This window comes from Periplaneta americana, chromosome 10 (assembly GCF_040183065.1).
Source record: "Periplaneta americana isolate PAMFEO1 chromosome 10, P.americana_PAMFEO1_priV1, whole genome shotgun sequence".
In the NCBI taxonomy this organism is placed as follows: Eukaryota; Metazoa; Arthropoda; class Insecta; order Blattodea; family Blattidae; genus Periplaneta; species Periplaneta americana.
Genome location: NC_091126.1, coordinates 56,506,563 through 56,578,651, shown reverse-complemented (window position 1 = coordinate 56,578,651; position 72,089 = coordinate 56,506,563).

Here is a 72,089-nt window from a genome sequence, read left to right as displayed (position 1 = left end):
AAAGGTCAGCATTATTAATAGGAACGTATTTTGTCTCAGGAGGCTACAATATTAGGTATTACCACAGTCTAGTATATACAGTCACGAAGCTTGAGTTTATGAGGGTACTAGAAACAATAAACTGTGCAGGTACTACTTCGCATTGTCTGTAATGAGGCGATAGTAGCGATCCTAGTGGTTAGCAACTATCTATGGATGCATATTTACTACGTATTGAGCTTCGTGACTGTATAAATGTTAAATGTTATGTTTTATTTAACGACGCTCGCAACTGCAGAGGTTATATCAGCGTCGCCGGATGTGCCGGAATTTTGTCCCGCAGGAGTTCTTTTACATGCCAGTAAATCTACTGACATGAGCCTGTCGCAATTAAGCACACTTAAATGCCATCGACCTGGCCCGGGATCGAACCCGCAACCTTGGGCATAGAAGGCCAGCGCTATACCAACTCGCCAACCAGGTCGACGTGACTGGATATACTAGACTGTGGTATTACTATAGTTTTGAGCTGAACGACGTACTTGCATATAGTAAGCAAAGTACTTCTGAGAGCTCACGATACTTTTATTTCGTAAAGTGGGGCAGAACGAAACATGGACCACTTTAACAATTACACTGATATTTACAATTAAAATTATTTACACTAGGTACACTATAACTCGAAAGTTACCCAGCATTTGCTCTTAATGAATTAAGAGAAAACGTCAGAAAATACAGAAGCCAGGTAACTTGTCGCAACCAGGATTTGAACCCGGGCCCGCTTGTTTCATGGTCTGGCATGCTAACATTTACTCCACATCAGTGGATTGCTTGTAGTTAAATTGCAGCAGGAACTTGGCTTATCATCCGCTTAAGAATGAAAAAAACTAACGCGGCATGCCATTACATTACACATTTCAAATGAAATAAAATACGTAGTTGAGGCATTCATATGGTCGCTATGGCTTAGCACTTATTACAAATTATGTACTTATAAGCTCTAGATCCCTATAGTATTTGGTTAGGACGTGTCTGTATATATTAGGATGAATACTATTACTACACAAACGTAAGGCAGTTACGATATAATAGGCTGCTAGACGTTTTCGCGCAATAATTTTCATAAAGTTCATTAAAAAAAAACTGTTGGCAAATATACGTAAACTCAAAGATTGCCAGCATCTTAGCTGCGAAATTACGTAAGTTAGGAGACATCATTAGGTAATAATTCACAATAATTACTTGCCGGTTTTGCTTGACATTTGAAAAAGAATATTGTTCTCTATATTTCGCGTATGTGTTTGAAATGCAATAAATTGATCGGACTGCATTTTCAACTAGTAGTGATTTTGGGTCGGTTTTTCCATTAACAAATTACTCTTGTGGATTATTGAAAACTTTCTCCCTATTTCAACCTTCAAATAAACTAAATTAAAATAACACACTGATTTACCAAATGTAACAATTATTTTATCAATATAAACCTATAAATCCTATTTTAAATTATTATCTATAAGCTTGTTTGCCAAAATCCTTCTTATCTTCAAGTCGATGTGTTGCCTAATATAATAATGTTTTATATAGATCTCAACTGAACGGTTAAGGACTTGAGCTTTACGTTCATTCATAACAAAACAGTTTTGTTCCCATATTTCTTAGAAATTAAAACGTGACCTATAATTAATTCGCTACTTTACACACTTCTGATTAGAACGCTATGGTACCGAATTCAACCTCTGCTTACTGCACGTACACGCAGACAGGTACAATATTTATGGAAGAAGAATTGAAGGGGTGGTGTACACAGTACCCACGCGGGAACATATTGCCAATGCCTGGTATAGATCATTCAGTCAACACAAGCACTACAGATAGGCTGTATGACACAGTCTATGGCAGACACTGATGAAAAATTGTGACATAAATCTGCCAATTTGCGTCTGCTATTGTATAAGCCGTGACATAGATGGCTTGTCGTCACTAAAGAGAAATACAATGATTATTGAATTACAAGTAAAGTGAAATATTCTACTCTATATTTCAATTTGTTTTTTCTGCGCTTGCATTTTATGTTGGCAACCACAATTGTTATTTGCATTATTTTCCCGTGTACAAATTATCTGTAGTAATGTCACGAGAGTTCTGAGATTTATCTGGGAAATCTCAGACCTCGAGTGACATTTATTAGGACTATTCCGTGAATAAAATAAAAATGTAAATAATATATCCCTAAAATTCGATCACAAAATGTTAATAATTGTACATTTACGAATACTTAACCTATTCAGACATTGTGAAGTTGAAATAGATGAATATCGATTACTGAAATAAGGAAATTCGATGTTAATATTCAGTAATGCCAATTGCGAAAAGCGAAATACAAGTTTAACAATGTTAATTACATGTACTGCAATTTTCTATTAGTATTATTATAACACAAATACATTTTCATTATCTGTTAAAATCATAATGTAATTTAAAATCTTGTAATATAATTACAGTAACCTGATTAATACATTAATTAAATGAAGAACTGTTGAAAACGCAGTTACCAAATCTGAATGAAGGAATGTAATTTTTTAGATAGCCTACAATGGACATGGAATTAGAAGATGAAGATGTAGATGTGGAAGTAGAATTTCGCACTTTATTTTGTACTTCATCATTACATTACACACTACACCTAGAATTAAGAACTGTGTGGGGACAGCTACATAGGAATGCTTATGTATTCATAGCGAGACATGTTGCTACACAGTGATGCCACCTCTTTATAGATAATTAAGACAGGAAAAAATTATCGCAAAGTGTGATTGTGATTTGTTCGAATTCAAAATTTCATTACACTTCATTGGTCGAAAATGGAACGACGTCATATAAACGAAATAGTCAAGGAGATTTTCAGCCTGATATCGTAAAGATTATCCAGTAAGATATGTAAGCCGTGGTCGTGTGTTTGAATCCGTAGTGACGCATGAATGTTCGTTACCATTTTGACTGTCACATCTTAAGTTATTTTATTCACTAAAAATGTGTCAGGTCTCAAAAAAAGACCAAAGGATTTAGACCAAGATCCAACAGCAGTCTCCTACGCACCAAGGAATAGAAGAAAATATGAGTTGTAATGTGAAAACAGGGTGAGTTTTAATTTGATATTCTTAAACAGGCAGTGGAATACAAAAGATAGCAGTAAAAACGCTCTAACACATAAAATGCAATAGCTTCAGAACTTTGAGCCCTGCCTATAAAAAAGGTAGTAAAAACTCATCGTCACTTGGGGATTGTAATAAATTCAGCATCTTTTGTCACAGACATAAAATCAAATTTAATTAAACAAAGTTATGAAACAACTTTCGTTCATGATTATTGAATATCTGATTCCATATTACAATATCCTTTTATTCCGACGCTGCAAACCGTCGTCATATATGGAACATATAACTCATTGCTATGTTAAAATCGGCAGCACTTTGAAGAGAACAACCGCCAGGATCGCCACCCGTCCGCCGTAAACGAACACGAGACGGCAGTACAGTCGCTAATGCAATTCAAATGTGAATTATGATGTAACTCCTTATGTAACAACTAGATGGCAGCGTAGTAAACCTGACGAAAGTTGTTCACGCCAAAGCCTATAAGGCCGACCTCTCTGTTACATATGTTCTAGGCTGGAAGTATGAAATGAGTACACAAATTAAAAACTAAGTTCAAGAGTTATAATATTCTTCACGCTGTGATGGAAGTGATGATATAATCTACGTACTGTACTACAATTTTCATTTGATTTGACAAAGGAGCCGATAGTCGTTCAATAAGCGGAAGGTGATATAAATTCCACTGATAAAACAGTCATTTCTCTTCATTCTTAGATACACCCTTTTAAACGAGTGTTGAGTGATTTCTTTTCCTATTGAGGATATAATATGCATCTTCAGCCGTCTTACATTTCGTACCAACATAACTTACGAGACATTACGAACGTTTCACGTCAGTTTGCAATGTTCCAGCGGGGTAGAAATTCGGCAATTTTCATACCTCGGGGAAGTGTGTAGGGGTAAAAAACGGAGTGTTACAACAGGTTAGGTTAGTTTAGACTTTTATTATGTCTTATGTACTTATCTGTGACAGGTTAGGTTACGGTATTTCAGGGTTTTGTTATGCCTTGTATAGGCAAATCTGTGACAGGTTAGATTAGGTTAGTTTAGAATTTTAGTGACAGGTTATGTTAGGTTAGTTTAGGCTTTTATTATGCTTTGCATATACGAAACTCTGACAGGTTACGTTAGGATAGTTTAGGCTTTTATTATGCCTTGTATGGGCGAATCTGTGACAAGTTAGGTTAGGTTAGTTTAGGATTTTAGTGACAGGTTAGGTTAGGTTAGGTTAGTTTAGGCTTTTATTATTTTCGAGATGAAAGTGAAAGTGATTGAATGTGACGCTCTTGAACAGGTAGTGATTTTTTATTTTCTATGTTAGCAGTTCAGTCGTTGTCTATTCCAAATTCGGTGGAAGTCACTCAACGCTCGTTTCACCAACACTTACATAATCACTGATGAATGTTATCACTAAGCAAAATTACTTTACACAACAACCCTACTACAACCAAAATGAAGGCCTACCCATGGGATCACCTATCTCCAGCATCCTAGCCGAAATTTTCATACACAACATACAACAGACACATTCTAAACAAGGACAACAATAAACACGTAGACAATATCATTTACTGGCACAGATACGTAGACGACATACTAATACTGAACAACGGAAACAAAAGACACACTGTAAACCTATACAAACACAAAGAACTCCCAAAACTAAACTACAGTGAAACCTATCATTTACGGACATTGAAGGGACGTAACAATCTGTCCGCATCTGGGAGGTGTCCTTTATTGGGAGGGAGGCTCTCCAATCTAACAGTAAATTTATAATATGCATTATGTATCCCTTCACGCTTTAAATGAAATGTACTGCTGTAGTTTAATTCTAAATACAGTATATTGTACTAGAGGAAATTCTTTGCAACTTTGAACTACAGTAGATAAGACCGAAAAAGAAAAATACAGTACTGTGCCATGCAATTTTATTGTAGGTCTGCAGTTATGCAGTACAGTAATTTAACCTTTACGTTCTGGTGCCATGTCTCTGGAAACAGAACAACTGATTGAAGTGAAGAGAATAATCCTACAACCCTATCATGTGTCGAATACAATTTCACGATCGCGGAAACCTTGGACCCATCAGACAGATTAAATTTTATGACTTTGTTTATCCATCCGCTTCCAGCTAACAACGGTTAGCTGGCTGGGCTAGTGGTACCCTACGAGACCCTTATTGTCTTCTTTCATATTAAAGAATTTCTGTAGTTCTCAAAACTAAATTTTTCATTTTTGTAACACATTTGGTTTTGAAATCCAAGTTCTGTCCGCAGTCAGGAGGTAAAGCAAGCTTTAGGACTCTGAAACAGCTGTCCCTGTCCGTGTCTGAGAGTGTCCATAAACGAGAGTTAAATTTATCATTATTTCTATATTATTTAAGTTCGGACATAAAAATCTGTCCGTATGTGAGGAGTGTCTGTAAGGAAAGGTCCGTAAGGAGAGGTTTCACTGTACATACTAAAAATAGAAAACAAGTGCATAAATTTCTTACATATCACAATAACAAAAACAGACAACAAACATATGTTCAAAAAAATACAGGAAACCCACAGCCAAGGTAACACACATACACAACAACTCCAATCACCCTACATATCACGAACACTGGGCATTTCGATCCATGACATACAGACTAATCAACTTTCCTATGATCAAACAAGACTGTAAGGAATAAATACACACTATCAGATACATAGCACAGAAAAATGGATACAACTCCAACATAATAGACATCTTAAGAAAGATTAAACGTTAACAAGAAAACACAACACAATCACAAGAACAAAATACATCATACTAACATACGAAAACAAAAACACATACAAGATTGTATTATCTTTCAATAAACTAAAATACAATATTGCATACAGAACACACTATAAAAACATTTTAATACGGAGACAAGACAAATAAATGCAACTTAACAGGTGTATACAAACCAGCATGCAATAGTTGCAACGACTTCTACATTGGACAGAATGTAAGATCATTTCAGACACTTTACAAGGAATATTCACAGCCATAACCAAACCACACAATAATTCAGTCTACGCAGAACTCATCACAAGCTCCAAACATAACTACAGCAACATAGACACTGACATGAAAATACTACACATCCAGCCAAAGAAACAGTAACTCGATACTCTACAGTAGAAGAATGTGAAATTTACATACACACAAAAACACACCCTGAACATCAACTGAATTTCAAAATGTACTCCCTTTTCGACACAATCATGAACACACCCCACCAGAACAAGAAACCAGAAGACAGCGCTGGAACTCACTCACTAGGATTCAGAGGATGACGCAAACCACGTCGAAATTAGTGAATCAGTTAATTTACCACCAAACTTTACAATATTAACACAGTGAAGTAGTTATTACTTGTTCAATAACGTTCATCAGTCGTCATTTCTCATAAATAATTCATAATACGAGTTAAATTTAAGAGTGGAGTGTGTAATTTTAGTTTTAAAAACGAATGTTTTATATGTAAGGGGTGTACGCTTGAAAACAAGTTTCGTTTAGTATGGTACCGTTCAAAATTATTAGCAAGAAACATCCCACTCAGAGGTGTTTCAGCGCATCACCTTTCAATAATATTTCGTGAATTACATATTACATTACAGATGTAATCTAATGGTTTAGGTGTCTTACAATAAGTGCTGGAACTGTAAATTCTGGAAATATACGACACATTTTGTACGAATTATTCGTAATACAAGTATGACAAATTAAGATCTGCTGTTCTAATATGGACTGAACTGCCACAAACTAAACTGAACTGTCGTCAATGGAAGTCAGCTGTAGGCTATACTAATGTTCTTATCTTGACGACTCTTCAGCCTGTGTTATCTGTTCCTATTACGCAACATAAAACTCTCCCACGCTAAGCAGTCATGTTCAACTAACAAAATCTCCCTAAGGTTCCTCATAATTCCTGTGGTGGTTGAGTGGTCAGACCTTTGACCTGTCACGCAGGCGGCCCGGGTTCGAGTTCCGGTCAGGTTTGGGATTTTTAATTGAAAAATCAACAGTGACACTTGTGGCGGACGAGGTCTCAGTTGGGTTTTTCTCAGGATCTCCCTTTTCCCCATATTAGACATCTACATCATTCAGTCAACATTTCTCTATTTCGTCATCATTCCATAGCATTCCCCGATCGCCAGCTGACGACGCACGGTGGGGGCTGGCAAAGGGACGAAGGAGTTGCCTGCTAGAAACCTGGGTACTCAGTGAACTTTAGTGAAGTCAGCCGGTGTGGGTTTGGGAATGCGCCTAGCTTGAGGGTTAGCGCAATATATTGTAACAGGTCGCAGTGCTGGGCCACAGTGCCTCCTCCGTAAATTTAATTCCATTCCATACAGACTATTTATTTTTATTACACAGCTCAACAAACAGTTGTATTTGGTTATCTAAAGTACGTAAGCTGTAAAATTAAGTTATTTCAACTAATAGACTGAATTTAATGTTGTATTAGTAAGTAAAACCTCTGAATAAAAATTTGTATATATATATATATATATATATGCTAGTAAGTTTGAAATGAATATAAGTCAATACAATATAAGATTAACTAGCCTACTCCTGAATGAGTAAGACTCGTGCTCAGGAAGGGATTCCAATACAGACAAAAATAAAATTAAATTCAGGGTGAATACAGATTAAAAAGTGTTTAATATGTTTAAACCCAAACTATAAATCCAATACAAATTTTTATTTATTTTTTTTATTAATTTGGAGAGGAATCGTAGTTAAAATAATATTAGAATAAAATTTGTTTAATAATCTGGGACCTTGACTTATGCTATAATAAAAGCTGCATTGGTTTTACATTTTTATGTTCAGACAAACGCAGAGAATTCGTATTTTTAGTTCTAAATTTATGTATATACCTTTCAAAGTTAAAAAAATTTCTGTGAAAATATTTTAATAAAATAAAGTAATAATTTTGTTTAATGTTGAAAACTTCGAAATGTTTAAACAACAATTCAGTTGAGTAATCTTTCTGCTTTTTTAAACAAATTTTTAATACTTTTTTCTGTAGTAAAATTAACGGACATAGGTTTAAATTATATTTTTTCAATGTAAAAGTGAAGCAAGCTACAATGATGTACCTTAAGTAACCTATTAATTGGCGTCAGAAATATACTCTTGAAATTTCCACCCCCTTTAACCCCTCTAATAAAGGTTGCACGTGCTACACTAACTGTGAAATATTGGTTCCATATATTAGACGGGTGGACGAGGGTTAAGGACCCCCAATGAATCACGACCTTGTTTGTCACAAAGAGGGAACTAATAGAATGTGACAATTCACTCCAATTCGTTTCTTTCTTTTGACCCTTTACAAAAAAGGTTTCCTAATACTTTGGAGGAACCGTGAAGGAAAGCAAGTTCTCAGATTTGTAGCGCGAATCTGTGACTGGAGAAGATTCTGAATTGCGCATTCACAACACAACTATTTCAATGTAAATATGTTTGTAAGTATGATGTTGAAAGCTTTAATTCTAGAAACTAGGTATCGAAGCCAGGACATAAAGTCAAATAAGCGAATAAATACACTGTGAAGAAATGAATGAACGCGAAAGACACGAACAAAGAGAGAAAGGAACTAAAAATATAGGAAGGAACGAAAGTGTAAAATACAAGAACGAATACCGAACAACTAATAACACGATTGAATTCGCGATGGAAGTAACAAACGAAAGACGAGAACAGCGAAGAAAAGAAGGAAATAACTAACGAGGGAGGCACAAATTAACTAATAAATAAGGCAGAGAAGAAACAAGCGATTTAAGGAATGAGAAAATTAAAAATGAAGAAACTGTCCAACGAGGGAAGGAAGAAACGAACGAACTAACAACTGACCTAACGTACAAAATAACAAACAAAAAATAAACGAATCCATTAAACATGGAAAGGAAAGGAAAATTAATGAACACACGAAACAGATATCGACGGGAAGAAGGAAGTAACGAGCTCACGAACGAAAGAAGACTAATCTACTAACAAACAAAAGATGGGACGGAAAGGAAAAAGAAGGAACGATCTCTCAAACGAAAGAAGAAAGGAACGAACTATTGAACGAAAGAGAAGCGAATCTACTAATAAACCTAAGATGGAAGAACACTGAAAACGAGAGAACAGACTAAAAAAACGGTCTATCGAAAGGCAGAAAGAACATAATAACGAATGAAATAAGAAACGAATGTACTAGCAAATGAAAGATGGGACGAAAAGGAAAGCTAAGGAACGAATTAACAAACAAACGATCTATCAAACGGGAGAAGAAAGGAACGAACTAATGAACGAAAGAGAAGTGCATCTACTAAGGAACCTAAGATGAAAGAAAACGGAGAACGAGAGACCAACTAAGAAAAGAACGGTCTACCGAAAGGTAGAAAGAACATACTAACGAATGAAATAAGAAACGAATGTACTAACAAATGAAAGATGGGACGAAAAAGAAAGCGAAGGAACAAATTAACAAACGAATGATTTGTCAAACGGAAGAAGAAAGGAACGAACTAATGAACGAAAGAGAAACGAATCTACTAACGAACCTAAGAGGGAAGAAAACGGAAAACGAGAGAACAAACTAAGAAAGGAACGGTCTATCGAAAGGTAGAAGGAATAAACTAACGAATGAAATAAGAAACAAATGTACTAACAAATGAAAGATGGGACGAAAAGGAAAGCGAAGGAAAGATTTAACAAACGAACGATCTATCAAAGGGAAGAAGAAAGGAACGAACTAATGAACGAAAGAGAAACGAATCTACTAACGAACCTAAGATGGAAGAAAACGGAAAACGAGACAAAAAACTAGAAAAGAACGGTCCATCGAAAGGTAGAAGGGACAAACTAACGAGTGAAATAAGAAACGAATGTACTAAAAAATGAAAGATGGGACGAAAAGGAAAGCTAAGGAACGAATTAACAAACGAACGATCTATCAAACGGAAGAAGAAAGGAACGAACTAACGCACGAAATGGAAACGAATCTACTAAGAACCTAAAATGGAATAAAAAGGAAATAAACGAACTAGAAATTAAGAAAGGGACTAAAAATCGAAGCAACGGTCGACAGAACGAACAAAACGAAGGAACGAAATATTGGTAGAAATAATGAAAGCTACTAATGCACGAAAGAACGTATGAACACGATCATAGGAAGGGCGTGGGGCTACGGGCGCCTTGGACTTATCAGGTTACTCGTCCGCGAAGCGGGACCTGGCTATAGCCTATCAGAGGCTGAGGCAGGATGGCCCACCTGTCAACGTAGGATTCACGAATACCAGCCATACCACCTGTCGGAACTTGACAATCAAAATCTATAGGAGTACACAAAGGGCCAAACGTTGCCAAAGTGTCCAGCCCTCGTAAAATCTAGCCAAGCCGAGAGGCTGTATCAGCGCAGTTCATCCCTCTACAGGACTAAACGAACACCGGTATGAAGATCCACCTTTTCCATGCAGAAGTAATGAATAAACTACTCATAAAAATGTTCCTAAATTAATTTCAAACATCTATGCTGTAGTTAATTAAGATTATTATAATGGTATGGCTACTATGTCTGTATAAGTAGAAAGTTCTATAGCATCATCATATCGGTATTAAAGATACATGCAATTAACATTAAAGGAATTGTTAAGTACTAAACAAGTACCTATTTTTTTCTCTATTTTCAGTTTCGATTCGGTTATTTTAATCATTTGTGTTTTATTCACTTCATAGTGTTTTACCGGTAATATACCGGCATCTCATTAATGCACGTCACTACCGTTAAAAACGTCCTGAACTGATCTCATACCGGTATTATGTATTTGCGATATTCTTTATCGGTATTGAAAAATATCGAAAAAAAAATAGAGATATTAACGCTATATTTGACAGCGATACGATCTCTGCTTCTAAATATATCCTTCATATCACACCGGGGTAAATCGTCATCCAAATGCTGCAAGAGAATTTTCAGTTATCTACGGCAAAATGTATTTTATACGGTAAGTATATAGTAAAAAATTAAGTACGCCTACTCACGCTTATATTCACACTTGCTCTGGTACTTCCTGGGGACCTGAAATCAAAATATTACACAGTTAGGCTACAGCACTGGAAGGAATGGTGAACGGGAGAAGAGTTCGGAGTAGAAGAAGATATCAGATGATAGACGACATTAAGATATACAGAGTGATTCTGGAGGATTTACTGTCACTTACGGAGCTTATTTCCGAAGACATTCTGAGCGAAAAATGTCATATAAACATTTGTCCTAATCTCAATATTTTCAGAGTTACACTAATTTCAAGTTGTTAGTAAAAAGAATATTACAAATGGAGAATGAATAGTTCTGTTTATAAGAAGTTCTCTTTATAAGTAAGAATAAGGGTGTAATTGTATGTCTTATTTGAAATGTTGTATCAGTGAAGCGTGGTGAGTCAGTGAAGTTATGGTTTTACAGCGTAGTGAATAGTTTCGATCAGTGATAATTTATAGTGTCAATGAAATGTGTTATATAGTGTCAGTGAAATATGTTCCAAAGTGTCAGTGGAATGTTTCATAGTGCCAGTGCAGTGAGTGAGATGAGAGTAAAGTGAAAGATTATTATCCGTAGGCCTACCAATGTGAAAATTATGTAGGACCTATACATATGTAGGTTGTAATGTAAAATTAGGTTCACTTATTAATTAGGTTATTTTATGTATTATTATTAATTGTAATTATTGTGTATAACTGTACTGTGTATATAATTGTATTGTGTATTGTAATTTTATTGTGTATTGTTTATATTGTTTGTACCACTGCCACCGGGTGCTTGCCCACTTGCAGTGTAAATAAATACATACATACATAGGCTACATACAACTATTCAGAAATATCATTTCTTTAATTGACTAGTATTCTGAAGCTAAACATATGTTGTTAATTGCTTTGTACAGATTTTGTGTTTCAATTTTTAACTAAAGATTACATTATTCAACGCACTTATCACAAAAAATGTTACAAATACGACTTTAGAAACTTGATTCTTTACAGTTTAATTATGTATCCTAATGTACAGTCTTGAAGAAATTACAAGAGTGGTGTGATTTGTAACAATTGATTGATAAATGCGTAAGGAAAATGTAATTTTGTTGTTTAAAATAGAAAAATATATATATATATATATATATATATATTCTGTACGTAGCAACTATGAAATTCACAACACAATTTTAGCTTCAGAATACTAGCTAATTAAAGAAATGATACTTCTGAACAGTTCATTCTTTACCTGTAATATTCTTTTACCCTTAAAACTAAAGAATAATGGTATTTTACAAACAACTTCAAATTAATATAACTCTGAGAGTATTGATATTAGGACACATGTTTATATAACATTTTTTGCTCAGAATGTCTTCGGACATAAGCTTTGTAAGTGACAGTAAATCTTCGTGAATCACCCTGTATAGATCATATGCGGAAACAAAGAGGAGGCCATCGGCGTGACTCAGTCGGTTAAGGCGTTTGCCTGCCGGTCTGAAGTTGCGCTTGGGCGCGGGTTCGATCCTCGCTGGTTTTTTTTCGAGGTTTTCCCCAACCGAATCCTCGGCCTCATCTCGCCAAATACCATCTCGCTCTCACGCTAAATAACCTCGTAGTTGATACAGCGTCGTTAAATAACCAACTAAAAAATTAAGAGGAAGGCAGAAAATAGAAAAGATTAGAGAATGCTGGGTTTGTACTGAAAGACCGGGCATGTATATATTGTATGCAAGACAATCTGGAAGCGAAGTTAATGTGAATAAAAGAGATGTTCTGTAACAATTTACGGACAATTTGTCAAATTTACATAGATAATACCTAAGTTGACTGCTTATTGTAACGAGGACAGTTTTAAAACTGGCAAAGAGATGATGAGGAATGAAGAATCAGGATTAACTTATGAAATCATTTGGATTTGTGAAACAATTTTTATTTTGGTACGTCGTAGTTAGGTTCACCAGGCTTTAGGTCTTGTTCGCCACAGCTCGTCACACATTCATGACAAATGTAACCAGATTTGTTAATCAAATGATTACTAAAATGACTGAAATGTTCTTTATAACAGTGTCTTCCCTTTACACTAATCACTAGGGATGGAACTTCGGACGCCGAACTTCTGAAGTTTAATAAGTCGCGTGTTTTACAAGTCGTCATTGAAACAATGTTTGTACTAAGAAAATACGATGTTAGTGGTGCAAATTTGAAATAGTTTATAATGTATTAGAATGTTGTGTATTTTCTTGTGCCTCTTAACTATATTGCACTCCACAGTGTTCCGAATGTGCAGAATTTTTTTTCAAGAACAATCTTCAATTTTTTTTTTAGTGTAAACCTTTTATTGTTATCAACAGCTGGTCGTATAGAATTTAAAATTCTCTCATAACACAAGCGTAAGTAGTCTAATGTGTACGCATGGTTGTTGGCGTCGGAAATTTTCTTTGCGTATACTTCCCAATAAAGTGTTTACAATGTGAATTCTCAAATTTATGAAGTGGAATTTACTTTGTTTAAAAATTAAGTAAATACATTTCTTCCATTGTAGGTTATAGTCTATAGTATTTTTAGTTTGTTATTTAACGACGCTGTATCAATTACGAGGTTATATAGCGTCGATGAGATTTGTGATAGCGAGATGGTATTTGGCGAGATGAGGGAGTTTGATATGATGGCGATGCGTTTAATGGGAAAACGAAATAATCTCCCCCCGCAAAAAAACAAACATTGCAACCTTGTCCGTCACTATGGATTTTTCAATGAAAAACTCCAGTCCTCACAGGATTGCCACCGCAGGGATAATTTGGAATGGAATGAAATTGAATTTAACTGAGGGGGCACAAATGCCCCAGCACTGCGACCTATTGAGATCTATTGCGCTAACCCTCGATATGGAATGAGTTGCGTGCCACAGATCCCCTACGCGCACCGCCCTAACCACATGGCTCCCTTAACGACCGGTTCCTACAGCCGACACAATCCATGTACTACTCCTGTTTTGCCAAATTCCTCCAAGGCCCCCCTGTAGGTCCGCCTCGGGTGCCATTCCAGAAGCCATCCAACATCGCTGAACTACATTCCACGGAGGCCGGTCGAGAGAGTCAGCAGTTTCGTGAGTGATCTGAAAAACCGGATGATGATGATGATGATGATAATGATGATGATGGGGAAGAAAGGATAATGGGGGAGGAGAGGAAGTGGCGAAGATGAGTGAGGTTCCAATCGCCTGATAAAGTTACCTGATATCCATCCATTGGAATGACGGAAAAACCCCGAAAAAAAACCTCACCCAGGCAACTCATCCTGAACGGGAATCGAACCCGGGACCGCTGGATTCTGAGTTAGACTGGCTAGCCCCTCAGCCACAACGGTGGACCGGGATAACTTAGTCTCAGTTACTAATAGGTAACCCGCCCGTTTTCATTTTAGTAAACTGCGGTATCATTTCAAAGTTATTGAAGTCTATTCAATGCAACGGTTTGAAATCTATGCTTATATATTTTTTTTTAAATAACAGAGATTTTAAATGTCTGGCGTGCAAATTAGTTAGCGGTTCCTTCTGGGAAACATTCCAAAATTTGTTTACTTATTAAAAATTGGGAAATTACTGGAAATTATTTACAAACTAAAATATTCATTTATACGTCTTGAAATTACTGTGTAAAGGAATAGCAGTTAGCATACGTTGTGACAGATATTACTCAGTTTAATCACCATAATCAGTCAAATCAGCATATAAATTGTGAGACAGATAGCCAATATATCGACCGCATGCTCAACTATAAACACACACGCCTTATTTAATTGTACTATAATATACAGAGAGCCTCATTAGGAACTCCCAGGGGAGATGCGTAGATTTCATTGCCGGCCAGAGCATCGTCCATTACACGTGGTTAGTGTAGTACCTCCCGGTGTCCATTTCCGTTGATAATTTCATTCAACGACCTCTGTTATCCAATTCCGTTGTGTCTCATGATGAATTACACTTAAAATAGCGTCAAATTATTCAACATGGTTATATATTTTCATTTTTATATTCACAAATTTTCAATATTAATTGCCATAATGCTTGTCGCAAATTTTAACTTAATGCTTTCATAAAATGTATATATATATATATATATAATATAGTCCGGGTCAGCTTACTTAATACTCTAAGGGTGAAAGCTAACTATTTTCCCCTATTACTACATATCCTAGTGAATTATAGCGATTTTCTAGACGTCAGATTGAATTTTCTTTTATTAACTTCGTTTAAAATTTCGAGTACTGACAAATACTACATCTGGCAGTTATTTTCTAACTGCTATGTTGGCAGCAATAATTTTGGTTTGCAATAGAAGGAATCTGATGGTATGGAAGTATCTAAGTAAGCTTGTGAAATTTGAACGTAATTAATAATTAATTACTAATATCGGTATTAATATTAATATCAACACACAATTCAATTGTGTTGCGTTGTGATTCCAATTCAAAACTATAGTGAGGTAAGTGTAATTAAATAAAATATAACTTATACAACTAGGCCTATTTGGGAAGAAACATGCACGTGGCTAATGGACAGAAATGTAATTTATTTCTTAGTGTTCAGATTTGTATTAAAATGTCCAAGAGAAGAAATAGCATGGTAGCGACTTAGGATTATGTATTTTAAGTAGGGTATATATTCCAAAGTAGTATTCTATTTTCGGAATTCATACTAATAATTTCAGGTGATCGAATAAATATATTTTTAGGTTAGATCGCGTGAATCGTTAACTGTTTAGTCAAAGCAATCAATTTCATGTTATCAGACGAAATATATTTTAATATTAGAACATACTAATCTCCTAATTACCAACATAATGTGCAAGAGGTCCAGGAGGAAAATATACTCCTTCAGAAATTGTTTAATCATTTGGAAAACAACTTCCAATATAAACATGAAATATAATAATAATAATAATAATAATAATAATAATAATAATAATAATAATAATAATAATAATGATTTATTTTAGCTGGCAGAGTTAAGGCCGTAAGACCTTCTCTTCCACTCAACCAGCAAAAAGTGTATATACATATGCATGAACTTACAAAGAATCCAACAATTTGATTGAGATGAGAGTTACATGTATACAAAAGTTATTTACAAATTAAACAACAAAATACTATGAACTATTAATTAAACACTGAAATAAACTGTGTAGCAGAATTAAACTAAAATACATAGAATGTTAATATATTTCAAATAATATTAGATAATAGAAAGAGATTATTACGAGACAATTAAAATACAGCACAATCAGGATGATGTCTAAAGAAAAAAGTAACAATGTAGTCAGTGATAGTTTAAATCAGTATGATTGGAGTGAAATGCTAATAAGGTTATCTTTTAAGCTGTTCTTAAAGGTGTTTATTGTCTTGCAGCCCCTAATACTTTGTGACAAGGAATTCCATTGACGCGAGGTGGATATTGTAAAAGATGATGAATAACAAGATGTTCTATGAAGAGGTATACTTAGCGTGCCACAGATAAGTGATCTGGTATTTACATCGTGGTTAGAGTATAGATAAGAGAAACGAGACGAAAGGTAATTTGGTGTTGAAGTGTGCAGAATTCGAAAGAGTAAAGACAAAGAGTGTAAAGTTCTACGTTCTTTAAGTCGGAGCCACGAGAGACTTGCGAAGGACGGTGATATGTGATCATACCGTCGGATGTTGCACACGTATCTGACGCACATATTCTGAGCTCGCTGTAACTTGACTGACAATTCAGAACTTAGGTCACTTAACAAAACGTCACAATAATCGAAGTGCGGCGTTACTAGGGTTTGCACTAGGGTAAGTTTTAGTTGCTGGGGCAAGAAAATAAATAAGTAAATAAGTAAGACATTTTTATTGTTAATACTATATTATTATTATTATTATTATTATTATTATTATTATTATTATTATTATTATTATTATTATTACAGTATTTCAGTACATGGCATTATAATTTTATCATCTTCTGTGATATCTGGTATTAGTTGGCAACACTAAAGAGACGGCCAAATTAAGGCTGGTTCACAATAAACCGGGAACGAAAACGACAACGAGAACGAGAATGGAAATACAATTTCACAATATTTCTGTTGTCGTTCTCGTTGTCGTTTCCGTTCCCGGTTTATTGTGAACCAGCCTTTAGCCTTTTAGTAACTACTGTTACATGATCCTCACTATACATAAATATTTCTGTCACAATTGCAATATACTCCTATTCCAGTTTCCGGACATTTTCAACATAAGATGAATAAAGTAAGTTCCTCTAACGTAAGGTTAGCAAGTTGCCGTGGCTCCAGTTAAGCACAGAGTTGTCCGCGTAAGTTACATAATACACATTTTACTTAAATTACATGCAATTTACGTCACGTAGAGAAACTAATATTTTACACGACTTTCTTCGCAGCATAATAAATTATTTTCATGGAATTAACTAATAAATTTCATTCTTTACTAAGTGCTTGAAGACGTTCTGTTACTGTGTTTTAAAATTATCGAACCACAAAATGTACATTTTGCGCAGTTTTACTTTCAAGTTTTATGGAAATAAAACCAAGTTCGTCATGCTTGCTATGCAAAAAACTTCTTGCGTAAGACATATATTCAACTTTTATTTTTAATACACAGGGACATCATTTTATTTTTACTTCAATTTTTATTGTACCTGAGTTTTTTAATGTACTTCACTCCCACCCCTTCTACTAATGAAGTTCCAACTCCACACAGAACCAAGACCGCAGATAGTAAGCAGTACTGAGTTATTGAGTATAGTACGTTCCAGAAATATGTTCGCGTTTTCCAGTGACGAAAGAGCTTTCAATATTGAATCATATTTTCGCACAGGTACTATCCGTTTGCCTACGTCGCATCCCGATTTCCCCCACCTGCATCTGCTCGCCCCTCTGTAAAAGCTGGGCTGTCTTAGCTCTTTTCTGAAAACATTAATTTCTCTTAGGAATTGGACGTTTACGTAATATTATACAGCTGTTTAATTTAACTTAAATAAAAGGGGCTCGTTAAGTAATTAACTGTCACGTGATTTCCTCCCTTTCTACAATCCTGCGGTATAACCACTTGGACGGACAGTAAATAGCATGTCTGAGTAATTTTATATTTTCGGGTCGGGCAGAAGTGAAGATTGAATTTACAGTACGTAGAGTAGGTACAGAATTATTTCAACATGAGTTACTAGTACGAAGGACTAAACTGGCAATTGGAATTAGATGCAATAGTCTATAGTGCGATAATATGCACAAAAGAACTGAAGCCTGTATCGAAATGAACGGCCACCATTTTCAAAATTGTGTTTAAATATTCACATTATGATTATTTTTCAATTTAACTTCTTTCTCTATATTGTACGCTAATGTGCTGTAGACAGTATAATATACACTGCATAATGAATACGTTCGCATGGATAACTCACTTCGTGAGTAAAAACACTTATTCTTAATACAGTACTGTACTTTGATTAAAGAAAAACCTAATGAAAATTATCAAACTCAAAATCGCGATATTTCCTAGTTTACGTAAATGGATGAACTACTTTTTTTTCCTTCCTATACCTAGTAGAGTGATTTGTGTTTTACGCCAGTCATCGAACTCCAGTCTTGGAGGGGGGAGCAAGCGGTGTTTCCGGTTCTCTAAAGGTATAGACAGGTTAATATTAAAAATGTTAGTAAAAATAAAATGATGTCCCTGTAGAATCTTAGTACAGTAGGACTCCAATTTAGAGGAGGGAGCATTCACCTTGCCAGCAGGGTTGGTTCAGTTCATGCGACGCTGCTGTCATGTACACAACGAGTACTCGATACACGATAAAGATTCAGGGAAGATAATAAGACTGAGTCTAGAAGAAAAACTGCAGGTTATGTTATTGCTGCAACAAATAAGTAAAATTGTTAAGCGATGTAATCCAACTTTATCTGTTGTATACAGGATAAAAAGTGACAGTGAAAAAATTGCAGAAGGACTGTAAGGCAAAGAGAGTAATGTACTGAAAAAAAATCTATGAAACTTCGTGATAACACGAAATTAGAGAATTAAAACCTCTGAATTGTTCAAGCAAAATAGAAGTGACGGAATTCCTATGTCAGGTAAAATACTGCGTGTGAAAGCCTGTGAAATTAACAATATACTTGTGGTGATACAATATTTAATGTTAGCAATGGGTGGTTAAGGAAGTTTAAAGCAGGTCATGGGATTCGCCAGATCTCAATACAAGACGAACAACGAAGTGCAGATACATCACCTGTTTCTCAGTTTGTTGAGGACCTTCATCATGAAATATTATGCCTCGGCTTCAGAACGTTCGGCGTCAGGGTTCAAACAACAGAAAGAACGAGTCTCTTTACTGATGTGCTCTAATGCTAGTGGTACCCACAAGCTTCCCCGGGAAATAAAAAAAAAAATCCAAGGGCATTTAAGAATTAATAATTTACCTGTAAGTATGTTATTATTCACAAAAGAACACTTGGAGGAGTGTAAAGATATTTACAAATTAATTTCATGATGTGTTTGTCCCTGAGGTGTGCTCACATTTACGACAGAATAATTTGTCAGATGAGGCAATATTGGTCATGGATAACGCATCTTGTCATTTAAACGTCTGCCTGCAGAATGATAATAGTTACATAGTTTACAGATTCCTACCAACTAACACTACTTCCTTAATACAGCCATTGGACCAAGGCGTAAAAGAGAGTGTGACGCATCGATATCGCAAACTATTTTATTCAGTGCATGATAAGAGAGGATTAAAATAGAAATTTCTTGAGTTCTTAAAGAAATACTCCATAAACGATGCAATTGATAACATTATAAATGTTTTGAATGATGTATCCAGGGAAAATATAACGAGAAGCTGGAATAAATTAACACCCAATCAATAGTTAAGTTGACTGTAAGGTGTCTGATTATTTTTCAGAGATTATTATGTAATTAATAAGTGAATGAACAAATGTTCATAGAAATATATTTCTTGTTTATTCATTTGTTTGTTGACCTTACGAAAATATTGTGTTCATGTTTTATTCTGTTTAAAGAGATCTATATTTTATTAATAAAAAGAATTCAATTTTTTTATGACACTTATAAAGGAATAGACTGTTTTTGTATTGTATATTTAACTACACGCTAATAATTAATATAATAATAATAATAACAATAATAATAAACAGGTTCACATTAACAAGGAACAGGTTGGTTTTAATACTTTTCCTATGTCTCTCTTTACTGTACCTATAATAACTTCTCAACGAGTGCAGGGGTCTTGCTGCGAAAAGTGCATCGTCTCAAGCGAACTTAATGTTTACAAGGTATTCCTCTAAATTGGAGTTCTACTGTAACTTCAAAATCAGTGATTATAAAATCTTACCTAACGCTTCGGAACTATGCTGTCAAATGAAGTTGATTACGTCATTCCATCCTCTTAAAATTTCTAAAATTCAGATCATAATAAGATCACGAAAAATCTATAATTGTGTAGTAGAAGTCAAAGTGCCGCCTCTGGGAGTGTGTCCACACACAGATATCTCGATAGAATAAAACATTTTTGTGTTCTATTTTAATATTGGCATCTGTGAACAGGACTCCTTCGGTCAGCGGATAAAGGAAAGAAAACGAAGTCAGCATTAAGCCTACGCATAAAGATATTATCCATTACCACAATGATATGAGTTCGGCAAAAAAAAAGTATATAGAGACAAAAGACGACGGTAGGAATCATTGGGAACACAGCGATCAAATGACTAAAACCATCGGCAGCCTTTGATGACTAGGAAACTCTGGGATCTCTATCGGGTCGGCGAGTAGCTAAGCAATACGCGGAAACATTGTGTGTTGTCAGCTTATCGTTTCAAAGAAAAGAAAAACCGAAGATATAACATGAAGAGCTCGAATGAATTACTGCAAGTAATGCATGCCAGTAACCAGGGAACATTTCGTTTAGTTAATGTATTGCCACAGTCTAATATATACAGCCACGAAGCTTGAGTTCTGAGGGTGCTAGGAACAGTAGACTGTGCCGGTACTATTTCGCATTGTCTGTAATGAGGCGATAGTAGCGATCCTACTGGCTAGCAACTATCTATGGATGCATATTTACTACGTATTGAGCTTCGGGACTGTATATACTAGACTGTGGTATTACAACAAGTTTCTAACATCCAGAAATGCATTTAGAGTGTTAGTTGGGAGGCCGGAGGGAAAAATACCTTTGGGGAGGCCGAGACGTAGATGGGAACATAATATTAAAATAGATTTCAGGAAGGTGGGATATGATGGTAGAGACTGGATTAATCTTGCTTAGGATAGGGACCAATGGCGGGCTTATGTGAGAGCGACAATGAACCTCCGGGTTCCTTAAAAGCCAACAAGTAAGTAAGTAAGCAAGTTTTCAACATTTATCACTTTTTTGCATTTATGATATAAATTACGAATTATTGTGCGTATTTTACGCTCTGTGGAGAAATTAATTTTTACGCGCAAATTTCCAAACCTCCTTAAGCAACACAGTATACTACATCAACAATGCACACGCACTGATATCCTAGATGGAATTAAAATCAAGAGCCATACATAACCTTCAGCTAGTTAAGTCAGGTTTCTTAATTTTTATCATTAGGAAATGTTTGTATGTATATGTATTTGGTAATATTAGTATTTATTCTAAAGATACTTTCATCAACAGCAGCTATTCAGAGCTTAGATTCAAAGTTAGCGAGAAATCGCCGAATATTTTGCCTGAAGCATTCTATCAGAGACAGGTTCACCTATGTGAATCTACGACACTGAATTCACAGCTTTACTGTCCTTCCTGTGGAAAAAATGTTGAAAATTGCATTCTCTTTGAAAATCCACCACCCTCGACCGGGTTTGATTTCTGGAACTTCGGATCAACGGCCAGCACGGTATGCTTATGTTCTCAAAATAGGCCTTTGAGAACTCAATTCAATTCAATTCAATTTATTACGCCATTAAACATACAGTGATAGGCTTCGTCACAAAAAAACATACATTTGAAAATAAACATAATTGAAAACAGTATAGTTTAATTAGAATGAAAACACAAAACATTTTTTGAAGCTCTAAAATTAATGAAAACACTTCACTGTTAATGTAATATTTGTAAATAAATGTAAATAACTTTATTTATTAAAAAACAATTTCGTATGAATTTATGTTAAGAGTAGAAAGGATTAATTAAAAGCCAATTATAAAATCTAGCTTTGAAACTATTGGTTGGTAACTTATAATATTGACTGGGAAGCTTATTATATAATTTCATCGCCATGACAGAAAAATTTGTACTAGTTTTATGTAATCTACAGTATGGAATATTAATTTGTTCACTATTTCTAATTTCATGATCATGTATATTGGCTATTAATGAGTAATTGTCTGTATTTTGTCGAGTGTAAAGGACTAGGTCGTGTATATATATATATATATATATATATATATATATATATATATATATAAATTTATGACAGTTAATATCTGTGATTGTTTGAAAAGAGGTCGACAATGTTCAAGATAGTTTGATTGACACAGAATTATAATGACTTTCTTTTGCAAAATCAAGACACTCTCAATTTTGCTACCATTTCCCCAGAAAATTAAGGCATACCTAATTATCGACTGAAAGAACGAAAAGTAGGCACATCTTAAATAATTTTGAGAAACGCAAGTCACTAATTTCTTTAATAAATATATAACTCTTGATAATTTTGTGCATATATATTCGATATGTTTTTCCCATGTTGAACTGGAGTCTATAAAAAGTCCAAGAAATTAGGTATAGTTTTGTATGTTGTCCTTTTTTATTACATACATGATTTAGGGTAAAAGTTATGTTGATAGTCTTTTCTTGATAAAGCAAAAAACCATTAGATTCAAACCATAAAGCCATTTGTGATAGAATATCATTGGTTAGAGTATGTAATTCATTCAGAGTAGAGCCTGAACATAAGATTGTAGTGTCATCAGCATACATAATTGTTACAGCTTTAATGAATTTAGGAAGGTCATTTATTGCTACTAAGAATAGCAGAGAACCAATTATTGAGCCTTGTGGAACACCATAATGTATACTGGAGAGACTTGACCAATTTTCACCTATTGAGACTAAGTGTCTTCTGCCCTGAGAAGAATACAGAAATCCAAAAGTTATCATCTTACTTCAGGCATAATAAATTCTTCATTGTTCTCATTCCTTATGGATAACTGTTAAAGAAAATCTATAAACAGAAATCCCAAAAATTCTGATTGTTTTCTGATAATTTCATTGAGCATAATACATGTTTATTGTCAATTAGTGCGAGACCGAAGGTAGAGAAATAATTATCTCACGATAAGAAATGTGTGTTTAAAACTAAATGAAATTCTCACACAAAATTACCACCACGAGTAGTAATCGGGTAGATAAGTCCCACGCGAAAAATTATTATTGTTGCATGAGTGAATTCCATTATTTTTATGTGAAAGTAGACGTTATAGAAGCATACCTAAGTTTTCTGGAATATGGAATTTTTAATAAATATTTAAAAAATAATGAGTGAACACTTGACATTAATATGCAGAGTGAACTATGAGTAATACCATTAATTTCAGGGGGTTACTCTTTGAAATATTTCAAACAAAAAAGTTAAAACATATTGCTCGTTTTTTCTTCATTTTGTAGGTAACAGTTCCTTTACATGACATATTTCATGGTGTATTTTGGGAAAGCCTTTGATTTAATTCCCAATATGCTCAGTCAATTAAATCAATGGCTTTCACAAGAAACGCTACGAAATTTCTCATATAAACAATTTTTGTCTCGAAAAATAAGCAAAAACGAGCAAAATTGTATTTACTGTACATTTTTGTTTGAAATATCTCAAAGAATAACCCCCCCTGAAATTAATGACATTACTTACGGTTCACTCTGTATTATAAAGCTTTAATATAGAATGCTTAAGTTATTACACTTCGATTTTGAAAATTATTATAAAGTAATATACAGGATGTTTCCGAGGTGGAGTTACAAACCTTCAGGGATGATAGCGAAGGGCACATGTATCAATTTGAGATAAAGAACCATGGTGCGGAAATGACTGAGCCGAAAGTTATAAGCAAAAATAGTTATGTGGAAATGGAATTGTAATTTGGCACCACGTGCCCTTCTTCCCTTAACGTTTGGAACAGTCGTGGAAAAATGATATGGGCCGGATGTCTCCTACGTGGGTACTTGCCCGATACAAACTGTGAGCTTCTGTACTGTTCCCATTGGCTCATCCGTATTCGAAAATCAGGTCTGCTTATTCCGTTCTCGTGTACTCTTCCATTTCACTAGGACTGATGGACTGGACACTGCAACTTGTACACATACACTACTATCTACAGACGTGCTTATCAGGACCGACCCTGTCCGTTACACATTACGGTATCTGCATTGCTTTAGTGTAGTTTCCTGTCTCCATCCGTCAGACAGCGCATTGAATGGATTACTGTAAGTAGACAGCGTAAACAACGTCAGATGAATACAGTATGTGTAAGATGTACAGATAAATACACATAAATAAGGTGTACAGAGTAATAAAATTATTTCATTTCCACAGAACTATTTTTGCTTGTAACTTTCGACTCAGTCATTTCCGGACTAGGGTGCCTTATCTTAAATTGATACATGTGCCCTTCGCCATCATCCCTGAAAGTTTGTAACACCACCTCGGAAACACTCTGTATAACACTTTATTTTAAAGTAGGTATTATTAATCTGTTTGAAAGTTATAAATTACACATTTTTTGAGAACTCACTTTGAGAAAAATTAATCTGTAGAATTGTTATTATGGGTTAATTTATGACAGTTTCGTGTTGACAATGTGTGCTTGGTGGAAGCGTTTGGTTGCTAATAGTTCCTCTTAAACGTTCCACCATGTTGCAGTAAAATAAAAAATTGAACCTATTTTTAAAAATTATCACTTAAAGTGACTTAAACCCATTACTTTTGAGCGGCATAAAACTTTCAATATAATACAAATGTTAATGGTCAATTTAACATCAATAAGCTTAGTGATTGGTTGAAGGATTTTACCGTGAAATTATCAACAGTAATCTCACTAGACGTTTTGATTTTATCAATAATCTGCGAGTGGAACACGAGCAGATTTATCTAGAGAAAATCAAAACTCGAGTGTGATTTAATTGACTATTACATGATTAGAAGAAAGTATATAAAGATTAGAAGTAACGAAGTACTCCAATACAATAAAATATTAATTGACTTACGAAAATACAACTGTCTTCAAATGTATTATTGTACCATCTCAACATTACAAATATTATGCTAGATGCATGCTAGATGGCAGTAGTGTCTTTATACAGACACTGTAATGATTACTATTCAATAAATCTTAATATTAAACAATCTCTGATACGAGACTATACATAATATCATATAGCAGAAGTTCTTTTTATCCTCTCAGAGCAGAAGCTATAACATAACCTAACTAATATACACAAGTGTTAGAAAAGTTTTAATTAACGACGATGACATAAAAAATAAACATGAATAATTTTAAAAGGAATAATTATTGAATGTACAATTTTCAAATTTGAATGTGGTTGGTGGTTCAATTGATGTTATATTGGACGTGTGCGTAATAGAAGTGGAACTCGTTGATTTAGGCCTACATGGTGTATTCAACTTATTCAGAATTTCCGAATGAATAATTTCAAAAGGAATAATTATTGAATGTACAATTTTCAAATTTGAATGTGGTTGGTGGTTCAATTGATGTTATATTGGACGTGTGCGTAATAGAAGTGGAACTCGTTGATTTAGGCCTACATGGTGTATTCAACTTATTCAGGATTTCCGAATGATGCTCTTCATTTATTTGTAAATCGGATTTCAGAAGATGCCTAGGTATGATCAGTATTTTTATTAATTCTTGTTCTTGAATGCCAATGCGAGTCATATTTGAAACTGCTGTGCATCAACTGGAGTGGTGTGTAATTTTATATATTGGCCTATATATTTTTTTTTACGTCCAGACCAGCGCAGTTTCAAATGTTGGCAAACAAAGAGACAAATGCTAGGGACGCGATAAAATTAAACAAATGCTAGGGACGCGATAAAATTGTGCGATAAGCAGCCATGGTTGAAATACGTCCTTTCGTACCGTTTTATTGGTCAAAAGTAGTATGACGTAGTAAGAGTGTAATAGTCAACGAAAATATATTCGCAACATAATAAGATAACTATTGCTTTTCAAACTCGTAAAATCTATAATGAGAAAATAACGTCATCGTGACAAGTACTTCCTTTTTTATTTTCACGTAAGATGGAAAACAATTTTGCAGCTATAAAATTAAGAAACAAAAAGAAACAGACAAGCACTGCATTACAGCGTACACGAAATAAGGCCATATGATTTAGTGAAGATTATGAAATAAGAAATCTTGATTGTGGCACGTAAAGTTCTCTACAGTAATAAATTTAGATTTAATGGGACATGAAAGTAAATTGTTCGTATACAGGCCAATGAGGCGCAAATGCGACAGGAGTTAGAACAGGCATGCATTTGAACCTCGTAACAAGAAGGAGATAACGTGGTCAGCACCACGCTCAGATCACATTAACCTCCTAGAAAGAAGCGTTAATCAATTATATTATTTATTATTCTAATTGAATCCCGAAGCCCTAATTTGTGGTAGGGTTAGACAAATTTAAAAAATTCTTGCAGAAATCGTAGCTTATCCGAATATAATTCCATTTACCATCATGTTCAGAAATGGCCGGAAAATGTAAACGAATCACTTGCGCGCCAAGCCTACTGTTTGAGACAGAACACTCCCGCAGTTATACAGTACTCGAAACACGGCAGATCCAGTGACGGACAGTAGGAAAGGAGTTAGTTTTTGTGAATTACATATGCATGACTATAAAATTTAAACCACACAAATAACAAATTAATCAAATTTTAGCTTCATGTATAGACATCTTATATTTATACGACTAATAATAATGATATAAACATGTGTGTTAAGTAAATAAAGAAAACTGAACGAACGCCTCTTTAAAGTCACATATCAGAAATTAATGAACACAAGAGATATATTTTACTGCTGACAAAAATTTAATTTGATACTAAAGAATAATTTAACTTCTCAATACCCACACATACACGTAATATTTAATAATTAATCCTGTCACCATGCAGTCTATCACAGTCCTCAAACGACGTGGCACTGAATTAATGAAATGTTCGAATAAGTGAGGATAATGGTAGAGCTCTTTCCAAACGTGGACTGGTAGTTTTTGTCTGCAATCTGTTTCCTGTGGTCTTTCAGTCCATCTTCGCCTTGTTCTTGCTTAATCGAAATACGGCTTCAACCTTGAAGGGTAAGCGTAGGAGGTATATAAGCCTCACACATGCTTATAATGCGTCCTCTACTAATCAATGAGAAATTTGGAGCCATTTTTATAATAAAATTATTAATATACTTCATATTTTAACTCTAAATATTTATACGCCAATGGACTCATTACTCCATGTTGATTAATTTGTTTTTATATGCCTTTAGTTAAATCTACTGCCTTACAGAAAACGTAATACGCAAAGACTATCTCCTTTCCTACTTTTCACCATTGAATCTGCCGTCTTTACTTATCAGCATAAAAGTGGGCGTATTCTGTCTCAGTAGGCTTGGAGCGGAAGTGATGTGCTTACCTTTTCCGGTCATTTCTGAGCATGAGGGTACCAGAGTTCGATTTCCGATTAGAAATAAGAGATCTAACTTCCTGCCATAAATGCGTATTTCTCTTGTGTTTGTCTTCACTTCTCTCAGGTGGGAGACTTGCGCCAGAATTACCCATACAACAGAATGGAACAAAGGGTCAAAATTTATGATATTAAGTTTACCAGTGGCCGAAGTAAAATCAACTACATTCAAGCCATCAAAGAAACCTGAAGTAGACTTGCTTCCTTCAACGGTTGCGTGTTTACTGCCTTCTTAATGGTGATACTGTATGTTTCCTGTTAATAGAAAATCGATCTAAAGTTATATTATTCTTCTCTAGTGTTATACAGCACAAAGGAGTAATGATCAGCAAGAGAACTCGCGAGTGTTAGTCCTTAATTGCCGCAGGAATGCAGATTTGTGACGAGAAATAATGAAAAGGCTGTAACTTCAATATACTCATAGCAACTCTAAAAACAACTGAAATAGAAGTCTAACAATACGCAATTTCAAATTTATACACTAGAAGATGGATCTTATGCTCGTAAACTCTAAATATGAACACATTCCGTCATTTAACTGCCTACAACGAAGAAGATTCCGTTTAGAGTTTAGAGTGAGTCGTAACATTGCTCGTGGAAAACACTTGTCTTGTGTCCTGATATGGAGCTGATGTTACACGAACATTAAAGGCTGCTTAGTCAGGCTCATGATAATTTCCAGACGCGCTCATAAATGCTCAGCATGTTCACAAGGAAGATAATGGGGCTGAATTCTATAAAGAGTATTTTAAAATGCCACCTTCATTATTTCTCTTAAGGAAAAGAAACGGAAATGAAAAAGTAAAAAATTAGGCATAGAGATAGAGGAAGAGAAAATAATAACAAAAGAAAGTAATAAGGCAGAAGATAAAAGAAGGAAAGGAGAAACAAGAGGCAAAGCAAGAGAAGAGGGAGGAGAGATGAGAGGAAAGAGAAAAGGAAAAGGGAAAGAGGGAATGAGGAGTAGAGGAGAGACAATACAAGAGGAAATAGAGAGAAGGGAAGACACTGAGAAGAGATTAAAGGAGGAAGCAGATGAGAAGAAATAAACGGAAGAAAATGAGATATACCGGAAGAGAAAAAGTAGAGAAAAGGAAAAAGGGAAAGAAATGGCGAGTAAGGCAAAAGAAAGGAGAGAGCGAAAGGAAAATATAAGAGGAAAAGGGAGAGATAAATAGAAAGAAAAGGAGGACAAAGCAGAGGAAGAGAGAGCAAGACAGAGGAAAGGAGAGATATGGAAAGAAAGGGAGAGGAAGGGAGAGATAAGTGAAAAAGAAGTTTAAAGCCGACGAAATGAGAGATAAGGGAGAAAGGAGAGCAAGGCAGAGGAGAGGAGAGATAAGTGAAAAAGGAGTTCAAAGCCGACGAAATGAGAGATAAGGGATAAAGGAGAGCAAGGCAGAGGAGAGGAGAGATAAGTGAAAAAGGAGTTCAAAGCCGACGAAAGGAGAGATAAGGGATAAAGGAGAGCAAGGCAGAGGAGAGGAGAGATAAGTGAAAAAGGAGTTCAAAGCCGACGAAAGGCGAGATAAGGGATAAAGGAGAGCAAGCCAGAGGAGAGGAGAGATAAGTGAAAAAGGAGTTCAAAGCCGACGAAAGGAGAGATAAGGAATAAAGGAGAGCAAGGCAGAGGAGAGGAGAGATAAGTGAAAAAGGAGTTCAAAGCCGACGAAAGGAGAGATAAGGGAGAAAGGAGAGAAAGGCAGAGGAGAAGAGAGATAAGTGAAAAAGGAGTTCAAAGCCGACGAAATGAGAGATAAGGGAGAAAGGAGAGCAAGGCAGAGGAGAGGAGAGATAAGGGAGAAAGGAGAGCAAGGCAGAGGAGAGGAGAGATAAGTGAAAAAGGAGTTCAAAGCCGACGAAAGGAGAGATAAGGGAGAAAGGAGAGCAAGGCAGAGGAGAGGAGAGATAAGTGAAAAAGGAGTTAAATGCCGACGAAAGGAGAAATAAGGGAGAAAGGAGAGCAAGCCAGAGGAGAGGAGAGATAAGTGAAAAAGGAGTTCAAAGCCGACGAAAGGAGAGATAAGTGAGAAAAGAGAGCAAGCCAGAGGAGAGGAGAGATAAGTGAAAAAGGAGTTCAAAGCCGACGAAAGGAGAGATAAGGGATAAAGGAGAGCAAGGCAGAGGAGAGGAGAGATAAGTGAAAATGAAGTTCAAAGCCGACGAAAGGAGAGGTAAGGGAGAAAGGAGAGCAAAGCAGAGGAGAGGAGAGATAAGTGAAAAAGGAGTTCAAAGCCGACGAAAAGTGAGATAAGGGAGAAATGAGAGCAAGGCAGAGGAGAGGAGAGATAAGGGAGAAAGGAGAGCAAGGCAGAGGAGAGGAGAGATAAGTGAAAAAGGAGTTCAAAGCCGACAAAAGGAGAGATAAGGGATCAAGGAGAGCAAGGCAGAGGGGAGGGGAGATAAGTGAAAAAGGAGTTCAAAGCCGACGAAAGGAGAGATAAGGTAGAAAGGAGAGAAAGGCAGAGGAGAAGAGACATAAGTGAAAAAGGAGTTCAAAGCCTACGAAAGGAGAGATAAGGGAGAAAGGTGAGCAATGCAGAGGAGAGGAGAGATAAGTGAAAAAGGAGTTCAAAGCCGACGAAAGGAGAGATAAGGGATAAAAGAGAGCAAGGCAGAGGAGAGATAAGGGAATGAAGGAAAGCCGAGTAAAGGAGGGATAAGGGAAAAAAGGAAAGCCGAGGAAAGGAGAGATAAGGGAAAACAGAGAGTAAGGCAGAGGAAACAAGGAGAATGGGAAGAAAATAAATTAACGTTAAGTTGAAAGAAAAAGTGAAAGAACAAAAACAGAGAAGACGAGAACATTGGGAGAAAGAAATTTATTATGACATGAATAAATACAATGAAACAAAAGAGTACAAGAGTGAAGGTAAGAAAAGGAAATATATAGGAAAAAAGGAAAGCTAAACAAATTAAAAATTATAGTTACAAAGATGAAGTTAAGAATATATAGTAAATGAAATGTAGAAAGTGATATATGAATTGGAGGAAATAAAATGAAAAAATGAAAGAAGGAATTAGAAAAAGAGGAAATGACAAGTTGAGGACTAGGAAAGTTGTGAACAGAATTTAGAAGCGAAAAGGATAAATCGACAAATATGGTAAAAAGAGGCGACACAGGAAATGACAAAGTAAGTGACGAAAACTAAATAGGATAAAACGAAAGGCGAAGAAAGGAAACAGAATGAAAGAATAGGAAATTAGTAAATGAGAAATGAAAAACAAAATGAACGACAGACTGAGGCAGAATATGAAGGTGGAAGAGGAAAAACAAAATTTAGAGAAATAATATATACAGAAATAAAAATGACCGAAAATTATAGAAAAGCGAGAAGTTTAGTTACGCGGAACAATCTGCTACTTGCGATCCTTGAAAATGTTTACTATAACTATAAGAATAATCACTTCCCAGTGCTTAGGCCTACTGCCTGCTTCAGTCTCTTTTCTAAGAATATGAAGTAGCCTATGAGTTATCGCATGCAGCATGACTTTTGTAACTATGCTCTAGTCAATTTTACCCTTAATATGTAAATTATTATTATTATTATTATTATTATTATTATTACTATTATAATTATTATTATTATTAATTAATTTATTTATTTCATTACAATTTCAGTTTAAATGTGTATAAATACAAAATTTCATTGTGACTCGTGATTTTTTTATAATACGAATATGTTAGGAAAAGAAAACTGCAATCACATCAGACATTCAAATAAAAAAAAATTCATCCAGAGAAATGGCGTCTGGAAAGGTTCCCAAATTGCTGGCTGCGTTTCCACGTTGGATGGCTATCCCTATTCGTTGCCGTAGATAATTGATGCAGTGAGGGTCTCCAGTAACAGTCACCAAACATTTACCAATTTCGGAAACCAGATCTTTTGCTTCTTTACACCAGGAGCCTATTGTTTCAACAGCAAAGACGGTGAAGATGTAACTGTCAACTAGATGTACGTAGGCTATTTATGACGTTTACTGCGTAAGGCAGATTCTGCTGCAGAGCTTGCGATTTTATAAGTTGATGGCAAGTGGGATGGAGCTAAGGCATTGGTCGTCAGCACTAGCTGAAATGTGCAATGGGTACGCGGTGCCGTCCCGTCCGCACGGTCGTGCAACAGGGAGAGATAGCATACCCGCTAGCAGCTACGAGAGTACTATAGTGCACTGCGTTTTCAGCGGGTAAGAGAGGCTAGCCCCAGGGTGCTCTGTGCTGACGACCCCTGAGCTAAGGTATCTACGCATGTCGTATCCCACAGTAGTGATTTTCCTCTGCTCCACGGGACCAAGATTAATCCATCAGGGAGCTTTCCATCCGTGCGACTAATCCCAGTATTATTATTATTATTATTATTATTATTATTATTATTATTATTATTATTATCATCACTATCATCATTGCTATATAACTTTCTTGTAATAGCTCAATGAGAGCTCTATAGTGTGCTTTTGATCGTGGTGACCCTCTATAGGGCTATAATTTAATTTGTATTATTTTTGTCAGTGTTTATATTTTTTGTATTTATGTGTGCCATCTGGTAGGACGGAAGAGCAGGCCTTATTGTCTTAATCCTGTCAGATTAAATAAATAAATACATCTGAACTTTACTTCAAGATCTGACTCACGATTTTCTAGTCGTGGTCGATTTTTAAGTCGAGAGACCAACAATATATATTCATCCATCTACGAAACTGAACGGTATCACTTTGGCAAAATATATAGGCCATTCGTTATCTCGTGAAAACTACTGGCACGTAAGGGGAAGAAGAAAGTGGACTGAGAAGTTTCCCTCCCTCACTATGCTTCTACTTGCAGCTATAATATAGCTACCTTAATTATCTCCACTATAAGGTTCTCACTATGAGCTACTACGGACACTTGCATTTTGGTTTCACGAGATAACGAATGACTTATAAGTTACAAGCATTCCGGTTCACGTCAAGATTCTAAACCATGAACGTGGCTCATAAGAAACGTTAAAACTGTGCCATAATGCGTACACTACTGCCGATAAACTTGCTTATACAACATTGTAATTTTATGTTGCATTGTAGTTCTGTAAATAGATATCGTAGAACAATGACTAGAAAAATTGTGAATGAGCTCGACTTTACATTGGAAAGATTGAGTTTTGAATCTGCGAGAGAGGTTAAATAACTGACGGGAAAATCCCAATCTCGCTCCCTTCCCCTGACAGCCCCTATCGAGAGCTCGAAAAAAACACGGTGAGTCTAAAAGCAAAACAGGATTAGGTTAATTAAATTTTAGGTAAATTAATTACTATTTTACGAACTAGGAAATGCATAACAGCAGAAATCTGTTTCCTGCTAACGGAAGTTGGGCAGTGCACGAGACACTCTGTTCTTATTTCAAATTGGTACCTACCATCACCAATTCCACTGACTCCACATAACCCCGCATTTGAAAGAGACCCGTTGAATACATAAGCGGGTAAAAGAGTGCAGACAGTATGGGCAACGTTAAAATTCATCGGTTCGGAGTAAGATGCTTAACGTATTTCCGCAAATAATATTAAATGCGATTAATTTAGTAATTCTTACGTGCTTGTTCCCTTAATTGTAACACAAGCAACATAAATATCATTACCCAGTAGAAACAACGTGATTGCATATTAATAGCACTGTGTGTTACGAGATGAAGAACGGGAAATAAGGCGGCAGGGGGAGGACTTTAGTGACATGAATGCTTACATTATATCTGCAATGCTTGGAAAAAGTGGCATAAGTCAGTTTCCACAAAAAAAAAATATTAGTTTATTCACAACTTACAGAACATCTGCTCGCTTGGGAAAAGAGACATAAGTATTTCTCCCATTAGAATAATTCATACAGAAGAAAATCAAATCGACATAAATCAGTGTGAAGACAGTTTTTTTCCTTCCGTAAAATTAACATTTTTGACTTGTGCCACTTTGCCCGAGCACTACAGATATGACGCAGTAGCGATATTATTCTTTAAAAGGTATGCAGACGTAGTCTGTTTCTGGAAATTGCTCTTGTGCTTAGAAAGTGAGAAATTGAGCTATTAATTACAATTCGTACTAAAATAAACAATTATTATTAATAGTTATTCATAATAAAATAATTAATGTCCTTTCATTTCCATATATATATATATTGTTACTATAGTCTGTGCATTTCGAACTGGCGGCTCAAGGTCAAGCAATGGACTGCATTTGCCGTGCGTGCTTACCCTCACACCTGGACCGTTCTCCTTAAGAAAAGTCAGCTGGACCAGTGGTGCGGCATGGAAGGGGACCAGCCAGAGCTTTGGAGAACGGTTACAGTGTGGGGGAGACGAAATGACCTTGATCCACCAGTTGAAATGCACAGACTATAATGCATTCAGCATGAGTAATAATCTTCATACTAGGATGTTTATCTGTGTGTTGTTAAAACACGCCCATACAGTCAAGATCACATTATTTTCCGCTAGGCTTTTCATGCGTAACCAATAATAGCGGTAGTAGAAGTGATAATAATAATAATAATAATAATAATAATAATAATAATAATAATAATAATAATAATAATAATAATAATAATAATAAAGTTAACTTCATTTCTTAGTTACTTCGATGAAAATAGATCTCTCACTATCAGTCAGTCGATGAGGAAAGACGACCTGCCTTGCGTCTAAGTCAGCGAAAATGTGACTCGCGAGCACACTGTGGCTCGCAATGATAGCTCTGCATATCTCTTGCTTCCTATCTCACCCAACCTCCACCCTCTCACTCACTGGAGTCAAACTCCGTTCCATTTGTATTTGTCTCTGACCTGCGAGTGGCGTATCAGGTCTCTTCAATTTAAACTCACAGATTTACAATGTGATGTTAAATGAAAGCTAGATGTAAGGACTTGACAAACGTTGAACTTTTCAAATCTTTGCCAAAAAATAAATATCCGAAGCTTCGTTCTATCGCTTGCTTTGTTGAAGCCATGCTCGCTACAACTTACGTTTGTGAAAAATTATTTTCAACAATGAAAATAGTAAAAACCAAATTTAGATCACGACTGACAGAGAAATACCTTCGTGATCAACTACGACTGGCAGTAAGTGACATAATTCCTGAATTTGAAATTTTGTCGCAGAGACATTCTGAAGACAGTTAATTTTAGGTTGTGATTATCTGTCTTAAGTTTTCTTATTCATTTCTTCCTTCGTTACACGTACTAAACATTAGTTTGTAACCTTATACTGTATAAAATTATATTTAAGTACTTGACGTAGGGAAAATGAAAATGCGTTAATAAGTCAGACTGTTGCTTCACTTCCCCTTCAGGTGTCCGCCTCCCTCCATAGGTGCTATGCACGTTGCAGGTTACACAGTGGCTCGGCGTACGATCACATTTTCGCCACGGCTGGTCTAAGTGAACCCCGATCCTTTCCCAAATCCTACTGAACTGTAGTCGATCGAGTACACAATTCTCTACTCCCTCAAAGCTGCTAACACGTGCTTTATGGCACCCAAAAGACGTCTGCTGTGATGCTATTGGCTTGTTTTTTCGTTCTTTCTCCGCGGCTCCACTACCATCTAAATAACCTGGTCACTCACATAAAGCTTTCTGAGTAATCTGCAAGCTTTCAGAAATATTTGTGTGAACTGGTTGGATTTGCAATGAGTTGTGATTTAAACGACTTCATTTCGAATCTGTGGCGCATTAATAAAATTATTGAATAACGCTTCCTTTATTCTAATACTTGAAAAAAAATAATAAGATCACGTTAATAAGTAAAATCAGCAATGACCATATTCAAATACAAAAAATACTGCATTATCTACTGTATTGCTCAAATACTTACTTACAATCTGTGTAGCATTTTGAATTACATTACGGCCGCCAAAATAATAAATAATTACTATAAATATAATATGTAACATTATTATTTTGTGTAGAACAGTCTTCATAATATGGAAGGGGTAACAGCTGGAGGAAAAGAATAAAGTCCATAAGCTTTACTTATGATTTGACGTTGTTAGCAGGAGAGAAGACGATACTAAGTGATATGCTGCTGGAGCTATATGACATCTGTGAGCAGTACGGGATAAAAGTAAAAGCAAATAAGACGATGACCATGGTCATCGGAAGGTACTAAAATAAGGAAATTGCGGATTCGAAATGAGGCAGTGCAACAAGTGGACATCTTCAAATACTTGAGGTTTACAATAAGCAGTAACATGAGCTGCTGCCAGGAAGTCAAAAGGAGCAAATTCTGCAGAACTCTGGGAAAAGGACAAAAAGATTAGTGAAGTGCTTTGTGTGGACTGTGGTACTCTATGGGGCAGAAACGACTAGAAGCATTTGAAATGTGGATATGGAGAATACTGAAGCATGTGAAATGGACAGACAGACTAAGAAACGAAGCTATGATAGAGTCGAAGAACGATAACACTGAAACTGATCAGAAAGAAAAAAAGGAATTTCCTGGGTTACTAGCTAAGAAACTGACTACCGAAGAATGGACTGGAAGGAATGATGAAAGGAAGAAAAGTTCGGGGCAGAAGAAATCAGATGATACACAACATTAAGATACCTGGATCGTATGCGGGTCTAAGAGGAAGGGGGGAAATTGGAGAATGCTGGGTTTGTAGTGAAAGACCCGCCATTGGGCACAAGATCATGGATGAATAAATGGTTTTATTATTATTATTATTATTATTATTATTATTATTATTATTATTATTATTATTATTATAAGTTATAATTCTGTAGTGCTCGGGAAAAATGACATAAGTCAGTTTCCACAAACCTTTTTTGATAATTTATTGACAACTTTCGGAACATCTGTTCGCTTGGAAAAAAATACATAAGTATCCCTCCCATTACAATAATTCATACAGAAAAAAATCAAATCGACATAAACCAGTGTAAGTTGTCAATAAATTATCAAAAAAGGTTTGTGGAAACTGACTTATGTCACTTTTCCCAAGCACTGCAGAATTAGTAGTAATGTTAAATCCGTTACCACTAATAATACACTTTCATAATGATAACTGCAATGTATAAAATACTTGGTAACGATGGTAAGATAAACTAAAATGCTATTGTGTATCCTCGTAAGTACAGCACGCTTCGCCAATGAGCACAGCAAATGTACGTCGAAATATAATGCGAAGTCGGGCGTCGAATTCTACAACTCTAGAATACAAATGGAAACAATACAACACGGACGAGCAGTGAGGCGTACATAGTCTCCATTGGACTGTATGGGAAGCGCTTAACTAGTGTAGGACGTCTATCCCGATAGGAGAACCAGGTTGGCTTAATGTAGCCATCAATTTGGGCCCGAGTGTTTTTCTCCTTTTATGCGAGCCCGGGATATAGACCCAAAGTCCAACGCACACATTACCGACATCTAACAGCTGGTACAGATCGTCTTGAGCTATGCGGAGAGGGGTAAGTGGTCTTATTAAAGTATCAACACATGTGTTCATCCCAGCAGATGCTTGCGAGAATATTAACTCGTTGGCGACATCACCACTCAAAAGACTTGTTAAAATTAACACATATCATAGACATTGTTATTCTAATGGCTAGCTCATCCGTTTTCCAACGCAGAGGAAGGCGGACTGGACAGGTTTCTTGGAAAATGCTTTCTAAATATTGGCAAATATTATTGGGGTTAAATATTTTCCTTTCTATTTAACAGCGTCGGGTAAAATACACGGAGTGGAATAGCTTCCTATCGATTGTAATTATTTACAGAAACATGAATTTAAACAAGGTTTCTGGCGTGATTTTCATAGTTTTCCTCGGCACAGTGTATTTAATCACAACTTTTTTTTTTTCTTTTTTCTTGTGCACTTGTTCAAAATGAAAGTGGCCGGTCTCTTGAGCAGTGAAAATTTTCTAAGTCCCTTCGAGTGAGCGCGCAGTTCATTACCGTAAACTTCCGTGCGCCGCTTTAGTTAACGTCATAATACAAGGCGCTGATTTGGGCTACCTCCACAGCATGCATCGAATCTCCGTAGAGAATGTTTTGTTTTGTCCTTTTATTTTTTACAACTCCTTTTAGTGTAATGTAATCAAATAATTTTGTTCATGTTAATTCATGTTACATACAAATAATTACAAAATTAGTGAAAATTTGTGGTTATAATTCCAGAAAATCAGGATATATTTTGTCATCAGAATTGTGGTTTTTCTTCTTGTTTCCAATTACTACGTTTAGGCCCTGATGATTACGGATTTAGATTACTATAATAATCATATTCCCTGTAGCACAACTTGCAAATTTATTATTGACAATTATTTAACCGTCCATATATTTACTGAAGGTTCCTTAGGCAATAGACTGTAAAGTAGCAGGGATTAATAAAATAATTAACACAGCATTTTAATATGAAATACCCCTAATTGCCGTCTTTAGTGTTACTTCCATTTAGCGCCAATATTTTCCATTAACACGAAAGAAATAATAAAGCGAAAATTATTCTATGGATAAAAAATGACGAAAACCTGTTATATTTTCACTGATGAATTTAAAAGGCAACAAAGAAAGAGTTTAGTAACTCCACGAAGATTTTAACTTGCAATCTCACGAACTCTTAGCTAACACTGTACCAACTGCGCTAAGAGTTTTACTGCAGTCAGAATGGCATTGTAACGAGGAATGGTCGTACTCCACTTGAGAACCTTTTATACAGTATATAGTGTTTTTGTTAAAATATTCACTGTTTAAAAACTTTGAACGCTCTGTCTGTTTTAAATCTCGTATATTAATTATTTTCTCCGAAGATTCATAGTTGTGTTCCCCATTATAATTACTGGAGAATATACGAAATCTTTTGAACAAAGCCTGGCTGTCCCGAGCGCTCACGGAAATATGCGATTCGAACTTAGTCTCTCAGACATCGGCCACTTTCATTTTGACCTAGTGTATGGAGGAAGAATCTGAAGTCTAACACTGCTGCTTCCTGTATTTTGGAATGACTGAGGAGACATAACGACCGTTTCTTTAACATCGAGCCTGCGCTAGACAGCCTATAATGTAATTCAGGCTGACGCATAATGTCGTTAAATGTCAATAACACAGAACTTGTAAAAGATAGACAACACAAACGTGCATGTACATTTAAGACTAAGTAAAGGGCTTTCTGTCTTTACAATTTAATTTATTCCGTACCGTAATTTATATTTTCCACCTTGCTACAGAACAACTGAAAACAAGGAACTATTTTCATTAATTCCCTATTTTAACCCCTTGCCACGCCCGATGTGCTAGAAGCCGTTCCACGGTAGTTGAAGCATGACCTTGTCATCTGCGTATGCTATGAAAACTTGCACGAATAAATTCAAAGAGGCGGGATCTGCTCTTACGAAGAAGCCTACAGGGAGAATGAGAACTGTGCGAACCGGGAGAAGAGTTCGGGGCAGAAGAAGATATCAAATAATAGACGACATTAAGATACATGGATCATATGCGGAGACAAAGAGGTGGAAAATGCTAGGTTTGCAGTGAAAAACCTGCCTTTGGACAGAAAACTACGAATGAATGAATATCACAAAAGCAGCACCAGCACACAACACATTTTCCTCGTACATTTTTATATTAACTACAGCCTTCCCGACACCAGTGTGAATAGACAGTTGGGTTCTTACTTTCGCCGACTAGTTTTGCCATGCGGCAATGCCAATTGGCACAGCGGTCTCGGTGTGAACACATATTAAGCGAAACACTTCGCCATTCAAATGAGCGAAGTGGCTCATGCGTTAAGCATGGGACTCGCATTAGAGTGGTTCGAGGATCGAATCCCAGGACCGACCAACATCAATGATATTTCCGTGATTTTCCGCAGTTATGTAGGGAAATGCCAGGTTGAAAATTTGATTTCCACGGTCCATCTCCTTGCTGAAAAATAATTTAGATTTCATATCATATCATTCATCTTCATCATCTCATTCCATAGGCATGTTCAGGTCATGACGCATGTCTTCGTCCGCTTGCAGGAGGGGCGTCCTCTCCGAAACCGTCCCTGGGTTCTGAGCATTTCGCAATATCTCCGCCAGGATTCATTCCCTAAGAGCACTTCCGGCGCTTCGATACCTTAGAAGGGCTGTAGGAATGGATCGTGTGCTGTTTAGTCATCTTGGCGGTATTCACTTAAGGTGGGGGGGCGCATTGGGTGAGCGAATGAGGGATCACATGCGGCCGATGGGCTGGTACACCTCATTCTCGTACATCCCAAAATTCGGGGTGCACAATAGGTCGACGTGCTGAAGGGTCGTCCCTAATCCGCCCTTAGCCACTTCCTACTCCGACTCCCACCACCACCATCACCATCACCATCACCACCACCTGTAAAGACTTCTACTGACGTCATTCTCTAGAAAGAAAAGGATGAGTTGTTCTTCTCACATTTAAATTGCAAATATCCCTTACAGAACTAATAAGTAAATCGTATTAATTGCTTATTTCTTCAGTTAAATAGAGAAAATTATGATGAACTGGAAAAATCACACATTTCAAATAACGAATAACATACTAATTCAGAGCTGTAAAATACTGTTATTATCAGCAATAAGAAGATATTTCAGTGGCATTCGCGGTTAACTGGTTTATAATTGTCACTATGTCACAATAAAATATCAACATTATCTAGATTAGCGGAAAATTTGACACTAATCATCACAAGACATGAGGGTTTGGAAGGCGCCCATTATGCATTAAACGTTTATAATCATTTAATTTAATATTTTAAATGTTGCCTGTTGACAATGACGATAAAAGTTAATGATAAGTTTAATATACCTCCGAGGATTACATGGAAGTATAAGCACAGTCTAGTATATAGTCACGAAGCTTGAGTTGTGAGGGTGCTAGGAACAATAGATTGTGCCGGTACTACTTCGCATTGTCTGTGATGAGGCGATAGTAGCGATCCTAGTGGTTAGCATCTATCTATGGATGCATATTTACTACGTATTGAGCTTCGTGACTGTGGTATAAGGTTAAATTAAAATATTTAGTACACTTCAAAAGGAATGGAATTACTTATTGGGCCTCTAAGGCCTCCATAATGCATCATAGGGGTTAAGACTAATTTTTCCTTCCTTCGCAAGTAGCCTAATGTAAAAAATATAGACTAATTATTTTATCTGTCGTTTAGCGACGATGTAACAACTACTAGATTATTTATAATCGATGAATTTGACGGGAGGGAAATAGTATTCGGCGATATGAGACCGAGGAACCCCATTCGCCTTACATTTGAGGATAACCTAGGAGAATAAAACCCAACGAGGTAATCAGCCCAAGAGGGAAGCGAACCTATGCCCAAGCGCAGTTCTGAAACAGCATGCAAACACGCTACAGCCTGAACTACGCCAGTGGTCTTGAAACATGTTCTTCCTTGTTAAATACAAATACGCATTTATAATGTCACTAGTGAACGAAAATCTCTCGTATATCACTATCACTGTATCACGAGCATCTAACCGGTCCTAGCAGTCGAGGAAACATCCTCATGAACATAAAAGGAGATCCATGTCCGACTAGTCATTAAACACTGGATACGTATTAAGGGAGAAGGACGGAAGACCGTTCCGAGAAAATATATAATGGTAATATCCATGAATTAAGCCGTGTTAAGGATCATTTATTGTTGAATGACGAAAGTGCTATAAGAATAATTGTAACCCAAATACCAAGAAAACGTTCAAATATCAGAAGTTAAAATATAAAATATGAATCGTATTCAACTCTTTTACACATCTTCGCTGAACAACAAGAAATTTGCTTCGACTTAAAACAATGTGTCCTTTATGGTTTGGTGTGCGCTGAATCCGAAAACGGATCTCCTTTCTTCGTACTATGTAAGGTTTTTAAGATATACTATGATTTCACTTTTCCATAAGCGCTTCGCCAGGAAATATCTGGCGCGGGTTGTGGGTTGTAAACCAAAATAAAAGCTAATGCATTTGATGAGTTCATGACTTATTTCCGGTTTCTTATGATTGTTGGTATGTTCTTTTGTACTTCTAATAAATAAACAAATATTGGTCCCTTCTATTCAGTAAATTTCATAACAGTTCAATGTGAGGTCTACGCAATGAACAAACAAGGGTGTGGTTTTCAGTATTTGAAAGACAAGTTTACTATTTTGAGTGAAGGTAAAAAGATTTTCATCGGTCCACAAATTCACAAAGTTATGGCTGACTCTTTGTTTGAGGAAAAACTTTCCGTTACAGAAAAAGATGGCATGGCGCACTTTCGAAGATGTTTGCTCTAATTTCCTTGGAAATTCTAGGGCAGACAACTGCAGAAACAGACAGGAAAAGCAACAAACATACAAAACGAAGGAAAACAGAGCGGAGTCGTCCATAAGAAATTCGTTCATGTGCAAACCTAAGTCTCACGGAATCAAACGAAGTCTCCCGAAGGGAACTTAGCGTATGGCACTCGGTTCTTTTTTGTCTAAGACTATCTAAGGAATCACATCTCCCGCAACTAACAAAGGAGAAAAATGCGAAAACAAGAGACCTCGAAAACCAAAGGGTAAGAGTCAGGAAGCCTCGTTCGTTTATTTTGTTATCATCGGTGGTGACAACGATCGAGAAAGCAAGAATAATAGCGCCCGCAAAGCCGAAAACCCGCACTGCAGTATTGCCTACTTTGGTCGTTGACTTGCTTGTGAGTGAATCAAGCGAACGTTCAAGGCATAGGGAATGGTCAATGAACTTCTCTGTTTGGTAACTGTTATATATGTATAAACAATCAATTACCCTATTTCAAACATCTCTACCTTTCAATGTATAATAATCCGTCCCTCAATCTTTATTTAATTACTAGGCCCTTATTAATAGGCAAGGATTTTTTTCGTGTGTTTGAGATGAAGTAGTGTACAATCTCAAGTAAAAAAAAAAATATTAACGCTTTATTTAACATTATGTTTTATGTTTCTTAGAAATGCAAATTTATTAGAGTTCTTTTCTCTTTATATAACCGTAGGTAATATCTCATAATAGAACGAGAACATTTTGATAACTATGATACTGTTTTGTCTTGTCTTTTTGTATCAATTAAATATTTCTGATGTTATTTATTTCAATGATGTACGTTATTCAAAGTTACGAAATCTTTCCACGCCGACCAAATGCTATTTCGAGAACGATGAGCAAGACTCGAAGCGCACGAGGATGACGAGACGAGACGAGACGAGACTCGAAAGAAAAGTGCAACGAACACAGCGAGCGAGAGCAGCAGTTAGTTTTGTTCATTTCTAGTCTACATGCTAACGACAGCACACGTGTTTCGAATTTACAAATTATTTATAACGGATGTGTCATCGAAAGACCAGCGGGTAAGAATTACAATGTGAATGCAGAACTGAAATCAGTAGAGAATGTGTTTCGAGAAAACATATCATGTTTGCAGGAAAGCAGGACTTTATTGCTAGTGTTGTATCCCATTCTTTCTACTTTTTAAAAATGGCAGGAAAAATGATGTATTCAGCATTACAACTACAGTACAGCCTATAAGAAAAATGTCAATAAGAGAAAAAAGAGATACAAGATGTGAAGAAAGGAGTGAGGAAAGTTCACTCCAAATCAAAAAATTTATATAACACACTGTTTTGGACTGCTGCAGATAAAAGGGAATGCAAGAGTGAACAAGTAGCTCTAGGTGAAATTCATATTATTTTCTGTTATTTTAATGTTCAGGTAACTTGCATACAACATAGGTTTATTTAATCAAGTATTTTTTGTTTTATTACTGTTATTCGATATTGAGTTCCTATAATTATAAATAAAGCTAGCTGAAACCCGTTTTACACAGTCTGAAATAATATTTTTTGTTGAAATCAAATACGTTATTGTACTTAATCATTTTATGATTAAATGTGTTAAATTGGAAGTTAAAGGAGTTACAAGTTACTAAAAAAAATTGCAATTTCGTAGGATTAATCCAACTGTTAGAATAAGATTTCTTCAGCGATCTGAAAATTTTTACTTATTTTGTTTCAACAAAAAACCGATCAAATAAGTATGAGTATATTATACATATTGGATGCGATTAAACCTTTTTCATCCATCCATCCATCCATCCATCCATCCATCCATCCATCCATCCATCTATCTATCTACCTACCTATCTATCTAGAACAAAACTCACTCATTATGCAAAACAAATGGAGGCTTCGTTCGAAACTGAGGATCAAAATCTGCAAAAATACATTAAAATTATAAATTTTCAGTGTAGTAAATCTATAAAAATATGCAATTGCATGCAACTACACGGTCCAATGATGATTATCGAAGCAATGAATCATTTTATTCTCATGTCAATAACAGAAAAATAAATCGGTTACGCGACAACACATAAAGGGGCAAGACCCACAAACCTAATGCTGACCTCAAGTCGTCCACACGCCTCAGTAGATGTTAATAAAATGATCAACAAAACAGTAAGGGGATAACTTATGGTTTGCATGATGATCGCTCCAGGCATTATAGTTGCTTGTAGAACTGCAATTCGCTACTCACTCCAGCTCTGAAACGGTAACCGGTCCCATATGCTGGCCGAAATTTCATGAGGAAAACTTTCATTCCCCATGAAGACTCAAACTGGAGTTCATTCCGAAAAACTAGTCCAAGATATAACAAAAGCAACATGTTTTCCTTGGAACAAAATGAGAGAGGAAAGGATAATTAATTTGTCTGCTTTTCACTCATTGATGGGATCAATTTTATTAAGACAGCTGTCGCGCTCCATAAACACATACACACACATATATATTATTTTAATGTACCGAAGTACATATGATATTTCCATGCAGATATTCTGCGTCATCATGCGATGAAAGAGTAATGGAACGGAGAAAAATTCTCTCCGGCGCCGGGATTTGAACCCGGCTTTTCAGCTCTACGTGCTGATGCTTTATCCACTAAGCCACACCGGATACAACCCCGGCGTCGAATAGAATCCTCTCAGATTAAGCTCCAACTCTTGGGTTCCCTCTAGTGGCCGCCCTCTGCACTACGTCATAGATGTCTATGAACGTAGGACCGAAGTCCACACATGTGCTGAGGTGCACTCGTTATGAGTGACTAGTTGGCCGGGATCTGACGGAATAAGCGCCGTCTTAAATCACAAAGTGATTTACGCATATCATATATATTATTTAATTATATATTATATTATATTATATTATATTATATTATATTATATTATATTATATTATATTATATTATATTATATTATATTATATATTATATTATATTATATTATATTATATTATATTATATTATATATTATTTAAAATAATATATGATATGCGTAAATCACTTCGTGATTTAAGACGGCGCTTATTCCGTCGGACCCCGGCCAACTAGTCACTCATAACGAGTGCACCTCAGCACATGTGTGGACTTCGGTCCTACGTTCATAGACATCTATGACGTAGTGCAGAGGGCGGCCACTAGAGGGAACCCAAGAGTTGGAGCTTAATCTGAGAGGATTCTATTCGACGCCGGGTTTGTATCCGGTGTGGCTTAGTGGATAAAGCATCAGCACGTAGAGCTGAAATCCCGGGTTCAAATCCCGGAGCCGGAGAGAATTTTTCTCCGCTTCATTACTCTTTCAACATACACACACGTCAGATCTCTCTTTGAATATTCGATTGTCGACTAACTCCCAAATAGATGGTTCTAAATATATTCAACATTTTACTCCTTAGGCCAGGGAATCGCAATGAAGTAATGCGAGGAATATAGAAGCCTATCAACAAAAACTTTGGGAAACACTCACCGCCTTAGACACACAGCTACTGCAAGTGCGGGACATATTTAGGCTTGAGTTTAGAAACAGGAACTGTTTGATAATATTGTTTAAATTGTGATATTTTTAAAGTAGAGCAGGGTTTAAGCCACAGTCGCATTTGTCGCATTTTGCTATTCGACTTCTAAAAATGCAACAAACTTTGAATGTAAATATGCAAAAATTCGACAAACGCACTGGACTTCAGAAACGAAGATTTTAATGGAGAAAATGAAATCAGAGATGTGTTTGAACTAATCTGAATTTAAATGAAATGCTAATAGTATGGGCAGTGTTCAAAAAGGTGTTGAGCAATAGATGTTCGAGAATTGATTTCAAAGAGTTGGTGTAATTCATGTACTGTAAGTTAAGTGAACAATTTCTTCTAATTGATTTATATAATTCCATCGTATACTCTAAATTGTGAGCGAGGATTAGTTGCATGAATTTTGTAAAAACTGAAATTATAAATCGCCTTTCAGTAAAAAAGAATTAGCACTCTGCTAACATTAAATCTTGAAGGGCTTACTAATAAAGAATTTCAATGTTTACAGTTCCCATAAAATAACGTATTTTAATGTGATGTGAATTCAGCAGTAATTGATTCTAAACATACCTAAGACTAATGATTTACTTACATAAGTATATCTAGAATGTGATAAGATAAAACTCCAAGAAACAAATTACATAACTTTTTTGTTTCTGCATACTTTATTAATTTTATTTGCCTGCACAATTATGTATAATACTGCACAAGCATTTCGTAATTTGCATAAACATAATATTTTATTTGTACATTTTTGCGACAATTATTTATTTTCTAGCTTAAACTCTGAAGTAGAGTATACGATTTTAACAGCGGTGACTTCCCAGCAACGGTGGATTATAGTATGCCATGCCAGCCAATGAGATATATAGGCTATAATACCGGGTTAGAAAATAAAATATAATACTTAATAGTAATGATTTGTATCATTATCCTCTTTCTAATAATTTATTTAATATTTTATTCGCGAAATGAATAGACTACCAATCGAGGTTTCGAATTTCTCAAAATAAATTTACTCATAACCAAAGATGCTCGTAAATTTATCTGTAGAATCCAAAACCACTCGTTCTATTAACTATGAAACTCTACCGTCACAACAGCTGCTCTGTCGTCCATGAACTCTGAACCTCATACATAGAAAGACAGGTTGGAGTTGACGTGTTTGTCGGTGAGTAACGTAGATTCTAACAACAAATTTCCTTTCCGCGCACCTCGGAGAAATCCAGAATTTCGTGGCAAGCTGCCCATTTGACACATGTAACTGTTTTACACTTCAAACTAAGAACAGTCACGGACTAAAAAAAAGCGATATTGCACTGTCACATTCAACACACAATAAATCCCCAAGTCTTTGTCCTCGAGATCAAATCCAGGATATGAGTAAAACCTTACTAGTATTTCAATTATGCAATGTCTTATTCAGTAAATATTCATTCCGACAAAAAAAGTAAGTCCTGAGTAACCAAACAAGATTTAGAAACACTGTCGTCGTTGGGATAGTACGGTCCACCACTTCACCGCTGGAGAGAAACGATTAGCACGTCTGACCGTGAAACATTTTTTCCAAGGTTTTCCCTCAACCAATTGAAGCACAATTGCAGGGTAACTTTCGGCGTTGGCTCTCGGAATCATTTCATAATTATACTTCTCTTCTGTCATCATCATCTTCATTTCCTTCCTAGGTTTTGATTTGCTCGGCTGCGAGCCGCCACCGACCTTGGAACCCGTGGATGTGGTCATTCGTTGCTGGTGGTAGTGCTATGCACCGTGGGCTCTCCATTAGGCTCGTGGTAACTCGTGGTACCGGGACTGAATGACCGCGGTGAAGCTTAAAGCTGGTTCACAATAAACCGGGAACGGAAACGACAACGAGATCGAGAATGGAAATGTTAAAATAAATGTATTTAAATGTGAGCATTCACAATAGTTATTTGTGAATGCTCACATTTAAATACATTTATTTTAACAATCCGTTCTCGTTCTCGTTGTCGTTTCCATTCCCGGTTTATTGTGAACCAGCCTTTACGCGGAAAGATAAAGGGGATCGTGTAAGATAAAGAGGAATTCGGAGGCGGCGCGCAGGGGAATCTATAGCGCGGAGGGCTTTAGGGCATGCACCCATCCCATCCCGAGTAATACAATGGGACATCTGAGCGGCCTGCGTGCGAGGACAAACCTAGTACGTGCCCTCCCCTGAAGGGGGACTAGATAGGATAGTACGGAAATAATCCAATCACTTAATACAGTAGATCAAATGGAGTTTTTATAAAATGAAAACGTCAAAATAATAATAATAATAATAATAATAATAATAATAATAATAATAATAATAATAATAATATATTACTTCATTATTGTAATTTGGGAGGTATATTATTGACATCTCGGATTCATATTACAAAATATAACTGAAAAGGATGTTCTACAAAATTATTAAATGAAAGTAAAATACTCAACTTTTTTGAACGTATATGAAGGGTTCAGAGCCATAGTGGGCCAAGCGCCATTTATTAAAAACGGAGAAAACAAGGGTTACATTTAAGTGCTTACCATAATCCAATGAAACATATAGCAAGTAATATAAAGTATGCACATTAAAACTAAATGATATGTCAGTCAGTCATTAAACTATGGCATTTACTTAACTTTAAGCTTTGCTTTCTCCGTTTTTAATAAATGGCGCTTGGCCCGCTATGGCTCTGAACCCTTCATATACTATGTACGTTTGCCTTAAATTGATTTTTATTCCTGTATTCAATGTTTAAACACAATCTTATTGTAGTACATACAAATCTACGATGAGCATCATATCTGGCATCTTTCTTGACATTAGTTATCTATGTTCAAATTTTTGTAATTATAAAAATTAACAATATATTGGCAATGTACGACGAAAAGTCCATTTGGTTTAAAATACAAAACATCCCGTAAAATAGGGGCACCTGAAAACCCTATACTGGGACAATGGAAGAATGTCGGTAACGGAAATAGGAATACTCCGCGTCAATCTATCACCAAACGCCTTAGTCCACAAATTGAACTTGAAAAAATCGGGATTCAAACACGCATTACAAACGTGGAAAATCGACGCCCTAGTCGTCCAGCTATCTGTTAGTAGTGGTGCATGTTATTGGGGCTATTCAATAAAGTAAAAGGTAAAGGTAAAGGTATCCCCGTAACATGCCATGAAGGCATTTGTGGGGCATGGAGGTAGAGCCCCATGCTTTCCATGACCTCGGCACTAGAATGAGGTGGTGTGGTCGGCACCACGCTCTGACCGCCTTTTACCCCCGGGAAAGACCCGGTACTCAATTTTATAGGAGGCTGAGTGAACCTCGGGGCCGTTCTGAAAGTTTGGCAACGAGAAAAAATCCTGTCACCACCTGGGATCGAACCCCGGACCTTCCAGTCTGTAGCCAGCTGCTCTACCAACTGAGCTAATAATAAGATTATAAATATGAATTTTATATGAAAAAGAAATCCATCCACAGGCTACAAATTGGCAGGCCTTGGCCCTCAATGGGCTGTAGCGTAACGGATATTATATAATAAGTGAAACGATGTACTTGAAAGAACTCTGTTCCTAAGCTGGATTTTCGATGATAAGTTTCATTGGATCTATCTATCATGAAATTGCAATTTCATCCGGAGTGAAGGTATATGATAATATAATACTCTATAGTCTATAATATATTATGGTTGCTTGAGTGGGCAGTTGGTTGATTGGATGGTCTAATTGTTTAATTGTCGCTTCATTGGGAGGTCTGGTGTTTGGATGGGACCTGGATTGTTAGGTTAGTCGGAATGGTGGTTTGTCTCACTAGTCGGTTGTGGCTGGATAGCCAGTTGATTGGTTCGATTATGAGTTGGAAACATGATTGGATGGCTACGTTTTTGGTTGAACAGTTGGTTGGTTCATTTAGTGCATAGTTGGTTATTTTATCGGATGGACAGTTTGTTGGCTTTTTGGGTCGGTGATTGCTTGAATAGTTGGGTGGAGAGTTTGTTGGTTTGTTGAGTGGATGTCTGGTTGGATTGCTGGGTGGACAATTTCTTGGTTTGTTGGATCAATGGTTAGTTGAATTGCTGGTCGAGAGTTTGTTGGTTTACCTGGATTTGTTATATTGCTAGTTGTACTGTTTTTTGTTTGTTGTGTGAATGATTAGTTAGATTGTTCGGTGGGCAGTTTGTTAGTTTAGATTGCTAGGTGGACAGTTTGCTAATTTGTTGGATGGGTGACTAGTTCGATTGTTGTAAGGACAGTATGATGATTTGTTGGATAGATGATTGGAATACTATGTGGACAGTTTGTTGGTTTGTTGGATGCATAATTGGTTGCATTACTGGATGAACAGTTTTTCGTTCGTTGGATGGATGTTTTGTTTAATTCTTTAGGTGGACAGAGCTTGTTGATTTGTTAGGTCGATGATTGATTCGTTTTTCGGGTTGACAGTTAATTTTTTTCCGATGAAGGACTGGGTGGATTGTTGAGTGGATGGGTTGTTTGAGTGTTGTGTCAATGATAATTTGGATTGTTGGGTGAAAGATTGGTTACCTTTTTGGTTGAAAAGTTAGTTGTTTGCATGACTGACTGGTTCATTGCTTACATCTACAAATATGTCTGAGCAAGATTTTCCTAAATTTTGCCACTCCCACAGTCTGAAGAACTCCACTTAAAACAGCAACAGTTTATACCCTTTATTATAGGTTGATAGATCAGAATGAATACAAGCACAGTTAAATTCGGACAATAACGAAAAGAAAATGGTAAATTGTTTCTGTATCAATTTTCGTCAGGGTGAACACAGCCGACATATATTCTCTCGAATCCTTATTCAGGATTATGGTACCCCTGCTTTACTTCTCTCCCAAAGTAAATCACGCTAATAATTGTTATCGCCCTCTATACACGACAGATAAGGGATATTTTTAAGAATTATTACGTATACATTTTGATATCTATTTCTGGGATGTGAGACATACACCATTGTTGCAGCAGGTTCTGGCACTCCTGTCTTGCTGGCTCACAACTAATGGCAGCCTCTCTTTCTTCTTCCTTCTCATCTTCCCATTCTAAGCGGCGAAACGTAATCTTTCTGGCTCATTAGGTTAATGCCGGAGTAATTCTGATCCCTCCCCACGCGTCGTACCCCACACTCTATCACAGATATGCCTGCCTTCCCCCCCAGCGCCGAGCACCGGGCCCCGGCCCCCGGCGTCAGCAAACCCACATTCGCATCCACGCACACCCTTTCCTCCATTCAAGAATTTAAATCAATTTTGGGGCTTTTTCCTCCCTTGACGTGCTAACTCTTTTTCCTTTATGTTTAGCCTGATTGTTTTATAATCCTACGATTCTTCCATCTCCTCTTCGGACGCCTTAATTCCCAGTTTTTCTGATATCCGAGATATTAAAAAATATTCCATTGCTGTTAATTTCGTTACTGAGTTCCAATCCTCCGCTCCCCGATTTATAGACACATTTATTGATTGTAGCAGGTGTATCAACAAGCAAAATCTCCAAGCAGGAGTAAAGTGAACAACAATAGCCAGAAATCGGAAAAAATGTCATTGGAACTGTAAATAATTAATTGTTTGTAATTATTATTATATCTAATGAAATGTTTACAGAGCTGGTATTAGTGCGTACATTAGTATCTATTAGTGTATTAGTGTTTTATTAGGTAAAATTTAACTGTTAGAAATGCAGCAGGTGTATCAACGAGCGAAATGTCTAAAGAGGAGTGAAGCTGAAAAAATTAACCAGAAATCAGAAAACGTGAAAGGACATTGAAATTGTAAACGTTTAACTGTTTCTAATTCTTAGTAAGTCTAGTGAAATGTTTATAGAGATAGAATTAGTGCGTATATTAGTGTCTATTACTTTGTTAGGGCTGTATTCATAGACATTTTTAGCGCGGGCTTCCGGTGGATGATCAGCGTTTTTCGTATTCATAAACCAGAGTTAGAGATAGGATATGAATTGAATTCTGTACTAGTAACCAGTGGATAGCCGGTGCTATAGTACGTCCGCTCAAATGAGAGCCACTTGCACCTACATTGAGCGGGAGGCGTCAGGTGTTTCAGTCTTGAAGCACGTGGCTAGTTGTTGGTACGCCAGCGCTGTTGACAGATCTAAGTCGGTGCTCCGAGAACAAGTTCATATAACTTAGTATTTGGTTTCAGACGAGCCCGGAAGTATAATACAGTTAGCTCAGAACGAGGCAGAGGATAGTAAATGTATATTGTGGCTTTTGTGTTCCATATAGGCCTAATATAAATAAAAAATAAAATAGCTCCAACGTTAAACTTCTCAATGCAATGCGTAATAAAACACAAGCTACCCAATATGAGTTTCCGTATAAAAGAAATACTTTACTGGAACCATTACATTCAATGGGGTTTAAATATAAATTCATGGATCTCAACCAGCAGCAATGGAATCATTACGAATACGGATGTGGCGTTCCTCGTATTTACTGAATATAGAGTATTATCGACAACTGGGTTATGAAGAGGTATACTTAGACGAAACATGGTATCATACCCATGACGGAGTAAAGTGTCGTTGGTGAGATGGTTCAAGTTATTGTGACGACAATTTTTCTTCCGGTAAAGGACAACGAATAGCAATTTTACATGCGGGGGGAAGAAATGGTTTCATTCCAGGAGCATTATTCGTTACCCACCAAAGTATGTGTGATGCCCCGGCTGATTACCGTGGGACTATGAATTCTAAAATCTTCGAAGAATGGTTTGAGGAATGTTTGCTAAAACGACTGGAAGAACCGTCTGTCATAATTATGGATAATGCCCCATACCATTCCCTTATTGTAAATCCTGTACCTACCACTAGATCAACAATAGTTGTCATTAAAACGTGAAAATAACTTCCCTTTGCCCACGCCACTCCCAACAACAAAGTTACGTCTGCTACAAGAGATTAAACGTAGCCATTACAGAAAAAAGATGTATGTAACTGACGAACTATCATCAAAATACGGCCATGTTGTACTACGACTGCCCCCCTACCACTGCCATACAATTCGTTTAGTCGGAACTGAATTGAAATGTCCGGTCAGAAAATGCATTGGGAAATAAAACTGTTCAAGAAGTACGCGATTTAATAGTAACTGTGATGGACGACATTAATAATAAAAAGCATTGAGTAAAGTATATCGAACATGTAAAGACAAAAGAAAATGATTATCGCTACTTAGAAGCTAGCTTGGAATCTTGTATAATTGATTTAAATAGTGAACTCAACAGACTTTGAATAGGAGGTGTTCGTGTTTTAGTTCTGTATTTACAAGACGCACACGAAGGTTCATTCCAGTCTGCAGAAGGGAGAGATGGCAACGCAGCGTTGTTTACATGGAACCTGCTCGGAGTCGCGTGCCTACTTGCTCCCTGCGGTAAGTGTGTCCAATCGCACATTCCAAGTGGCTCTCATTTGAGCGGACGTACTATAGCTTAGTACGCTTATAGCGCGTGCTGCGAAATGTCTATGAATAGCACCCTTAGTGTTCATTAGCGTGCTATTTAATAGAAATGCAGTAAGAGTATCAAAGAGATAAATGTCTAAGCAGGAATGAAGTGGACAGTAAAAGTGCAAGGACATTGGTAATGTAAATAGTTAATGGTCTACAGTATTTGGATATCTCAACATTGAGGCTGAAAGGAATTTGATTTTGGAGCTTTTGGTATGTTTCATACTCAGGGGCAAAATTATCACAAATACATTATTGTTTATTAATCATTCAAACTTTTGGATCAGTAGAGAGGTACGACATGTAATATACTATTAGGGATCTCGTCAAATAAAGCCCCCGCTACGAATAACCAATAAAATTATACTGCCCGGGATGTAGCCTACCCCGTAAGATGTTTCATATTATTAAATTACAGTAAAACCTCGTTAATCCGTATCCTGATAAGCCGGACTTCGCTTAATCCGGACAAAAAGGATGAGTTTGGTTAGTTTGTCCCAAAAGAATATATACATGTACTTCAACCCAGAGTCCACACCTGTGGAGTAACGGTCAGCGAGTCTGGCCGCGAAACCAGGTGGCCCGGATTCGATTCCCGGTCGGGGCAAGTTACCTGGTTGAGGTTTTTTCCGGGGTTTTCCCTCAACCCAATACGAGCAAATGCTGGGTAACTTTCGGTGCTGGACCCCGGACTCATTTCACCGGCATTATCCCCTTCATTTCATTCAGAAGCTAAATAACCTAGATGTTGAAACAGCGTCATAAAATAACCCAATAAAATAAAAAATAAAAAAACTTCAAACCAACTTCCGCAGCAAGATCTACACATTTTACTGTACTATATAGTGTATTTAAATACACCATAATACTTATTTTAGATTATCTCAGTTTATCCGGACTTTCGTTAAACCGGTCAACTCATCCCCTAATTAGTCCGGATTAACGAGGTTTTACTGTGTATGTCTTTTGGAGATACAACTTGATAAGAACTAGATCAGTTAGGTTAATATATTTTCCCGATATTACTAACACTCGCTGTTATTATGTACTCCATATCTTCATGAACGTTATTTTATTCTTAAGGTACACCTGTGCTATTGGGCAGCTCAGGAAGTCTTAATTCTTGATATGTATACGAAACTGGATAGATACAATGTGGAACTGTTACTGTGTGGGATCTCGTCCACAACATATACCTTTACACTGAAAATAAGTAAACGTAATGTCCTAGGCATTAAAAATATATTTGCATAAGCGAGAAAAATATTACGTGTATCATATACGATAAGTATAGTAGTACACAATTCATCTTATCCATTACATACAGACAAAAATATCAGTGTACTTCCAAGGAAAGAATAGACATAAAAGTAAAAGTACGAATATATTATGGTGATGATTATGATGAAGATTTATTAATTATACAGAATCAAGCAGAAAGAATTTATCCGGTTGTATAGAGATTGTAGACAAGCAATTTGAGATCGGGAACTCACGATCTCCGACATAAAATATCTGAAAGACAAGTTGTTAAATTTGTTTATATTTATTTCATACCCACAATACATTATTAAAATGAAATAGGAACGTGGGATTGTATGGGATGTTTTCGGACTTTATTATGTATTGGATGAAGCCCAAATACTAAGAACTAAACAACCGTGTTTTCATAATTAGGTTCTACAGTTTCGGTAAAATTTCAGGCAAATAATGAGACAGTACTTCACTGTAATCCTTTCTGTTTGAACGTCAATCATTTTCTTTATTCTACATAATTTAGAAGAGAATTATCGGCATGAAACTATGGTGTAACGGATAACGCGTCAGATCTTCGGAAAAAAGGTAGTAAGCTTAAGTCTCATCATGGTAGAGTTTTAATCCAATTACCTCAATCAGTGGCATACTGACACAAAGTATTTCACGACATTACGTGAAAGTTTGAACATACAGATCCCTAATTCCCTATCTAAAAATACTTATCTAGGACCCTGCCACAACTCTTTAAATTTCTTCAGTTGAATTCTGAAACACCCGGTATATCGATAAATATTGTGTATTATCTTAATAGAATCTTAGCGACTATGAAACTTTGGCTAGAAAAAAATTTAATATTCTTATGGCAGCGAAACTTTGAACATTTAAAAGTGTGATAAAAGTAATCATGCCCAGTGTAAAGAGCTCCTAAATACACTACATTGCATAAGAAGAGTAATATAGCTTTCTGTCAAACTAGAAAAAATCACTACTAAAATATTACGTCGACAAATACAGACCAAAATGGCAATAAGTCCTCAGCATGCATACAGCACATTACCTCGACAGCTCTTCAATTACAGACAAAGGAGTAGAAGAACAAAGAGTTTATAGAAAAGGCAGCAGAAACTACATAGACGCTGAGGCACGTAATAGAGAAAAGATGAGAACATGATTTACCTGTAGCCTATGTATTCTCTCCATTGACTGCGAAAAAGCATATGACAATGTCGAGAGAGACTCTGAAAGAAGGTGGCACTCCAATCAAGTTAATTTCGGCAATGGAAAGTGCACAGAACAGTATGAAAATATGTAGTCCTACCAAATACTGAAAAAGAAACATTTCTATAACTACAATCATCAATAAAGTCTAACGGAAAAGGTCTTTGTCTTCAATAAATTTCAAGTTTCACATAAATCGAATAGTAAGATAATGGAAATCTCATTTTGGTTAGAGACGAAATTAGTAAAACAGCTTTATATGCAGATGATAACGATATAATTTAAGAAACACGGATGATAAATTCCAGCAGAAACACTCAAACTGAATAAAACTCACCAAAATTTTATAAGAAATTATGTATGTAAAAGAAAATCAATGGTTAGGTGGGAAAAAATCGCGACTTTAACCTAAAAATAGAAATAATCCATAATAAAATTAAATGTTATTCTAAACTCATTTCCCGAGACCAGTGATTTTGACTTGTGGCAGTCTTCTTACAGGGGTGCGATTTGTTTACTGTCAGTAACCTGAGAAATATTTCCGATATGTATTTCTTATATCGAGTTATATCACATCAAATTACAGAGATATAAGAGAGCAAGTCGAATTATAAAACAGAACTTGACAAGTACAAAACTAAAAGTGTATAAATATTTCATCGCTGGAACCCTTTCGTGCTATGTTTGCAAAAGAACTACAGTAACTGGGGAATAGGATTCTTGAGATACTCGTAGACTAATGAAATACTCCACACAGTTTTCAAAAGAATTGCCGCTCTCATCCAAAATACAGGATATTGACTGTATTATAATGTCACATGAAAGCGGTTATAAACTCCATATTGTCGTTCGTATACTTTTTGTTTTAACCCTCCTGCTACCATGTTTTTCTTTAAACTTACTACTACCAACGGGTATAATACAATTACCCCCATCAAAATCATGGCACCAACCTTTACTAAACACTTGGAATATAACAATGCATCATTATATTATTGACTATGGACCTATACAAAATGTAAGAATATAAAATAATTTTCCACTGTTTAAAAATACAGGATGATTCAAAAGTTACATTCCTTTTTGTTAAAAACGTGTACCAAAATTAATGAACTGCATATAGTCGTTGTTCCTGCAATAACTCCTATGTGCAAAATATACAATTTTTCAGTAGAAAGAAAAAAACACATTTATTCATCCTATGGCAGCCGTACATAGGAGACTGTGAATTCTTACATTTTCGAAACAAACAAATATAATTACATATAGGAGATTTTATTATTTACTGTAACACTATTTAAGTTATTTAATAGAGCAAAAATATGAAAATCGATAAATATGTCACATAGGAATTATTGCAGGAACAACGACGACATATGTTATTGGTGATACTACGAGAAAAAAATGTCAGCAAAGTTAAAGTTTCCTACCTTCCATTTCAAGGCAAACTCCTCAACGCTATATAATTTTGACAGAATGAAAAACACAGCTACAAGCAATGAAAGTCACAGAATGATATAAAAACTTTGTAAATAATTTCGGTTACCGTATCTGTTGAAATTTAAACATTCAGATACAGTATATACAACCATGAACATCTCCAAGACATTGGTTTATAATAAAATTAAATTCTTTAAAAATCGTTAAAAATTCTAAAGTTAAATAAATAAATAAATAAAATTATAAATCTAAGAAAATGAATTTTAGTTTTTTTTTTGTTGAAATTAAAAAATTTGAACATCACCTACACTACAATGAATATCCTGGAAAGAGGTTCTACTAATAATTACTTCTAACAAAATCGCTTTTAGTATAATTATAACATGCATAAGAAGAAATTTAAAAAATGGAAGCAAAGGTCATGATACTCATGGTAATATAAATAACAATATGAATAATTATATGAATAACAGAAAATGAAATAATTTGGAAGCAAACAAGCTAAAAAATGTAGAAAATTAACCTACAAATTGAATTTCATATCCTAGAATTTTCATGACGCAGACTACGAAGGAGGGTAACAAGATCACCCCACTTAAATAACGCGAATTACTTATTAAAGTAGATTAATTATTTATATTATCCTCATTTCAAAATCTTAGTAGACATATAACGGGCAAATACATGGAATTTCAAAAATAAATATGGAGAAAAATGAAAGTAACATTGAAAAATTATCAGTGGGGTAATCCTAGTACCCCCCTTGGTAGCAGGAGGTTTAACCAGTCTACGGAGAGGGAATATTTCGGTAATATGAAAGACTTGTCGTATACGTTCAATAAACTTGTCACATGGCGACAAAGTACTGAGTCCATTGTTAGACGGCGGAAGACGATCATAAAACAGCAATATTTGTAGTGTGCTGCTGCATAAAAATAAGTGAGAGCAGACCGGTCAAAATGACCTATGCTCGTCCTTCTAGGTACCTGTACTTTTTACGCCCATAAATAACGTTTGGGACTTGAAATTTTCAGGAGCCCTAAAGAGAGTAAATTCACCAAAATTCCCGAAGAACGAACTTGATGAGCCAATACACAGAGGAAATACAAATAAATTGCATATCAATATAGGTCAAAATGACCGGTTTATCCTCCTAGTGTTAAGGGTATATGTACGTGAACGATCACAATTATTATCAGAAAATGCAGGCTCTAAATTTCTACAATTTTATAAGGAAATGAACTCACAATTGGACAAAAATTACAAGGTACCACAGAAAGACTTATTAAAACTTAAATATCTGATATAAGTATAAAAAGATTACTAATAATTTTTTTAAGAATTCACTTTTTACTTTAAATTAAATTTTCCAAATTTTGAAAATTTTCGCACATACTAGGCTATTTCATAACTCCACAACCATTAGAGATGGTACACTGATTTAACATGAATTTATGCAAAAGGTAGACTACAGTAATACCCATTTCTTTGAAAATAGAAAAATTTGGTCACAAAACATTATGTAAATGTTAATATATTTTGTATAGGACGAATAAAAAATTAATTATATAAAAATAAACAACTGTGCATATCTGAGAGTAGTCTAATTTTCAGAAATAAGTGTTTATTACATGCAGGGCAAATATTAAAGATGTCAGAGAAACCATGAAACCATAACAATGTTATGGTTACCAAATGAATCGCTTCATAAAGAAAGGGCATCAGACCAGTTTAGCTAAGTTGTGTGAAATGGAGAAAAACTGTCCGGACCGATGCCCTTTCCTTTACAAAACCCTCACATTCCGAACACAATATCACGATGAAAGAAATGTTGGACTGGTTTCTTTTCTTGATAAAATGATTTGTTGAACATTCAAGATGGGAAATTCAATGTTAACCAATTTCGAAAAAAAGATGTGACTGATCCCCTTTCTTTATGAAGCGATTCAAATGATGTAACTGCAGAATTCTTTTGTTTCCTTTTCATACTCTGATAAAACTGGTTTGAAAAATATTGTTAATAACCTTTTTATACTTTTAATCAGATAGGCCTATTTAAGTTCTAATAAGTCTTGTTGTGGTACCTTGTAATTTTTGTCCAATTGTGAGTTAATTTTCTTATAAAATTTTAGAAATTCAGAGTCTTCATATTCTGATAATATTTGTGGTCGTTCACGTACATACACCCTTAAATTACATACATTGAGAGCTATTTACATAATCTTTCATTTACATGTTTGTTGTCTATCTTTTACATGAACAAAGTTATTGACATTTAACAATTTTATGTACCATTGTGATTTATATTTTGTCTAGAGTAGGCCGTAGCTAAACGTTACTCAGCATTAAAAGAAACGAACAGTATTGTTCTGTCGTAGGCACCCCTTAGAATATTTCCTGAATAAGGACTCTAGAAGAAAGCTTAAATCCACGCATCACTCAGGCCAAAATTACGCCACTATGTTCACTGTCGTCACGATGTATGACCTATGTTTCTGTATGGGGTCTCTGCGTCGTATTGACCCCGAAGCACGGGAGTTATACCATATGTGCATCTAATGTCAGATGATCTGAAATATGAAAACTTCAATACGTTAACTTTGGAAGAAAACAGACAAAAACAATTACTACATCCGACCAAAGTTACAAAACTATCATTGATTTATCGTTCTTAAGTAAATCTAAAAAGGAAAAATAATTCGGTACGTGTTTGTAGATTTTATAGAACTTTCAAAGGTCATATCCTTTATTTACGACCCCTTATAAAGTAACTTCGAATGCAGCATTTTGGAAAAGTTCGTACTTTAAAACATGATACGCCTAGGAGCAAGGAAAGTCAACACCCGCATTGCAGATCAGTATGATGGGTGGCCTACTGCACCTACTTGCGACGTGCAGTACATCTGGACATAATATTGTCTCGCATCAGCGTTAACCTAAATTTCTAACTTACGTTTTGTCCACAATTACGAACAAAATAAGTTCAAATTCAATTCAACTTATTAAGTGATAGGCTTCGTCACAAATACGGAAGGGGAAGAAAACATACATTTGAAAATACAGATATAATTGAAAACGTTTAAATTAGAATGAAAACACAAAACATTTTGAAACTCTAAAAATTAATGAAAACAGTTCACTTTTAGTGTATTATTTGTAACTAAATGTAAGTAACTTTATTTAATAAAAAGCAATTTCATATGAATTTATGTTAAGAAACTCATCTACAGAGTAGAAAGGATTAATTAAAAGCTAATTATAAAATCTAGTTTTGAAATTATTGGTTGGTAACTTATAGTATTGATTGGGAAGCTTATTATATAATTTCATCCCCACGACAGAAAAATTTGTACTAGTTTCATGCAATCTACAGTATTGAATATTAATTTGTTTACTGTTTCTAATTTCAAGATCATATATATTGGCTACTAATGAGTGTCTATATTATGTCGAGTGAAAAGGACTAGGTTGTATATATAAATTTATTATTGTTAATATCTGTGATTGTTTGAAAAGTGGTCGACAATGTTCAAGATAGTTTGATTGACATAGAATTCTAATGGCTATATTTCGCAAAATCAAGACACTCCCAATTTTGCTACTATTTCCCCAGAAAATTAAGACATACCGGATTATCGACTGAAATAACGAAAAGTAGGCACATCTTAAATAATCTTGAGAAACGCAAGTAATATTTTCAAAGGAAAAGTGCAATACATCTTCCCGTGGGAAGTCAATTAAACATCTATTGCTGCAGTCACTTTATCATCGCAAACAATATCTTCATCACGATAGTCATTGAGTCAATATCATCATCCTTATCATTAGCGTCATCGTCGTCTTTCCTGTCATCATTTTCATCATAATCATTATCACCGTTATAACTGTCATCATGATTGTTACTGTCACGGGGGTTTTAGGAACGTCATCATTTAATAGATTACTAAACTCGATCGTATGGGCCTTATTTAACGCCTCATTTCCTTTTCTCTCTCTTCTGTGCTTTCTTCCACTTTCTTTGCGCTTATAGCCTCTTAGATCAACACAAATATTTTTCTTGCTAGGTACAGAGTGGAAATGGTACAACTGTGCAGATTGAAGGGGGTAATGGAGTACATTAAAATAAATAAAAAGACTACAATGCGTTTTTAATTAAGTGCATCGTTAATTATAAAATTAGGCTAAAACTCTGTGGAGTTTGGCAACAGCGCATCACCGCCTCATCTACTAAAACACACACGCACTCGGGCTCAACAGCAGCGTTCCTTCCCTAACTACAGTAGGGCTGCTAGACTTCCCAATGGCAGGAAATAACGATACGTGAGAATCCTATTTAATTTGAAAAAAAAAACATTCATTCCATTTAAAAATTGCAAAAGGAAAGCATATTATTCCTTATCAGTTTCTCTATGAGTAAAAATCAGAATCGTACGGCTAGTACATATGAGTAATACACTGTGTTAACACTTCAGGGAAAATTATTTTTTTTTTCTGAGAAAAGTATTCATTTCGAAAGAATATGATATGATTACTTTTTGTTCTACTCTATTCATGCAATAAACTGCAACCTGTATTATTTAATTCAGTCGTCTTTTTTTCATTTCCCACATATCTCAGTCAATTTGAACTATCGAAGTTGTCATTATGTGATACAATTTTATATTATATACTCTACTCGTAATCGAATATTGTTCTGATTCCCTATTATTGTGCTACATTACCTAAGACATGTCATGTACCTATTTCCAGAATATTATATCGAAAGCTTTAAATAGAGGTGTGATGTTATAACTAAGCATTTGAACTCTAAATATCTGATTTTGTCTGTCAACAGTTGACGAGTTACTTTTCTTCTGGCAAAATGTTATGAATTTTTAGAAGTTTCAGAACATTTTAAAAGGCAACATAGTTTTACAACTTTTCAGATGGGAGGATCTGGATCGCCGCAAGGTATTTATCCGAGAAAGAAGAAATTTTGGGAAAGGAGTGGCCAGAAATTTTGCTCCAGTCCCTCTCATTCAGAAACATATGGATCTACGATATATATACTGATATGCTGTCTTAAGATCGAACCTTCTCCTGATTCTCAAACTGCACTTTTCGCGGTCTGAACTAATAGGCCTATCATCATCCCATTCGTCTTGCTTCTATAAATATTCCGACCTCCTTCATACTGTCATTTAAAGAAGCGTTTGTAGTTAATTTACTGTTGTGAGTGATTAAGGTCTAGTTTTGGTTCATCCCGGATGTCTTCGCTAGAAAGAAACTATCTATCCATCCTTCCATCCAACTATCGGTCCGTCAATCTTTCCATCCATTTATTTATCCATACTTCCATGCATGCATCCATCCATCCATCCATCCATCCATCCATCCATCCATCCATCCATCCATCCGTCCATCCACTCATCTATCTATTTATTTATTCTTTCATTCATCATTCATTGTGGTCATTCCACCTAAATATTTGCTGCACGTGAAAAATTTCGTTGCAAATGTTCTCTGGCGTGTAATAAATTCAGAAAATGAGATCCAGAATTTTCTCCCTTCCTGAAGTAAGATTTGCTGAGAATTATTTTTCGTCGCCTTAATGCAAACATCAGATATGTAGCAAATCAATCACTTTGAGAAAATAAAAAATAAAAATAATTATTTTTATCAAGTTTTTCAAGGATAAAATTTCCTGCTACACACTTGAAATGTTGTATGGAAATGTAATTTCTTATGTTAATTTAATTAGTTTTACATTCAATTTGCTAAATAATTAAATTTTTTATGACAATTTTATCAAATATCCTATTAATACATTGAAGGTATTAGATATTAAACTGAATTAACTTATGTATTCTGTAAGACTTTACATTTTTGACCAATAAAACGGTACGAAAGGATGTCTTTAAACAATCATGGTTGTTTATTGCATAATTTTATCACTTCCCTAGCATTTGTTTCTTTTAAAACTTGTTTATTTGTTTGCCAACATTTAAAACTGCAAATTCTTTACGGTACTATAAAACATGCTTTGCGATCGTAATTTGTTTCCCGCATAGAGAGTCGGCTGAAAATGGCGGCTCCGTTCAAACGTTTTGGTGAAGCTAACATTAGTGAAATATAATTTTAATAAGTCAATTAATATTTATTTTATTGTATTAGAGTACTTTATTTCTTCTAATCTTTATATACTTTCTTCTGTTTTTATCACCTCCCTACCATTTGTTCCTTTGTTTGTTAACATTTCAAACTGAAAATTCTTTACGGTACTATAAAACATGCTTTGCGATCATCATTTGTTTACCGCATAGACAGTCAACTGAAAATGGCGGCTCCGTTCAAACATCCTGGTGAAGCTAACATTAGTGAAATAGAATTTTAGTAAGTCATTTAATATTTATTGTATTAGAGTACTTTATTTCTTGTAATCGTGTAATAGTCAATTAAATCCCACTCGACTTTTGCCTTTCTCTAGATAAATCAAAACCTCTAGTAAGATTACTGTTGATAATCCAATACTGCATTGAACATTGGTTCTTTTTTTACGACTTCCAATGAGTTATTGTCAACTTTTTAAAGAAATTAATTGAAGTTTAATTTCACATTCAAAGAACTTATTTATACAGTATATTCAAAGGAAGCAATTCCTGCAAAAAAAAAAAAAAAAAAAATGTGGCACCAACATTAAACACTGAATACTTTGACTTACAATTTCATTTTAGAGTAGAATCTTGTTTGTACAACAAATATTGATTTAAAAACCAGGACAGCTCAATAATACTTCCTGCTTTGTTACTGTTCTCATCCTCCAACAATTAACAATTAAAAATAGTCCTGTGTGGTCTTTAATTAAAATTTTATGAGCAGAAAGCTAGAACCTGCAATAGTGAGACATACAAATTCTCTATTGAATTTACAGACATGTCATTTTTAGTATATTTCCATAGTGTAATATATGTTATATCATAATCATTAACGGAAATATATAACCTTCTATTACAGTGAAAAGGATTTCATTTTCTGAACAAAATGGTATTGGCTCTATCTACCTTAGTTTTCATTTTTTTAAGATATATCACATTTGCATTAAGGCGACGATATTTCTCTTAAATTGCATTGTTTGAAACAGTGACATTCAAATTCAGCGACACTCTTATACCATAGACACAGAAGACAACTATTGTAACATCTTTGCTATGAAACTGCATTCAAAAATTCCATGTTTTAATTTCAGAATATAATCTTCTTCAGTGCATTGGATTTCAGAAGCAAGGATTGTTGCGTTCCGAATCATGACTCGTGAAGAAAGGACTCGCATAGTTTGTCATCGTCATGTTTCCCGTCGTCATCGTCATATTCCCCAAGATCAACGTCATCATATTCGTCACATCTTCCATAAAATCACTCTGATCGTCCAATTGGCATTGTTATTATGCACTGTCATTTTCCAAAAGATTTGTTATTTCCGTTGTAACTCACACTGTCCATTGCCACAGGCACGTGTTCGTCCAATGTCATGCGATCGCGACAATCATTATCCATTAGCTTTATGATTGTTAGTGACTGTCGTTATTATTGTCCACTTGCACTGAAATTTCCATTTTCCAATGGAACTAACACAGACACTGACCACTGAAATTGTGAATGCCCATTGGCTTTGCAGTTTTCAACCGCCGTTGTCCACTTTCGTTGTCGTAAACAGTTAGATGGGGAATAATGTCGGGCTCTACCTCGCATAAGTTGTTCTTAGTTTCATGGACACGTGTGTAATTATTCTAGTCTTATTTTATAAAGCACTGAATCGCCTCAGTCAACGTCAGAGCGAGTTGAAGCGTAAATAATCGCACACAGTAAATTAACAACTGGAAAGCATAGCCGGGATTCAGCCCCTATTCCTTATCGATCCGTTGATATGCAGCCCGCTGTAGTCGGATGCTCGCTCGCATCACTTTGCCGGTAGCAAATCTCTAGTAGATTGAGGCAAGCAAACGTTACGGAGTGGAACTTTTCAAATATTGACCGCACAGCAGCTGATCATGACCGCTGAACAACGCTCAAGCGTTTCCTTTCCAGATGAATTAAGACGTTCCAACTCTCGCAGGTGCCTCTCCGGTCCCGCGTGCTTTCATTCCACTCTGCCACAGTCTCGTATATACAGTCACGAAGCTTGAGTTTATGAGGGTACTAGGAACAATAGACTGTGCAGGTACTATTTCGCATTGTCTGTAATGAGGCGATAGTAGCGATCCTAGTGGTTACCAACAATCTATGGATGCATATTTACTACGTATTGAGCTTCGTATCTGTATACAGAGTGTTTCAAAAATACGGGGCATAATTTCAGGTATGTATTTCCCACATGTAGACAATCAAAATAGTTCATTACAACATGTGTCCGGAAATGCTTCATTTCCGAGTTATGGCCTTCACAACACTGAAATTCACCGGAAAGTTTTTCTTTCCGCAAGTCGTTGTCATTGCAGAAGATGTTCAAAATGTCCACCTCCTGCTTGAATACAGACCTCACATCGATGTCTCATTGACCTGCGAACACGATCCCAAACTCCAGGAGTATTGCGTTTGTCCTCAGAACATGCCACAATTCGATTCCGAAGGGATTCCAAATCAGGCACCGGAGACGAATAAACCAATGATTTTAAATGGCCCCACAAGTAGAAATTGAGAGGGTTCTGATCAGGTGAGCGTGGAGGCCAAGCAATTGGGCCACCTCTACCTATCCATCAATCAGGAAACCTTCGATCCAAGTACCGGCGAGCCTTACGACTGAAGTGTGCAGGAGCGCCATCATGCAAGAAGTGAATGTGTTGACGATTGATCAGTGGAGTGTCTTCTAAAACATGAGGTATGGTGTTTTCCAGGAAGTTTGTGTACGCCTGCCCCGTAAGTCTGTTTACAAGTACATGGGGTCCAACTAATCGATCACCAATGATACCGACCCACATGTTGAGGGAGAACCGCACCTGGTGATGAGATGGAACAGTTGCACGTGGGTTTTCATACGCCCATACATGCTGATTGTGGAAATTTGTTATGCCATCTCGTGTGAACTGTGCTTCATCTGTAAATAATACTAAGGCAGGAAAGTTCGGATTTACACCACACTGCTGCAAGACCCACTGACAGAACCTAACTCGTGCAGGGTAATCTGCTGGTGACAGGGCCTGTACACGTTGCAAATGATAAGGATACAATTGATACTCTTTCAACAGTCTCCAGACAGTCGTATGAGGAACATTGACTTGCAACGCTACCCTTCCTGTGTTGATAGAAGGAATCATGTTCACAGCCTCCAGAATCTCCTCCTGTACTTCTGGAGTTGTAGATCTTGGTCGTCCACTTCCCAAACCAGGAGAGTTAAATTTTCCATACTCGCACAGACGGTAATGGAGACGTACAAATGTCTTCCGATCTGGACATTGTCGCTGTGGGTACCTCTCCTGGTACAAACGACGAGCCAGCGCAGCATTGCCGTCCGCCTTACCGTACGTGAAGTGTATCTCTGCCAGCTCTTGATTTGAATACATGTCGCACAGTCTAACGCCTACACAACACTGAATGCAACCTTCGCCTCGGAATGAACTGTCAGAGTGCCCTCTTAATGTCTCCTTTGATGGCAACGACCTGCGGAAAGAAAAACGTTCCGGTGAATTTCAATGTTGTGAAGGCCATAACTCGGAAATAAAGGATTTCCGGACAAATGTTGTAATGAACTATTTTGATTGTCTACATGTGGGAAATACCTGAAATTATGCCCCGTATTTTTTAAACACCCTGTATACTAGACTGTGACTCTACTGTCATCGACATTCAACTTACGCAGATCACAATGCTCGATCCTTATTTACGGCAGATTTTAACTGTAGAATTACTCACGCCGATAATGAATCAATTATTGTGACATAATGTCAACAGAAATAACATTGAGAACAAGGAGTACAAATTCTACAACGCCATTCCATTCCTCCAACAAATTTTAACTGCTACAAATGAGACGAAGACCATGGTCATAAGAAGAAAAATAAAGAAGGTAAACTTGAGAATTCTAAATTGAGGCAGTAGAACAAGTGAACAACTTCAAATGTATTGCGATGTACTATAAGCAGTAACATGAGCTGCTGCCAAGAAGTCAAAAGGAGGATAGCAATGGTAAATGAAGTTTTTAATAGAGAGAGAAGCATCTTCTGTGGACCTCTGGAAACATAACTAAGGAAGAGACTAGTGAAGTTCTTTGTGTGGAGTGTGGCATTGTATGGGGCAGAAACATGGACATTACGACGAAGTGAAAAGAAGCGAATAGAAACATTTGAAATGTATATATGGAGAAGAATGGAGCGTGTGAAGTTGATAGACAGAATAAGAAATGAAGATGTGTGGAAAGAGTGGGTGAAGAAAGAATGATACTGAAACTGATCAAGAAGAGAAAAAGAATTGGTTGGGTCACTAGCTGAGAAGAAACGGCCTACTGAAGGATGTACTTGAGGGAATGGTGAACGGGAAAAAGAGTTCGGGGCAGAAGAAGATATCAGATGATAGATGACATTAAGATTTATGGATCATATGAGACAAAGCGGAAGGCATAAAATATGAAAGATTGGAGAAAGCTGGGTTTGCGGTGAAATATCTGTCCTTGGGAAAAACACTGAATGAACTTCATATCTTTATTCCGTTTTATGTTCATCGCTTTCATTAGGGCCTATCTTTTCAGCCCCTTTCGTCTTCGGTTACTAATCCTTACAGCAGCTGTTCTCTTTATTTCTTTCTTCTTCATCTAAATCTACATTTTTTATTAGCTTTTTCCGCATCATCTTCAACTGTTCTACTTTTCTCGATACGTCCCACGTAAGTCTGTTCACTTCTATTTGTACCTTATAATTTTCAAGGTATAATAAAGTTCCACTATACCAAAAATAAAAGGAATAGGTTTGTAACTTTACCAGGCATGAAATAAAAAAACTGAAATTTTTATTTCGCCTGTATCCTACCTAAAGTTGATAAAATGGATTTATCACGCCATACCTCTAAGTTAAAGAAATGTAATATATAATTTATTTCCAAAAAATCGTCTGTACAGGCATCTTTGGTTGCCAAAAACACAGTATAATATTATGCATACAAGAATAATAACTGATTATAGTAAGTAAATCAGTCAAATTTACGTGAACATCGAACGTGAATTTTAGAAATAATAAAAATTATACATATAGTTATTACAATCACACACTAACGAAAAAGGGAGGAATTACAATATTCGATATAAATGATTTCCCAAAATTGCCACAAACCCTTTAATGGTTGAAGTGATTATTTTAGGAATGATGTCATAGATTCCAAATTTTTTTAAGTATGTTAACAGTTAATTGTAAGATGCCCCCCCTCGTTGTGATGCACTTTTTTAGTTAGTTATTTAACGACGCTGTATCAACTGCGAGGTTATTTAGCGTCGATGAGATTGGTGATAGCGAGATGGTGTTTGGCGAGATGAGGCCGAGGATTCGCCATAGATTACCTGGCATTCACCTTAAGATTGGGGAAAACTTCGGTAAAAACCCAATCAGGTAATCAGCCTAAGCGGGGATCGAACCCGCGCCCGAGCGCAACTTCAGACCGGCAGGCAAGCGCCTTAATCGACTGAGCCACGCCGGTGGCTGTGATGCACTTCCCAGGTGCCTTCCATTTGGTATTTTTCTCGAAAATACGGAATAGTAGGCTCATACATTTGTTGTTCTTCTTTGTTGACCTCAGGTGGTTGGGTCTGGCCCATCTCAAATCTAACAGTTGGGTTCAATATAAAGCCTTTACTATTAGTCTTGTCTAGAGCCACGATGTCCGCTCTTTTAATTCCGCCGCCTTCAGACACAGCGCAGTGCGTCTCTCATGGACCTCAAATTATCTTTTTCTAAGGGCCTGTACTATTAGTTTTCCGATGTTATAATGGCGTGAATTTCTCAGGACTTCTCCATGTTGGCAGGATCCTAGGACGTGTACACAATACCTTTTATCCAGAATTGTCATGTTCATTGGTTAGTGCATTTAGTGCACTGACATAAAAATTCAGCTTCAGCATTCTGAAATATGTATGTATGAATTTATTCACACTGCAAATGGCTATATACCCGTTGGTAGTGGTAACTAATTACACTAAACAATGACAGTTAATAATAAACACAATTAATAAAAAATACAATTAATAATAATAGTAATAGTAATAATAATAATAATAATAATAATAATAATAATAATAATAATAATAATAATAATACAACAGGGAGCATCCTAAATTAAATGAAGCACGATCACTTAAAATAACATTTAAAGTAAATCTAATTTGTATCTTAACCCGAGTTCGAACTAAAACCCGCGAGTATGACATGTTCATACCTGCACAAGTACCTTTCAGCACTACACTCATTTCGCTGACAACTCACTGCACTGGAACTACGACACATTTCACTGAATGTATACTGATTTCACTAACACTTCAAATAAAAATTTGCACTCCCACTATAAACTATAAAACTTCACTGACAGAAACACACTTCACTTACACAACACACTTCACTGACACAACACACTTCACACTTCTTCACTGATACAACACTTCTAATAACAAAATATCAATTACACCCTTTAAATAGTATGTACAATATACTACTGCCTATTAGTAAATTCCGTAAGCCTATTTTTAAATACATTTTTGGTTATTGATAAGGCCTTTAGTAAGTCTGCAGGTAAAGCATTCCAGTCCCTGATAGTACGATTGAGAAAAGAAAACTTTCAAGTGTCCGTCCTCTGTCTTCTTTCCCTCAATTTATATTTATATACATATGAGTCTTATTGCGGCTTCATCCTGAATTTATAAAAGAAAACTGCACAGAAATATATCACAAAATATCTACGTTATCATCCGTAGTTAAAGTCAATTTTTTCTTTTGCACAGAGTGGTTTTGTTGAAGTATATTTGGAATGAATCCTTACATTTTTCCAGGAATCTATATCTTAGGATACTGCTCGAAGGGAGAAATCCACAAGGAGATGAACTAAGCCTTACGTCCACCCTATACAGAAACAGGTTGAAAGAAATGTACTCGCTCTTGCTGAGGGAAATGTGTCCGCGGAATGGAAATGTTAATTGCCTAGAAGTCGGGCACGGGATCTGAGATAGCGACCTCTGTTCTCCTCGTGTTTGGATGTCATTAAGAGCGTGTTCGCGTGGCCGCCTCTCTGTCCACTTCATCGAGAAAACTTTCCAGGTGATTTGGTAGTCATAACATTGTGGCTGTGTGCAGAAGGATCCTCATCTTCGTACTACTCCGATTCCTGCAGTCACATCTGGCCAATTCTCGCCTCAAAGCATTAGCTTTACATTTGTTTGTTCAATTGTCGATTGATTCTATGCAATCGATTTCGAAACCCAGAACCGTTTGACTGGACATGGAACACAGAAATTTAGTAGCATAATACGTGAACTAAAATATTGTACTTCTAATTCTTACACTAAAAGTAATTGAAATTAATTACAGTAGATTCTTGCTAATCTGGTCGTTCCTTTTAGCAGAGGGGTGCCGGATTAGTTAGAGCGCCGAATCACTGAGGGCGCTTAAATATGTCATTAAATTTAATATTATAACCAGCGCTAACCACACCACTTCCACTTCAAAGTCGAAAGTAGAACGTTCTACACGTGGGCGACGCCTATATGCGTATACAGGTTGAACTGTAAGTAATATCATTAATTTCAGAGGGTTGTTCTTTGAGATATTTCAAACAAAAAAGTTTAATACAAATTTGCTCGTTGTTGCTCCCTTTTCGAAATAAAAATTGTTTTTATGAAATACTTTTAACAAACCTCCTACATCTATAGTATTAAAGTACGTAACTCTGATTGTTGCCTTATACAATGTAAATGTCCGATTATTAAGGAGTCCTTTGAAGTTAAATATTTAGGTATAATTTTCGACAGTCATTTAAATTGCAACCAACAGATTAATTACTTTTGTAATAAATTACGTAAAATAATATATTATTTTGTTTTATTGAGGAATTACTTGTCAATAAGTTTATTACGCACAATATACTTAACTTCAATCGGTAATTATGTATGGAATTATAGGATGGGGTAGCTTATTTAAAACCAATTTTAATCCACTTTATTTATTACAGAAGAAAATAATTAAAATATGGCTTCATAAACCTACTGATTTCCCATCTCAAAAATTATTTTTAGACTTTAATGTTCTTAAAATAAGACAATTTTTTATATTGTATTAATAAAACTCATACATAAAAATCAAAATAATTTTGAATTGTATTCTCATAGTTATGAAACAAAAGATATGATTCTTTAAGGTTGTTTGAACCAAAATGAAACACTGATACAGTATTTAATCATAGTAGTAATTTAGGCCCAATAATATATAACAAATTTATAATTAAATATCCTAATCTTGTCAATTCTAATAGTTCTAGTATTAAATTACAAGCGTTATGTATGGATTTTATAAATAATGGAAAATTGTAAATTTAGTTTAATGTATTATTATATAAAGGCTGGGGGGATCATTGTGCTAACCACACGGTACCGCCATTCTGGTTGGATGATCGTCCACCTCTGCTTCAGCATGTGGACGTGAGGCCAGGAGCCGGCTGGTCGGTCGTGTCCCTTCATGGCCTGTAGCGCCACGGATATTCTTATTCTGTAGTAGATATATGACAAATTGTATTGCATACTTCTTAATTTAAATTCAGAAATCAGCCCCTGAGCACGCGTTCTACTCTTTCAGGGGTAGGGATGAGCTAACTTTTATCTGTATATTATATTTTGTTGCAAATATTAGCAAAATAAGTAAATAAATAAAATAAATTTTTATAGC